Raw genomic sequence first — 71,732 nt, forward strand, 5'->3', positions numbered from 1 at the left:
CTCCTTCTATCCTGTCTGTACCTGCCCCTCACCTGTACAAATTCAGTGGGGAGAAGATTCTGGTGAAGTCACCTGATTCCTGAGTGTGTGACTAGGCAGCTGTCCTTGGGGCAGTGGAATTAGTATCAAAATACAGATAACTTCAGGGCAAACCACAACATAGGGGCCTTCCTGTAATTTCAGAGTTTAAAAGACAGAGACAGGAGTAAGCTGGCTGACCACACCTGTGAGCTCTGGGGTCCAGACAGTGGTGACCTTGCTTCAGTGGATAAGGTAGAGGACACCCGAGGCAGATGCCTGAAATCAACCTCGGGCTCCCACAAACACACTCACGCGTGTCCACACCCAACCCCGTACTCAAACAAGCATGCAGTACACTCCACACGCACATGCACTTGGAAACGCAAAGAAAACATGGGAAGACACACACAGGTGGTAGCAGTGAGAAAGTGTGGGGCTTATTGACATAAAACGTAAGACGAGAAACATAAATCAGTATCATGAACATCTTCCATTAATAAATGTGGAACATTTGATGAAACAGGCAATATGCTGGTGACATTTCTCATTGGTGTAATAAAATACCCAGCAAAGGGAACTAGAGGAAGGGTTTGTTTGCCCTCTCGGTTTGAGGGTAGATCGCTGCCACAGGGGTCCGGGATGGCTGGCCTGCGACTGTCAAGAAGCAGAGAGAGAGAGATGAATGCTGGCTCTTAGCTCTGTCCCTCAGCTCTTTTATTAGCTCTGGTATCCCAGCGATGTAACGGTGTCCTCCACAGTCAGGGTGAGCCTTCCCACCTTTCTGGACACCCAGGGTTTATACCCAGGGCGATTCTAAATCTAACCAGGCTGATAATGAAGAGTGACCATCACAGGCAGTTTATGGAAAAACACATTAATCCTTATTCAACACGATAACACAGAGACATAGAAACCCTGGAAACCCTTACTTGATTGTCAAGAAACTGACTTTATTGTAGACTCTTGCCTCAGAACAAGCCCGAGCAGTTTTATTCAGAACTTTGACTGGGGATGGGGAGACAGCTCAGTCTGTGAAGTGCTTCCTCTACAAGCCTGAAATCCTACTTTGACCCCCTAGAACCCACATAAGAAGCCAAGCGTGATAGCACGTTTGCGGTCACAGCACTAGGGAGGTAGAAACAGAAAGATTAGTAGTTTGTTGGCCAGCTAGCTCAACCTGATCAGTAAGTTCCAGTTCCCAGTGAGAGATTTTTTCTTAAAAGAAGGATGGGCGGGGGAAGGGGTGGAGGAAGGCAGGGAGGGGGGGGGAGGAAGGGGAGGGGGGAAATAGGAGAAGGAGAGGATAGGTTTGGGGTGTCAGTTCAGTGGATAAAGTGCTATCTGTGCAAACAGGACCCGAGTTTAGATCCCCGGCAACTATGTCAAAAGCCAGGCATGGTGGTGTGGTCTGAATACCAGGGCGGGGAAGTGAGATAGGCAGGGCCCAGAGGTTTAATGGACAGCCAGTCTAGCCAATCAGTGAGTTCCAGACTCAGACACTCTGACTCAAAAATATGATGTTGAGTGACAGAGGGAGACAAGCTCTGGTCTCCACTCATGGAAGTGTACGCCCTCCCCCATATGCACATACATGCACTCACACATGCATGCACAAAGGTGATGGCTCCTGAGGAACGCCATCACTTCTGTTCTCCATCCATACACACGTGCACACAGGTGCACACACGCGGCACACACTCACATGGTCACCTGCACACACAAGAACACAAACACACCAAAAAAAAGGGTGGAGAAAGCTTAGCACTTAAGAGACGTGTGTAAAGTACTATACAGTCTTGGCGAAGAGTGGGGTCAGTGCTTGCCACCTTATTCTGCCAGGTGAGTGTTGTGTGAGCCCAGATCCAGTAGCAATGTCTGAGAGGTGGGCCTACCAACTGGGCCTAGGGGCCGGGCTTCTGTGCTGCCAGCTCAGATAAGCACTAATTCATCAGCCAACTAGAAAGCTGGACGGTGGAATGGTGTGTTGTGAAGAGAGGGAGACTCTGATGCCCACACAGGTAGCCTTCCCATGCCATGGAAATGCTCAGAAACTTAGAGATTCGGAGAATCGACAGTACCCATCCTCTCTCCTGAGGAAGCCCAGTGACAGAGATCAACAGCAGACACTCTAGGAAGGGCATGGGGGTGGGCATGCAACCAAGGGACAAAGATCTCAAAACTGCTTCCAAGCCCACAAAGGAAAAAGAATTCGTCTTTGCAAAATGCATGCCTGTTTTTTTATTTTTATTCATTCTCCCTCTTTCTTACAAGCATACCCATTCCACAGATTCTTATCGCTCCTGTCTGGGCCAGAGCCATGTTCCAGATACTGAGGCAGAGCAGACAGTCTAGAATTACCTGAGAAAGGAGTCTGGCATGAAGGCCTGCCCGGATCATGTTAGCCTGTGAGGATGTCTTTGGGTGATTGTTTTGAGTATTAATTGATGTGGATGGGTCTAGCCCACTATGGGCAGCACTATTCCCTAGGAGAGGGTTGGTTCTAAACTATAGAACATAGGGGGAGAATGAGGTAAGGAGAAGCAGGCTCCATGGGTATTTCCCCCTCTCTCTGCTCTTGATTGTAGACATGATGTGACTGGCCAGCTGCTTGAGTTCCCACCTCGGCCTTTCCCTGGATGATAGACTATAACTGAAGCTAAAACACATGCTTCCCTCCTCTATGTTGGTTTTTGCTTGTTCGTTTGGTCTGGATATTTGTTACAGCAACTGAAATGAAGCTGGAGAATCCCTCATGAAAGGAGTCGAAAACTCCTGGAAACATCTGGACCCTCTTCCCATTGCTAAACAGAAATAGGGAAGAAACAGGGGGCTTCAGCCCCAGCTCCAAACCAAGCGGGGTTCTGCAGATCTGTGTCCAATGCCAGCTAATCAGTCCAAGGTTAAGCTATATGGGTCAATTGCTAGCTTGTTCTGTAGACTATTACCATGAGATACCTGGGGTAGAAGGAACTGTGGGCCTGGTCCTCAGGTCTTTTAGATACCCCAGGCCCATCTCACCCTGACTCACAAGCCTATTGGTAACAGCCTGTTCCTGAGGAGACTCTAATCTTCCTGCCTGTCCCAGGGCTCCATGGTCATGCTTCCTCCCAACAGCAGGTGTTTGCAAGGCAGGCCTGGGAGCTTTGTGTGCCAGACCTGGGACCCTCTGAGCAGCTTCAAAGGCGCCTCAAGTGCTCACATCAAGGAACCCCTCCCAGAGAGACTCAAGGTGAGCCAGCACCCTCAGGAGATAAACGGAGTGAGGAGGCCCAGCAGCCGCTCCCAGCCAGCGAGTGAGTATAAATCTCTCTGACAAACGGTCTCTCGGAAGCTGGGAACAAAGGCCGGCCAGTGCGCTTATCCACCCCAAAGGCAGTGCAGACAGCCTGGACCCTGGAAAGCCAATCGCGCCAAAATTAATGGCCTGCTCAGAACGTCTCATTTATTACCAAGATGTGATAGAGACCCAGGCAGACATGACCACGACAAGCTGCGTCCACACCAGGAAGGGAGGTCAGATGGCTACTGCCTTAGCCTCTCAGAGCTCTGTTTCCCCTTCACTGCACAGCCTTCGCCCCAAGGACAAATGGGGTCAGGTCCACCTGATGAATGCCTTTCTGTAGTCAGCTCCTTCCTTTCAGAACAGTCTCGTGTTACTAACTAGCCTTCCAGGTCCTGAGACCTTCCTCAGCATGGGTGTCTCCTTCTATTAGATACCTGTCCCCAGAGTACCAAGCCCGGCTCTCTCCTGAGCCCATTTTTGTAACTTCCACACAAGCACCTTCCTTTCTTGGTCTCTAAAGACTTTGATTTCTCTGTGTACCAAGTCAGAACAAGGTGTCAACCCCAAATACCCCATTGGCCAGCGAGTAGGTCCAGGAAACAGAGAGGGTCAGGGTCCACTAAAGCTGTCCCCTCCCAGTTGTAGAGGGCTGTTGGCATCAAAGATGGAGGGGAGGGGGGGATTCAGAAGTTTCTAGGTGAAAAGCCATGCCCTTCACAAAAACAAATGTACACAGTGTGCACCGTCCATAGACCGGGGCTGGAGGATGTAATGACATTCAGGAGCCATATGCGTCTTAGCCAGGAGTCATATACAAGACATCCTTGTATGTGAATGTAAGCATGCATGTGACTGGAAAGGGTGCTGGGGTCTGGGGAGAGGGGGCAGCAGTATATACAGAGGGTCACAGTGCCTGACTTCCTATGGCAGTCTCTTCTCTGAGGGTGACAGGAGCTTCAACCCAAAGAACAGAAGGCTGCAGAGCGTGGGACAGCCAGGTCCTGAAACTCTGTGGGACCCTTCCTTCCCCTCCTGGGGAGGCCTGTCCTGCTACTAGGCAACCCTGTGTGGAGTCTCAAGGACAGGATGGCTAGGACTGGAGGCACTGGCCAAGGTTGGTGCATAGCTCTTGCCCCTACTGAACCTTTGTGTGGCAGCAGCCATACCTTGGTAAACAGTGTCCTAAGAGATGTGGCTTGGCTAAGACACACCCATTTTCCTGAATCACAGGGCTTGGAGGCAACGTGTCTGCTTCCCCCTGCTGAGTTTGGGATGGCCTGCCACACAGCCATAGTCACCAGTAAGTGCCAGGCTGAGGGCTGCCTCCACTTGAGGCAACGGGACACACTTGAGATCCTTGGTCCCTGGCAGAGGGGACCTGTTTCTCATTTGCTCTGCTCCTTGCCCTGACTGTTTGACAACTGGAGGCCCCTCTGTCACTGAGCTTCTGCCTCCCATTGGGAATGAAGGACTGGGGCCATGTGGTCCCTCGGCCATTGGCTTCGGGATCTATACTCAACCCCATCCATACCTCCTCACAGCCCTGACTCAGGGTATGCAGAGACAGCGCTGTGGATGCAGAGCCCCCACCAGCAGGACCTTGTACAAGATTCTCTCCTCTGGGGTGGCTCGCAGGGCCAGCAAAGCCATACACACGTAGACACGATTATCCAGATTGCCTGTTCACTAAGTGGACCAGAGGCTATGCTCAGTTCTCAGTTCTGAAACATATTCCCATATTTTTCTATCTGGCATTGGGGTTAAATTCCAGGCACACATGTTCTAGGCCAGTGCACACTGAGCTCCTGAGCCCTCACTGGTCTCCTTTGGCCCAAAGCTTCATTCCCAAGGAGTAGGACTCTGGTGTCCCAGAAGGGATCTGTGTGAGACCTCAAGCCTCAGCTGTTCTAGAAGCCCCAGTTAGCTGTCCTAGAAGTCCCAGTTATCTGTTCTAGAACCCCCAGTTAGCTGTTCTAGAACCCCAGCTGTTCTAGAAGCCCCAGCTATACTAGAAAACCTAGCTATTCTAGAAGCCCCAGCTGTTCTAGAAGCCCCAGTTAGCTGTTCTAGAAGCCCCAGTTAGCTGTCCTAGAAGCCCCAGTTAGCTTTTCTAGAAGCCCCAGTTAGCTGTTCTAGAAGCCTCAGCTGTTCTAGAAGTCCTAGCTGTTCTAGAAGTCCCTGCTGTTCTAGAAGCCCCAGCTGTTCTTGAAGCCCCAGCTGTTCTAGAAGTCCCAGCTGTTCTAGAAGACCCAACTGTTCTAGAAGCCCCAGCTGTTCTAGAAGCCCCAGCTGTTCTAGAAGTCCTAGCTGTTCTAGAAGACCCAGGCATTAGTACTGGTGCCATCGACTCAGCTTCTGTCCTGGTAGGAGTCCCACGATCTCCTGGGAATCTTGGCTGACTGGAACCATTTGACGACCTGCCTGCCACCTGCCATCATCTCTTGAGGGCAAAGGTTCTTGGTTCCTGTGTTGAGGGTGGTGACAATGGTCTCTCTCTGGGCATTTGTCTGCTTTCCTCCTGAAGGGCTCAGTGGGGTCTGATTGGCAAGATAAACTCACCACAAGGACATGAGCCAGGGACAGAAGAGAAGCAGTTTCTCAGGGACACTTTGACATGCAGTGAGGAGGATTCTGGTAATGGGAGGAACCACTGCATGGCTTGGCCAAGCTGGTAGCCAGTGTATGACAGGCAGGACAGCTAACTCTGTAATGCTCCACCATAGGACATCACAGGGAAAAGGCTTGGAGGCCCCGGGTAATGGCTTCTAATGGACACAGCATCAATCCTTCATGCTAGCCCGGGCTCCTTTGATGGTGTCTATCACAGCTGCAAATCAGCAGTGAATTTAAGCAAAATTCCAAGTTAAATGACTTGTGATAAAATTATTAGACATGTAACAACTGTAAGCTGAAGTCTGGCCAATGAGAGGCACTTAATTATTTTTTAGCAGAAATATCAACAGCGTCAGAGTTAACCACCAAGCTACTTAACGCAACTCCCACCAATTTCGCAGATCATTATTCGCTCAGTTAACAGTGGAGTTAATTGATGGAGGCCCGTCAAGCTGCTCTGGGGAGGGGGAGAGCCGAGGATGAAGTCCCAGATGGAGAAAGAGAGGAAATCGCAAGGAACCTGAGGATGTTGCTCCGGGAAAACACATGGTGTGGAAGCCAAGTTAGCAGTGGAGTAGGAGTAGGAGGTGAGGACTCCAGAGACCACGCCCCCTGTGGGTGGTCCCTTCACTTGGTGATGCTGGCTCACCAAGCCCTGTCCTGCCTCCCTCACAGAATATTTTGGCTACAGGAGCCCTTCCATGTGTTTTTCCTGCTCCTCACACTGTCCATGATGTAGCTAGGTAGTTCAAGACGCCTGGAGACAGTTGAAGTGCAGGGAGAGAGGCTGTGATGTAGACAGTGTCATTGAATCCCAGGAACCTGAGCCCCCCAGAATCCAGGGGGCTCAGGTGATGGACCCTTGACCTATACTAAGGACCATACAAGTGGAGTGAAATATAACATACCCAAGCCTCTAATCCCCACACCACTGGGTAGGACCTTGTAGGAGAGGGGCACCTGTGGGTATGTGGTTCAGTCAAGGACTCCTGGTTTCCTTCCAAGGTGGTACCTAGCGGACCAGTCAGTTTCAGGACTGCAGAGTTTGGAGCTTAAGGTCCCAGCTAGGGGATTTTTTTGTGCTCTCTTGGTAATGGCCCAAAGGCATGTGGTGTTAAGTCTTTCAGGTCACAAACCCATTCTCTTCCCAGGGGAGTCTTGGTGGCCTTTCCTCCCTGACTACCGGAGGAGGTCTAAATTGCCAAGTGTTCCTGGTCTCCCTCCAGGGCCAACGCTGAACTCCAGAGTACTGGTGGCCTTTCCCAAGGTCTGCGTGTCCGGGTCTAGGCAGCCCACACGGGCTCCCTCACGATGACGTGCAGCTTGTGCAAAGCCTGCGCCCCGCCACCCGCCTGATGTTATTTTTATTTATATACCTGAATACAGCGGAGCATCTGCTTCCCTGAGACTCATCAGTCACCAGGCTTAATTAAAATAATGCCGTGCATCTAACGCAGCGTGGATCACCAAAGCAAATGTTTGTTTTGCTACGTCGATTAAGGCTTCCCCGGGAACCAGCAGCGTCAGACAGTGAAGCCGCATGCGCATGCGTGCGAGTCCGACCTGGCCCCTCTCTGGGATGCTGGGGTGAGGGAGTGGGGGGGGGTCGTGGGCAGGGGGCATGGGAGTAGGGTGGGCGGGGCTGTTGGGTGTCTCTCCTTCCTGGTGTCTATCTCACCCGCCGTCTAAGATTCTCAAGACAGCTGTCTGTGTAGGGGTGTCTTCTGTGTTCCCAAGCAGAGACAGTGTTTCCTCAAGGGACTGCTAGATACGAGAGGGTCCCATGGAGGTCAGTACGGAGGGGATTTCCATTAGCTGAGGGTCTGAGGTACACTGCGCTCTAACTTAAAATCACCCTGTTTCTAAAGGCTTCAAGACAGTGAGTGTCCCAACCAGGCCTCATGTGTTCCCAGTTGGTCTTTTCTGCTCCTAGAGGTACCTGTACTCTGGGACCTGGCATCTTCCCCATTTTCAAAGCCAGCTCTGCAGGTCTGTCTTCCGATAGCTCCTGCCCGTGTCCTCTGGACTCTAACCCCCCACCTCCTCTTTCCTGGGATACTGTGACCACATCCAGGACTACCCCTGTTTCAGGGCCCTCGACCTTTCTGTTGCTGCCTCAGGTTCCAGACCCACAGGCTGATTAGGGCGTAGACAGCTGTGGGGACACTGGCCTCAGAGCCTTGTACTTGATATGTAAAAGACCCGGGCTGGTAGAGAAGAAATTGCTTTCCTACGTATGCAGTAGGGCCAGGGTATCTGCCTTGGAGAGGACAAAGTGGGATAGGGAGGATGTGGATTTGGCTTAGACTGGCCAGGAGGGTTCGCTGGTTACAGACCTGTGTGGCCAATGTCCCCTGGGGTGTCTAGAAGTAGAGGGATGAGGCAGTCAAGGCTAGGCAATGATCATCTTATCTGCCAGTAGACACGGACACAGAAGCCAGAGGAGCCCTGTGGGGCTGGACATACAGGACACAGGACTGAAGCTGTGTCAGCTCGGAGGGTACAGTGTGGGGCAATGCAGAGCTGAGCCTCCTCTGTGTGAGCTAGACCCTGGGCAAAGCAAAGCATGGTGTCTGTGCTTGAAGGTGACACACAAAGTCAAGACAATGACCACGGGGCTGTGACCACAGGGCCGTGATGGGATCCTGGAGTTGGAGGGGCTTGTGAGGTACCAGGTATCTACAGCAGAGAGACTCCTGTCTGTCCCAGTAAATGTATGCCATCATGGGAAGGTCGCCCAGGGACACACGGACCATGAGCTGTCATGTGCACAGAGCCCTCTTACAGCTAGGTACATGCTCAGCATCCGGGCACCAGAGATAGCATGTGGGACCCCAGAGCCGAGGCCCTGGGGCTGTTGTCTGATTTGACAGGTTCAGGGGACCTCAGAGGCAGTGAGCCCCTCTGTCTGGGAGTCACCGCAAAGGAGGGCCCAGGTGACATGGCTCACTTCAGCATCAACCTACCTAGGAGACGCGTCCGTTCTCTGTGAGAGCGTTTCCAGAGAGACTTAGCTGAGAGGGAAGTCCCTCTCAGAAGGTAAGCAGCACCATCTGTGGGCTGGGATCCTGTGGATACAGAGGAGAAGGGAGCCGAGCTAAGCACCAGCGGTCATCTCTCTCTGCTTCCCGACCACAGACCTGCGTGATCAGCTGTCTCACGCTGTGCCTGCCATGCCTTCTCCACAATAACGGACCGTTCTCTCTAAACAAAGGCAAAAACAAACACTTCCCGATGTAAGTTGCTTTTGTCCTGTATTTTATCACAGGAACTAGGAAAGTAAACTTGATGCATCAGGTCTTGCCCCACACACCATCTGCATGGACACTAGTAATGTCACCTCCTCCAGGAAGCCTCCCAGGCCTCCCCAGGCCAGTCAGTAAGTGACCCTCCTGTCCTCTCTACCTGTGTGGCTTTCTGTCTCCCAGATACTCATATTTCTGCCCCCACCCCCACCCCCATCCTCAGAATCTGCCTGGCAATGACGTAATGAGAGTTGGTTGCTAGGCAACCTGCCTCAGCTCAGTCAAGAGAAATCTGCTCTGGTTTGAAGGGCCCCTGCCGATTTCTTAAAATATCAGCTCTTAGCACACATCTCATCCCAAAGCAGAGAGAATACAGTGCTGGCAACCTCCCCCTCCACCAAACCCCCCAGGCCTCCCTTCCCCAACCATGCTGGCTTTCTGAGAGCTGATCATGTGAGACTAACCTCCTTGTCTCTCCTTGTCACGGTCCTTAGCCTATAGGAGAGGGACCTGTGATTGCTGTGACTTCAGCAGGCATTGGCAGAGTCTGCCCCGTGGTTCTCGAGGATGAAATGGTTAGTGCATCCCAGATGATCTGCTAAGTGAATGCTGCCTGTTGTATATAATTATAGACAAAGGCCTTAGCTAATGGCCCCGTGTAACCCTGCGGGGAGGTCTGCGGCGCCACAGGGGACTGACATCAGTCCTGCATTGTCTGATACTCTTATCAATGATGTAGACAGGAGAGGAGAGGCCTGCCTGTCAAGATGGGGCCGAAACAAAGGCTAGGAAGAGCAGGCTATGCTCAGGGTCCTCCAGATGTGGAAATGGCTCAAAACGGAGCAGGCTGGGGGGGTGGGGAAAACTGAATGGGATTTGGTGGCGATGTCTGAATGGGAGCACTCATCAATCAGATGCTAGCCCAGAGGCACAGTGAGGCCAAAAAACAAACAGAGACATCAGGCTCCGTGACGCTCCCACCTGACAAAAGACATGCGCTTAGAAGGAAAAGGAAAAAAAAAGAGAGAGAGACAAAAACTTGAACGCAGTCTTTAAAACAGAGGTGAAGCAAATCAATCAAAAACAGGCAGAAATATGGGTGCTGGAACTTCAGTGCCTCAGGGCCCCCACAAGTCAAGAGAGAGAGAGAGAGAGAGAGAGAGAGAGAGAGAGAGAACAATGTTGTTGGTTGTCAGGAGGACACAGGTTGTGATCACCGTGTGTGACCTGACCTCTGCAATGAGTGGCCAAAGGAAAAGGGGAGAATATGTAATCTGACAGCAGAGACATGAGTGTCCCAAGTCACCTCCTCTGTGTGGTTAGGCCGCATTTGTTCAAGATGAGCAGACCTGCTCTGCGCTCCCACCCCTGGGTCTCCTCCTCCTCACAGAGCGCCACACGTCGGGTGTCTAAGACATGTGTGTTCAAAAGCCGTTAGAGCTGCCTTCAGGGAGTTGCAAGCCAGAGATACTCCGTGCCTGAGGACCATGGGTGGACATGACTCTGCTGTCCTTGAGGAAGATACTCACTGCTGCGTGTAGTTTCTGGCACGGAATGCTGAAAAGCACAGAAAGACCTGAGGAAGCCACAGGCGAAGGGCAGACTGCCCTGTGCGCTCTGATACAGAACAGCCCAAGCTGGGGTAAGCTGGCCACCCTCTGGGGTTGGGGTGATCGTGGGGCTTCTGGAGTGCCGGAGATGCTCATGTTTGTCCTGAGCGCTGGCGGCAGCTGTCAGTCTGTGTAAAGCCAGCCTTGCTTCCGGGGTGCGCATCTGTGAGGATGTGTCGCCCCTCAATGCAGCATTTAGCCGATGTGCGTGTGAGCAGAAATGAAACAGCTGTATGTTTTTGTTTTGTGTTTCAGGGGCAGAGAGTGGACTCGGGGCCGTGAGCATGCTAAGCATGCACCCTGGGCTGGGCTACGGCTTCTGTTCTCTCCTCATATGACTTTTTACAATCTTAAGATAAGGAGCTCACTAAACTGCCCAGGCTGGCCTTGAACTTGTAGTCCTCCTGCTTCGGCCCCCAGAACACTAAGGTTACAGGCATGTACCACTATAAGTGGCCTTGACAGTTGTCTTGATCATGAGAGAACGGGTGTGGACTTCCCTTTGTTCTGAAAAGCCACACACCTCGGTAGAAGACATGAACCTTTTGCATGGTGGACAGCAGGCCGGAGGCTGTGATTCCTGACAGAGGGAGGTAAGGAGACAAGAGAGACAAGCCCTGAGAAGTCTTCTGGAGGCGTGACCCAGAGTGTGCAGCAGGATGGAGAGGCCTGGTTAGGGATGGTCGTAAGGGGCCCAGAACTTAGCGTTAAGACTCAAAGAGGAGAATCCAGGAAAAATTTCTGATGTCCATACAGGATGCCTTGGCGTCTGCTGCTGATTAACTTGTAAGGGCATGAGGTGGAACTCTGTGGGGTCATGCCGAGGGCAAAGAGGAAGTGAAAGACTGGAAGACGTGGTGCTGGGACACTTAGCTGGAGGGAACCTCTTGTGTGGCTGTATTCAGCAGCACCACCCTTACTGACATGGGGCCAGGCTGCATGGCTTGCACAGTAGAAATGAGTTTCTTGTGGTTTGGAGCCTGGAAGGCCCAGGTTAGGCTGTCAGCAAACCCAGGTTCTTTTGAGAGTCCTCTTTCTGGCATGCAGGTGGCTGCCTTCTCCCTGTGTCTTCAGTGGAAAGGAACAGGGAGAAGTAGACGGGGATGGGGGTAGACAGGGAAAGGAGAGAAAGGGGAAAGAATAGGAGAGAGAAAGACAGGAAGGGAGAGGGTGGCGTCTGGGAGAACAGAGAGTCTTATCAAATTAGAGCCTCCCTTGTCACCTCATTTGACCCCAGAGACCCTGTCTCCAGATTGTCACGTGGGGGTCAGGGCTTCAGCAAATTAACTTTGGAGGGACACCGTGCGGTGCCTGCCAATACCATGTGGGAAATCAATCAGAAGAGGGACAGCTCTGGTGGAAGACACACTAGTCCCAGAATAAAGACCACCTTAAGTACTAACGACCATGACAACAATTCCCCAGGATTTGGATTCTTGGAGCAGCCAAGCTAACTCACATCAGACAAACCTTTCCACAGACCCTGAGAGCACTGGGCAGAGGCAAGAGAGCACTCCCTGGTGGCCCTGGATAGAAGCCTAATGCTGGCAGGTTCTAAGGACAGCACTGGGGCAGACCCTGGGTGCATCAAGCAGGGTGGCACACAACCATGTCAATGAAAACTGTGAGGTTTTTCCCTGCTTGGAAATGAGAACAGAGCTTAAGGGCCCTTAGGTACCAACAGAAGAAAGAGAGTGAGGGGGGTCAGGGAGAGGGAGGGAGGGAGGGAGGGAGGGAGAAAGGGAGAGAGAAAGGAAGGGAAAGGAAGTAGGAGGAAGGGAGAGGAAGGAGGAAGAAGGAAGGAAGGGGGAGGGGAAGGCAGGCAGGCTAGAAGAGAGCCAATCTAAGATGGCGTGTCTGTGATGACAGTCATCTTCTGGTTCCACACAGTCCAGTACAGCTGGGAGTGACATGGAGACCTGAGCCGCCACCAAGGGGAAGGTAGGGAAGTCTAAAACACAGCAGAGTCAGACACAGTCTCTCAAAACTGAACTTGACCTGAATTTGACAAACACTGATGTATGGGGGTTTGCCTGGTTGCAGCTCATCAGAGAGGCACAGGTCCCGGGTGATCATGGTTTCTTTCTGAAGTTCAGCGTTGTCCTCTGCCCCCACCTTGCTTTGGGATCCTGGTAGGCAGGTTGGGGCTTGGGAGTCTGCTTCCTTTCTACAGCCACACAGGGATCAGAGAGACCCTTTCTCTAGAACCCTGCTTATACTGCCTTTTTCTGGACTTAGCTCGAGACTCGTGTTTGGCTCCTTTTGTCCTTAGGGCTCTGCACTGGGCTCTCCTGCTCCTTCACTCCAGGATCAGGGCAGCAGAGAGGGCTGAGGGAGAACAGTGCTAGACATCAAAGCTAGTGGGCCAGGTATAGGAGAGGCATGCACAGTGTGTGTGTGTGTGTGTGTGTGTGTGTGTGTGTGTGTGTGTGTGTGTGTGTGTAGGGGGAGTTCCTCTTCACAGCTGCCCACGTAAGCCTGCCTGTGGTCCCCACCCAGCCCTTGAATATGGATTTGTGCCTCAGGACAGGGGACACAGGCTCGGCCTTAATTAGACGTGATGAGTGTGTGTGTGTGCCTGGAATCAGCATCAAAGGGGGACAGCCGCCCACCGCCCCTTCCCTCTCCCCTTCCAAGGACAGCATCTGCTTCCTCCCTCCCAGAGCAGGCCGGCTCTGACAGCAGGCCCAGGAGTCCCCTCTATTTAATTAGGACGGAAGTTCCCTCAACCCTGGGAAAGGATTTAATTTCAATATTTCCTTTGCTGGGCTGGGATCCTCCTGTCCTTCCACACCAAGGGCCTTTCATGGCGGCTTGGCCCAGCCCCTCCCCTCTCAGTGGTGTAAAAGCCTGTCCTGGAGAACAACCAGGAGGAACCAAGGGCTGGGGTGTGGGGGTGCTGCAGCTCCGAAGAGAAACCCACCCTTCACCCCACCCACCCCCACCCCTCCCTGCAGCCTATCTCTGAGCAGCAGGGCCTTAGGGCCTGTGGGCAAGCACAGCCTCTCTAGGCATCTGTGGATTGACTGGGAGGAACAAGGAACTCACTGATTGCTGACCCATGACCACAGACTTGAATCTCTGGGTCATCCTCAAACGGCCTTCGTGCTTTAGCCTGGACTATTCTGTCCCTGGTGTGCGCACACGCGTGTGGGTAAGTACGCGTGTAAGCAGAGATGTACATATGCACCCGAGTGTGCCATTGGCAGCTGTAAGCAGGCATAGCACACGTGCGCACACCTGCTTGGTGAGTGTGTATACACTTGTGTGCATGTGATCGCAGGATCACACTTGTGCATGTCTGTGTGTCTGGGAGCCCAGACAACCGGGCTTAGCCTGGTTCCTGTCATTTCTCTTTAAACCGCTGGATGCTCTGATCTTTGGCTTAACCTCGTGGGGTTAGCATCAACCTGACCACAAGACGGGTGCTGGACACCCGCCGGGCAAACACACAAATGCTCGAAGGACAGACTTCTAACTCAGCCCGTGCCTGGGAAGTCTCAGAGATCCTGGTCTTGAGGAAAGGAAGATCAGGATCTGACGACAGTACCCTGGCCTGCCCCAGACTCAGTTTCCCTGTGTGTATGAACAGCCCCAATAGAAAGTTTTTCTGGGTCCCTGGAGAGTCCTTTCCTACCAGGCTCTGACCAGCTGTGCTCCCCTCTAGCCCATCCTTTGTGCAGGACAAAGATCGGCTGAGACCTGGCTCTCAGCCCAAGTGGCCCTCAGCCCTTCTGAGGCCGCTAATGAGAGGTGTCAGCCAGTAGCTCTTCACGAGAGCCCCGCTGCCCTGAGCAATTTCTTAAAAGAAGAATTCTAACCTCGAGGAGTCCTTTGAACACGTCGTGAATGAGCAATGAACACAGCCGGGGCAGCTTCTCAGAATTACCGCGGGCTGCAGATTCGTGAAAAGAGAGATTGATTTCCATTTGGTCTACTGAATACATTTCCCGTGTTCTCCAGGTGTTTGTCATGCCGTGTACTAAAGGTGAGGTGGGATCCTTCGCTAACAAATTATGGTCATTGGTATTCTCCCTCACTCTTCCATACCCCCGGCCCAAGAATTTATGCATTTTCCAGACAAAACGTGCTTCCACGGACAGCGCTGGCGTCGTCTTCACGGCAGTCAAGTATCGATGGTATTGATTGCGCTGTCCCCGCATACACAGGCGGATGGATGCCCACAGCCCCCGAGTGATGTGCAGCTCCTTGTGGGGACCTGGCCCCGACCTTCAGCTTTCTCTGCTGCTCCTAGCTCACTGTACCCAGCCCCAAGCCCATCCCAAGACCAACCACTCAGGTATCGTCCAGTATGTCTGCCTCAGGCTGGTTCCTTATCTAACCCCCTCCCTACCACTCACTACACATTCGGGAGAACTGCTGACCAGATGGCCTAGGCCTGCATAAGGCGTTCGCCGTGTAGACATTTGATGTGTACATGGACGAGTTATCGAGTGTGTGAATGAATGGGTGTGTACTCTGGTGGAGAATGAGGAATGACACAGGTAGCCTCAGTTCTCTGGAGATGGCCATTGGATTGGAATCTGGGTCTTAGATCCCTCCAGGACCCCCAGACACTGGCCAGTTAGAAGCCGGAGTCACCCCACCCCTATGCACCCCAGAGGAAGCACCGTGACACCCCTGGAGCCAGGCTGATCAAAGCCACCTAGCCTCTTGCACAACAGCACCCTGCGGCCTCAGGGCTCGGGAGGCAAATTTACAAGGAACTTCCTGAATTGCTTTCTTTTCTGTTTTATGAAATACCTCTCTAAATGTCTGCATATAGCTCTCTTGAGGGATGGAGGGAGAAAAATAGCAATTAAAGTCTTGTCATCAGACTTGTTCAGGCCGTTAAGTCGTTCAATCTTGCATAAAAAATCGGCGCATGTACTTGACGTGGGCGGGAGCACCTGGCGAAGCTGGGAATGTAAATCACGGCCTAACGATCTGCATGCAGCCTGCTGGAGGCAGCCTGGCCCCTGCCGCCAGGTCAGGATCGCCCCTCGGTTCAGATGGCATCGGGCCCTCTACTTTTAGGGTCCCTGGCAGAGGTTGGTGAAGCTGCTCCTGGCATGTGGCAGTGCTATGGCCCTGACTGTCCCCCGACTGTCTGTCCATCCCCAGCTGTGACCAGAACTGGAATCACACACAGAAACGGCTCACCGCACCCTCTACTCAGACAGATGTGGCCGGCTCCCGGACAGAATCACCGTGACTCTGGGGTCGTGCAGAACTGCCTGCCAGCCACCTGGAGCCCCGATGGCTGGACATTTGTTGAGCTCAGGCTGGGCACCCATGGGAGAAAGAGCAGGAGACAGTGCTGGCCAGTGACGTTACCCGAACCTGGCCTTTGAGCCGGAGCATAGACGACACCACAAGATGAGGGGCGCACGGCTCCGTAAGATGCACTTTCAGCCGCCCCCACACCCCAGCAGGAGTCCTTAGCTACTCTAAGTCTGGATGCCAGGCCTGTTCTTCAGGGAATACCCTCGTTTTATGGCTTCTCGGGAGAAAGATAGCTCAGGATGTAGAGATTCATTCCCCTCTGCGAGAGGGTCGTTTATTTTGACACATGTGGTTTAGTTTCAATTATTTATCATAACACTAGAGAAGGCCATGATAAAAGCCCCGAAGTGTGTTTAACTGTGGCTTCCGAGAGGGCGACAGGTGCAGCGGGCGCCTGGGGAGGGGAGGTAGCCCGGTTCTGGAAGGGGAGGGTGTGGGCAGCGTGCCTGGCCCCTGGGGAGTCCTCAGGGCTGGAAGCGCAGTGACTGTGGAGATGCTGTGTGCTGTGGGGCTCACAAGTGACATCTTGTTCCAATCCTGTCTGAAGGGTGATTGGAAGCTGAGCCTCTGATGTGCTGGGATGGAGCGTTTACACACACGCACGTGCACACACACACATGCACGCACGCACACGCACGCACGCACACACACACACACACACACACACACACACACACACACACCCCGCCCCACTTGAGCAGTATCAGCCGCCACTGTAGCCGAGGAAAGGAGCCTTTGGAAAATTCCCAGGGCTGGCCTGATTTCTCTATCCTCAGACCACGCACACTTGTCCATCCGTCCACCCATCTGTCTCCACCTGTGACACGGTTTGCAGCACAGACTCTGCTTCGGTTTCTTGGGGTCTGGAGCAAATGACTGCAGCTGGGCATCTGCTGGGTCTCGTCCACATGAGATTACCTTAGGACTTTGAGATCGCCCGGCGTAGCCATGATGACTCTCTCTGATGGACAGCTAAGGGCCCTGGCAAACTGATGAGTCAAGGGCTGGGACCTGGAGGAAAGAGGACTTACCTGAGACGGACAGATGGCAGGTGGACAGATGGCAGAAACAACCAGTCTAGGTGCTTCCTACTACAAGGGTGGGAACCGAGGCTCCACAGAGTGCAAGGATTGGCCATGGCATGCAGCAAGGGCCCCGGTCTAGGAAGCAAGCTATTCGGGCTTCCTCTGATCTGGGCACAGGCTGGGGCTCCAGGAGGTACCCCCTTTCCTCAGACAATAGTGTCCACTCCAAAGCAAGTCAAGAGCGGTGTTTCCACAGACCATGCTTTAAGGCAAACCTGGATCCATCCCAGGGGAGGCTGCACCGTGCTTTGATTTACAATGTGAAGGAAATGGTCACAGGGTTGGCGCCTGGTTCCGGTTTGGGATTCCGCACTATTCTCTGTGTACCTCAGCCCAGCATTTATTTACACCACTGGAGTGTGAATTCTATGAATAAATTTTATTATCTCGGGGCTTTGTGATGACAAAAAAAAAAACAGGAGTGCCACTGAACGGTGAGGCACCCGGGCCTCCTCATTATGCCCAGCAGGGCCGGGGGGAGGGGCCTCCAGGGAGCTTCATTTAGATTTTAATTAAACTGACTTTCTCCAAACAATTTGCAATAAATTAGTGCCAACCAGGGCTCGCAACATCTAGGTATAAGGCGCACTGGCTCTCACGTGGGGTCACAGCATGAGTTTTGCCTTGCTTGATCGTCTGTGAGTTCCCAGTGTCCTCATCGGCCTGGCCCCTGCTGCAGTATAAATGACTGGGGAATTGAGAGAAGACTGCTATGGACCCTGGGTTGCAAGCCTGGCCCGATCCCAGCTCAGCCTGGTCATCTTAGACCAAAATGGCCAGAGAAGAGACGACCCCATGCTCAGTGCCATCCAAGCTCGTTCTCCCGAGGAGCAGCAAGGGCACCCTGAGAACTCTAATTTTGCTCTCATTCGGTGCCTCCAATCCTCCATGTGGGACCAAGGATGGGGTTGGGACCAACTTACGGTGGGTTCTGAAGACAGACGGAGCACACACCTGGCTCAGGTGGGTCTCGGAGCCTCTGACTCTGGCCCTCAGCACCTCAGCTCTAGGGAGGAGAATGGCACTGTGGTCCTAGAAGAGGATCAAAAGCCTGATGTCCCTGTCAGCCCCACTATGCAAAGGGACAGCAAAGAAAAGACCTAGTCTGGGCCCGGCTCCTCAGGGCTGGCCCTCCCGCCTTACTTTGTTTTTCCAGGGCTTAGTCTGACTGAACTGGTCACCTGATAGTCTCTGTGCAGGCCATAGCCCAAGCAAGGTGACAGAGTTTGGGTTTCAGCCCATGCTTTCCTGGGCTGTGAGCCATCAGCTGTAAGCTCTCTGTCACCTGCTGTGACCGAGGTCCGGGGTGTGGGCAGTGGCTGGGTCATCTAATAGGTATGATATCTGCCTTGTAAGACAGGGTTCTGAGCCCAGTTATACAAGCCACTGTGCTCTGTAGGGGCCTCAGAGCCAGCCTTTTAGAAAGCCCCAGAGGCCAGGCTTTTACTGGGGCACATACAGGTCCAGGCTGTCCTTGGGACACTTGACCTATGTGGTAGGTGAGCGAAAGGCATCGGCCCATGGCATGTGGTATTGAGTGGTCACCTTCATCTATGCTGATGGAGTCTTGTAGGACCTCAGCAGACAGAGCCAGGGTCCCTCGTCTGGGTTTCTGGTACTCTGAGAACAATCCTGAGGGTGTCAGCTATGAGCTGCCCGTCTGGGTTCCATGCGTCCAGGCCGAATGCAGAATCCAGCACATGAGCCTGTAGCCCCCACATGGGAGCATGGCCTCCTCACCCGTGTGCGTCAAGAAACGTGGTCTGCTGGGAAGACCCACCTGGGGGTGAAGGATGCATCCCGGACAGCGTCTGGAGTTGCCTCGAGCTCCCAGAGTCACCCATGTGGGCCAGAAAGAAGCTGAGGATGTGGGCAGCCGTGACTTCAACACAGCACACTCGAAAGTAACTGAAGGGGACGGGGGAGCAGCCAAGGCAACCAGCGTCTACCCAGCGGGGGTTGTCCCTGTCCTTGCTGAAGCATCTGCTCCTACAGCTGGCCGCCCACCACCCAGTGCCATCCGGTGCCGCCGCCATCCGGTGCCACCATATCTCAAGGCAATAACGTTTCATGACAGTTTTGCTTGTGTGCAGTCACAGCCCATTGGCTTTATGGAAACAACTCTCGGAGTTTACTTCCCAGGCAAGGGGAAGGATGGCTGTTCGCAGGCACCTGGAGGAACTGCCTTGGTGGTCTGAATGTAAAGTAGGGAGGTCTACCCACCCAGCAAGCCCCTGTGTGCTTCCGTTGCTGTCGCCGGGGGCAGGACGATCAAGGCCTTCTCATTTCATGTGGAACTAATGGGGGTTCACAGACGCTCCCCTTGCCCTGCATGCCTGTTGGTGTGGGGTAAGTGTGCTGTTTGTTGGGTAGGGAGAGCATCTTCCTGGAGTGACCTTGTTGGCCTCAGAGTAATAAGAGAAGGCATCCACCGGCAGGAGGAAAGACTGGCCAGGGGTCTGGCTGTTCTCCTCCCTGTCCCTCCTCCAGTCCTGCTTCTGTTATCTGCTTGGGGACCAGAGCTGGTGTCTGTTAGGTGGGGAGGGTGGAGAGGATTGAGGAGAACCTCAGAGTCAAGTGAAGATCATTCACTCTGGGTGCATCCCACCTCCCCGTGGCGGGCCTGGAAACCTTCCACAGCCGCACAGCTGGCCCTGCCCGCCATGCTGCCCGGCCCAGCCCAGCTGAGAGCACAGACTCAATTGTGTCTGGAGTTGCGACATCATTAATAGAGTCCACACCCTACCTGTCTCCAGGCGCGGCAGGACTTTGGTGCCAACACTTGGGTTCCAGGGAGATTCTTCTCGTCACCGGCAGCTTCACATGAAGTGGCTCCCAGGCCTGCAAGGCACGGCTGGGCCCTGCGCCACCTCTGCCAGGCATTCTTCCCCCTGTGGGAAACTCCCAGCTCCTTGGTTGCCTGTGCCACACCCTCTGCCTTCTCCTGCTCTTGTCTCAACCTTGCAATGAGGCAAAGGAAGTATCAACCTTCCTGGACGGCTCCCTCAGCCTGGTCTCCATGTCCAGCTCAGTCAGCCAGAGAACCAAGTGGAGACAGAGCCTGTGGGCCAAAGCACAGCCAGAGCCAAGAGGACACTTCTATGTGGGGAAACTGAGGCACAGGAGGGGGTTGGGAAGACACTGATAGCAGCCTAACAAGAATCATGGGCTGGGCCGGGCAGCATGGTAGGGCTGAGTTGGGGTCCCTCCAGCTGTGCTCATGGTCCCCTGTGCCTCTGCCTCACTTAACCAATTGGGCACAGTCTGACACATGCTAGAAACACCTCCTGGAGATGTGCCACAAGCAGTTGTTACTTCAAGCATCATTTCAGTGCTCCCATGGGATGTGCGTGCGTGCGTGCGTGCGTGCGTGCGTGTGTGTCCACTGTATAGACAAAGTGTGAGAGCAGACCAAGAAAGAGAATGTGGAGATCCCAGGGGGTCAGGAACCCCTGACTGCTGAGCCTATGGCATATCCAGGATCGAGCATCCTCCCAGAACCCCTGACCCATCTTCCCTATGTGCGTGCATGGAAGTATGTGCATGTATCTACATACACATACATTTATGTAAACACATGTGTGTGCATGCAGAAGTGTATTGCATATACATAGGTATGCATACATTTGTGTATACTCATGTGTGTGCATGCAAAAGTGTATGCATATGTATCTATGTATGCATACATTTGTGTGAACACGTGTGTGTGTGTGTGTGTGTGTGTGTGTGTGTGTGCGCGCGCACCTCAGGCTCTAGGGCAGTCATTCAGACTCCAGGTGAAGACAGCAGTTACCGCTTAGCTGTTTGACATTGCAAAGAAGTTGGTAGCAGTGATGCGGTGGGAGGCTCTGTCATCCAGGAACAACCAGCCTTATCTGGTCCCAACGAGGCAGGTAGACTTGAGTCACAGGTGGCTTCCCAGTTCTGCTGCTGTGACCTGAGCCCTGTCCTGCTCTGCTAATACCTAGCGTGAGTGCTGGTTGAGCAGAAGCTTCTGAAGGAGACTTAGAAACACAGCATCAGAAGCTCTGAAATCCTCTGGAATGTTCTACATCCCAGGTACCCACTGGCGTCAGGAAGTGGTTCCCAGGCTAAAGCAACGAGCAAAAGCGGCCGCCCTACATGGGACAAAGATAATTTAACCGTTCCTGTCATCTAGTGGAAACAATGGGGGCTACTATCTACATCCCGAAACAAGCTGGAAAGGGCCTGCCAGGTGATGTTTGAGCAGAAATTATGTAACCTGCGGTCTGAGATCGTCAAGGGACAGCATCTTTGGACTGGGGCTGGGGACTGTGATGGGGGAGACTCTACATGAATTTCGCCTCAGAGGTATGAAGACAGTTGTGGTAAACAGCTGGGGCATCAGGGCAGTTCCTCTGCATCCTTAGAGACAGGAAAGGGATGCTTTGGGTTGGAGTACCGAACCACTCGGATTTTACTTTCGATCAGAGTGAGGAGAAGCTGGGCACAGGGTATCTTCTCTACTTGTTGAGGTCACTCCGGCTGCTGGGTGAAAAGCTTCGCACTAATGCCTGGCTCTAGGAGTGAAGCCCTGAAGATAGGTTAAAGGTAAGCTCATCAGGTACTGGGAGGGAGAAGACACAGGACAGACACTGGTCCCAGTGTGGGCAACAGTGCAGTGTGGCTGTTAGGCATCTTGGGTGGACAGTCCACACAGGTACTTCGTGGCCAGGCATAGTGCCAGTGTAGAGATCAAGGCCAGAAATAGAGAAACAAAGGCAAATGGCTACTCAGAAGCTGCCCTGGACTTCGGCAGAAAGACAGACATCTCCCAAGGCTTGCAGTGGGGATGGGGTCGGGCTCAAGGTAAATGGAACAAACAATAGAACGAAGAAAAGATAAGAAAGCAAAACAAAGGTGGAGGTGCAGTGTCCTCCCAGAGGAAAAGGGTCACTCCCAGAGAATAAAGGGCTAACTTGTGTAAGGGGAAAGGCTGGAGAGATGGCTCAGTGGGTAAGAGCACTGGCTGCTCTTCCAAAGGTCCTGAGTTCAATTCCCAGCAACCACATGGTGGCTCGCAACCATCTGTAACTGCAGTTCCAGGGACCTGACCTCAAGAGTCCTGGCCACAAGGTATCCATGGCTCACTGACATGCACGCAAGCCAAAGATCCCTCATGTGCAACATTAATTTTTCAAAAATCAGGGTAGGGGTTGGGGATTTAGCTCAGTGGTAGAGAGCTTGCCTAGCAAGTGCAAGGCCCTGGGTTCGGTCCCCAGCTCTGAAAAAAAAGAAAAAAAAATTAGGGTAAAATAGTAGTCTAGCAGCAGGTGCTAGGACAGCCCCAGGGGTTGCTGGGAAAGACCTGCAGACACACAGAGTCTTAGAACTGGTGCAACCCCAGGCAGCAGGAAGGGAAGCCCACGCTGTAGATTCTTCACCCTATAACCAGGCACCAAGAGCGGACACCGTACCTCAGGGAAAGAACGAACCAGCCAGAGTTCCCCACCAGCACACTCCAAACAGAATAAAACTGTCTTTCAAGTCCAGCCACAGAAAGCATCTTCCAAAGTACTCAGGACCCCAGGTACCGTTATCAACCTGAGCAATACAGAATGAGTTTCAGTCAGCTCTGCGGCACTGCGCTCGGGGTGAGGTCCAGGGGTAGTGGATAGCGGCCAGAGCTGCAGAGCCTAAGAGGACTGTATGCCACTACAGTGTGACACCATCATGGCGGAGTGAAATGGTCTCCCAATGAGGCTTCCTGCCAGTGCCACCCAGCAGTGTGCTCCCTCCTCTGGGGTCCTCTGGATCCCTGACTTACTTAGACAACAGGGAGCAGAGGGATCTGCGTGGAGAAGAGGATTTCCACAAAATACAGGCATCATGTCGTTGGCTGAACGCACCTTGAAGGACCAGGTCCGACATCTTCAACCATGTTACTCAGCAAGGATCGCAAGGTCTTTCTCTAATTCCAGTTGATGTGCAGAATCAACACGGAAAGCTGGCTGTGTTCACATAGTAGGCCCGCATGGTAGTGATGATGGGAAATACTTGCTTTAGCAGGTCAGTGGAACCCCCAGCACAGCAGGGCTGGTGGGGTGGTGTAATGCTGGTGACATTGGCTGTAAGTGACCCAGGACAAAGATCCCATGCCTGCATGACCTCCATGCTGCAGTCAACCTGTCAATCAATCACCATGTCACTGTCTGGCCACGGGAGATATTTTTTGCTTGCTATTGTCCCTATTCTGCTGTGGGTGTCTCTGTGCATCTCCCAGATAACAGGGGAGCAGGTTGAGGCCTCACCTTGTGGGTCACAGTGTGGTCATGTGTCAGCCTCTGACTTCCAAACTCAGCTGTCACGGAGCCACCCCCTTTCCAAGAACTTGGTCTGGAGATAATTAACTCTGATGACCTGGAAGACACAGTGCAGGTGGTGGCAAGGGTTCCCTCGGGAGAAGTTGCCGCCCATGAATGTCACCATGGGATAAATGTCATTCATAGGCATAGACACAAAGCAAGTCACCGAAGATCCACCACAGGAAATCCCCCGGTTGACAGTTTTTGAGGACGTTCAGTTTCAGTATAGAGTGAGACAGAGCTAGGAGGCTAAAAATAGTCTATTCAGCCAGTTAGTCGAGTGCCTGACATCTTACAATCTGTCATGTGCTCCCGACATCCCAGGTACTCACAGGGGCCCCCCTGGGGAGCTCTGCCCAGGTACTCATGGGAGCTCCATGCCGAGGAAGCAAGTTGGAACCATTCTTCAGAGGAAAGAGAGCAAATGGGGAGCAGAATCATCTGCTTGTGGTCTAGACAGACATAAGCCCTAACCAGTCAGCTGCAGAACCCCAGTGCTCATCCCGCAGATAGCTAAGGTCAGAGGTCTATACTGGGAGCCTTGGGTCTAACTGGCACATAGAGGTGTAGATCTGGGATTGGCAACTGGGCTGGGGGAAGGTAGTGACCCTACATGGCAGCAGGTCAGGTAATCAGATCAGAGAGGACAGGTAGATGGGGACATTCGAGCAATGCCAGCATCAATAAGTTGAGGGAGTGGATGGCTAGGGGGCAGGGGCAAAGTAGTTCTGGGTTCCCAACAAGACAGAGAGGGACAGGATCCAAACCCAGTCTGGGTCACACTCCAGAAATATGAGTGTTGTCAGAAAGGGACTTGGTTTTGTTCTTTTACAGGTACCAAGGACTTGAGTGCATTTCTGATTGACTTGAGGTTAAAGGCAGAAGAGAAAGAGGTGGGAATTAGAGATGAGGCAGTCACAGAGCCCAGCTGCACTCAGTCGCACCAGGAGAGCAGAATGAGGTCACATGTGGAACCAGAGTCCGGATCATGTGCTGTCTAAAAGAGACACTTTCATAAATTCCGATGTGCAGCGAAGGAACAAAGACCGACGTAGACGCAGAGGAAACGACCAGAGAACCGCCAGAGCTAATCTCAGTCAAAACGGCACACAGCACAAATCACGTATGTTGATAGAGGTATCAGACCTAGCACAGCCGTGACAAGCTTAAACCTGTATGTGCGCAGCCTCTGACACAAATGCACACAGAAAAACTGTTAGACACACAAGGAGACCTACCGGACACAGCTGCAATAGAAATTCAGCAAAGCATTGTTTTTTTTTTTTTTTTTGTTTTTGTTTTTTTGTTTTTTTGTTTTTTTTTTTTTTCTATTTTTCGGAGCTGGGGACCGAACCCAGGGCCTTGTGCTTGCTAGGCAAGCGCTCTACCACTGAGCTAAATCCCCAACCCCCAAAGCATTGTTAATACGTGGTGAGGGAGGAAGTGTGTGAAATCAGGAAGGATGTCAGAGTGTGGGCCCTATAGAATGGAGAGCCTATAAGTGCTTTCCAGGACACATTTATCTCTAGTCTTAAAATGCTGCCCGTTTCCCCACAAATCCAAGGAACAAATCAAAAGTCAATCTCATTCATCAGGGAAATGCAATTCTTAAATAAATGAGCCCTTGTCCCACTACCAGATTAGCCACAGGAAGAGTGCTCTAACTGATACACAGGGTGACAGAGTGGAGGGTGTGGATTCCAGACCCTGGCCCCCCATAGGACCCACTCTCATGTTCTTAACAGTAACCAGTGAGCAGCTGTGACTGTGCCAATCATCCTCTTGTAGATGACCCTGTGCATACCCACTAGGCTTTCCTTTCCCTCTGTTCCTGTGACCTGAAATGGCCCAGAGCAAGGGCTGAATCCTCAGGGTACTGGAGAGACATGCTATGGGCATGCCATGGTCATGCTATGGACATGCTGGACATGCCATGGACATGCTGGACATGCCATCGACATGCTATGGACATGCCATGGACACGCTGGACATGTCATGGGCATGCTATGGACATGCTATGGACATGCTATGGACATGCTGGACATGTCATCGACATGCTATGGACATGCAATCTGCCATGGTGATGTGAAGTGGACTAATGAGTGTCCTGCTGCCATGACTTGGAGTTCAGGAGACCATGGCACACCCAGTCCTCTGTGACCTGTACAGAGGACACCTTAGTAGTCCCTATATGACTTTCAGTAGTGAGTGTGTGAGCCTGCAGACACCCTCGTGGCCTCTGGTTTCCTTTGAGCAGCTCCTGATGAGAGCAACGGGGAGAACGAGACAGGCTAGACTCAGGGCCAGAGGCTCCAGATGCCAGCCAGGGGAGACCTGAGAGGTTTGTGTGCACTCTGTAGGCATCTCTTTATGGCCTGCCTAGAGCTCTAGGCTCAGGCTCCTGTCTAAGGATAAGAGCAGACAAGAGGAAAGCTTTCACCATGGTCCAGACCGCAGACAGGATGGGCCTGAGTCACATAAGCAACAGGTTCCTCCCTGCTGTTTCTCAGGCTCTTAAACTTCACAGTATGGAGGATACGTATAGCTTCAGACCTCTGAATTGCAGAGTAGGACCCACCGGAATCATACCCTTGCTGAAAAGATGTCAGTGCAGGCCCTGGGAGATCTCCTCCCCTCTCCCCAGCTCACATCGGAACTTGTACGGAGCCAGTCTGCAAGCCCTTCTTGGACCCGGTGGTCACCCCGTTCTTGTACCATCAGAGGTGGGGCCACATCTCCTGGCAGGGACAAAGTGGATAACTTCTGCAGGGTTTGGTTATACATCGCATCCAGCTGCCAATAACAACCACGCCAGGGTGCCAAGAGACACACAGCCGGGCCAGAAGGGAAGCACGGGGAAGAGGGTCAGCAGTGACTTGCACTTGGACCTCTCCCACGAGGATCCTAAAATAGCCAGCAAGGAAAGAGAGGCAAAGGTGAGAAAACGCAGAGGGAAAAACCATTTACCAAAGAAGTGGAATCTATTAAAAAAAAATTTGAAGTGGAAATTATAAAGTAAGAGAGCCAGCCGTGTAGGCACGGTAGCCCACACACCTGCAGTCTCAGCACAAGGGAGGCTGGAGTTCGAAGCCAGCTTGAGCTGCATAGGGAGGCCTTGCCACAAAAGACAGGAAAGGGATGAAAAGGGAGGGAGAGAGCAAAGGAGGGAAGGAGGGAAAACAAAAGCAGCAAATAGGTTTAACCTCGTTATTTAGGATTTCAAGCTTTGACACATGGAAACTACGCATCTCTCTAGACCATCCTGTGAGGTTCTGACATATGTGCACATTGTGTGAGGTACAAATCTGCACACACACATATACATATTTTTATCTCCTCTAAAGTTCACTGCTTCTCTGTGGCAGAAACATTCAAAACCATTCACTCTGGGTTTGGTGGACACATGTAGGACCCTGTTGCTATGTGTTGTCTGTGCTGTGCAATCCCAGAACTTATTTTTTGGCTTAACTGTGACTTCTCACCCCCCTGGTCAACCTCCTCCCCAACCACCCTGCTGCCCCACCCCCTGCCCTAGCCACATGCACCCCTCTTCGCTCTCCAGCCTCCGGGAACTCCTCAATTTCTATGACATCATGAGACGGGCTTTTAAGTGTCCTGTACGGGTGAGATCATGCAGGGTTTGTCTCTCAACGCCTTCATTTGACACAATGACCTGTAGCCCCATCCGCATTGCGCAGACAACAGGATCTCGCCCTTTCTCTGTGGCTGCATAGCATCCCATTCTATGTGCTACGTTTTCTTCCTCTGTTCATGAGTTGACGGACATTGCTAGGCTAATGTGAGCCACAAACACAGTGATGCAGGTGTCTGATGTGCTGCCTTCCTTCGGATGGATACCCACTGCAGGGTTGCTGGATCACACGCTGTTTGGATGCTAATTTTTCAAGCTATTTCCTTCCTTGTTGTCATCGTGGTTGTGCTAACTCACAGGTCCACCTAGGGCGTGCAAGCACTCCCCTTCCCCACACCTTTGCTGTCACTTCTCAATTTTTGCCGTTCCAGTGACAGTCATTCTAACCCGTGGGCAGGGCTAGATCATTGTAGTTTTGGTTTGTGTTTCCCTAATATTTTTTAAACCAGTTTTTTAAAAAAATTAATTTATTCTTTTATGTTATGAGTACAGCGTTGCTGTCTTCACAAACACCAGAAGAGGGCATCAGGTCCCATCACAGATGGTTGTGAGCCACCATGTGGTTGCTGGGAATTGAACTCAGGACCTTTGGAAGAGCGGTCAGTGCTCTTAACCACTGAGCCATCTCTCCAGCCCCAGTGTTTCCCTAATATTGAATAAATGTATTTTTTTCAGGTACCTGATGGTCACCCATTTGGACTATTGCCCATTTTCAAGTTGGTTTTTATTGCTATTAAGTTATTTTACTCTTCACATGTTCTGGTATTAATCATCATCAGCTGTGTGATTGGTTGGTACTTTCTTCTTGTTTGCAGGACGGCCTTTTCAAACGGTTGGTTGTTTCCTTTGTGGTATGGAGGCTTTGTAATTTGACGTGATCCTGTTTGTCTACTTGCTATGCTTTTGGGGTCTCCATCAGAGAGACATTGCCTGAACTAACGTTTTGACATTTTCTCCTAGTAATTCCACAGTTCCAGACGAGGAAGGCTCAGCATATACCAATCAACAAATACAGTGCACCCCATCTACCGAAGGGATGATAAATGTCATGATGCTCTCCACAGACAATGATGAGGAGGCCTCTATGGAATGCAGCATCAGCACAAAGTAGTCTTAGGAGAAATGTGCCTAGAGACAATAAAAGCTAGACCTCGCAAGCCTGTGTCTGCTGTCACACAGAGCACGGCAAGCTGGGAGCTAGAACCTGACAAGGTCTCCAGGTCACACTTATTCCATGACAATGAAAGTCCTGTGAGATAGAAATGAAGAGAGCCAAACCAGAGAGGATGAGTAATGTTGTTAATCCTCAAAGATGACGGAGTGACCGCATGTGTAAAGAATCCCTTGAAGACAGCACTCAAGATGACCACAACCAAAAAACCCCAGCAAAGCCACAGTGCACAGACCCAGGCTGATGGTGGCTCTTCCACCTGCCACAGTAACCTATCTAAAAAAGAACTTGACAAAATAAAAATCACTTTTAATTGCTATGTCAGTAGTAAAGCAATTAGGAAGAAGTTAGTTAACGGAGTGAATGATTTTTACAGCCGAAAGCATAAAGCAAGGGGACAGGAGTGGAACAGCCCACGGAGGAAAGGGAAATACTCCATTCCCAGGCTTCGAGACTCAGTGCTGCTAAAACATGCACACTGTCCCAGGGGATCAACGCAGTAGTCCCCGTAACAACGCCCAAAGAACTCTTCTCAGAACTAGAAGAAACAATCCCCAACTGTGTATGGACCCACCACCACCACAGAACCAGACAAAACCCAACAGCTCCCCCAGAAAGCACAAAAAATAGGGCAGGAGACAGTTCACCTGACTTTAGACTATAGTACAAAGTTCTAGCCATCAAACAGCATGGCATTAGCTTGAAAAAAAAAGAAGGAGATTTGGACATTGGAACGTATCAGACGGTCTAGAAGGAACCACACAAATGTGCTAAGACTGGGGGCAGGTAGGCTTTTCAACAAATGCTGCTGAGAAAGTGGGATGTTTGTGGTGTACAAAAGGATGAAATCAGACCCAGACCTCACCGGCTACAGAGATCAGCCCCAAATGAGGTGGGACCTGAGCAAACATTGCTTTAGATATAGTAGCACTATGGGCTAAAGACTGAGGATAGGCAAACAAGATCAGAACCAAAGAGCATAAGGGAACAGAACAGGGTGGCTTACCAGGGAACACCCTACCACGTGGGCGGGTGTAACTGCAGCCCAGCAAGGGGGAAAGAGAGAAAGTGCTGAAGCTGTGTTTGAGAACTAACTATTAAGAACTTCTAAAACCAAGAGAAGGCACGGCTTACAGATGTGGGAAGATCTGCAAGCCCGAGCAGGATTGAAACAAAGGAAACCACACCCGGTTACCTTATGGAAAACCCCACTGGAAACCAAAGGAGGGCGAGCTTAGTGGTAGACTGTGGGCTTTGCCATGAACCCCTACATCGGGTAGGGAGCTGTAAAAAAGATGCAAGGAAATGATACATTGTTACCTTTCCAAAGCTAAAACAAGACTGAAAGCTGAACTCGCGCTGAGTGGGAAGGAAGCAAGCTGCAAGCTATCAGAACGACAGTCTAAAGAGCAGAAATAAAAAAGCTTGCCTGTCTGAATTCCCCATCAGCGGAGCCCCTCCAGGCAAAGCAGCTCTCCAGAATTCACCACCATGGGCTCACATTCATGAAATCCTAAAAGCAGTTCTTCCAACAGGAGACAGTAATCCCCAGCAGAAACAGGAGATGTCCCCAGAAGCGAGGGGCACTGGGAAGGTGCATCTGTCAAGAGAGACAGGCCTTGCCTGTGTGTCACACAACAATGGAGGAGGCTGGCGAGACCAGCGTGGCCATGAGGAAGGAGGGTGTGGGATGAATGGAGTTAACTGTTGGGACACTGTGGCAGCCTTGGAAACTGGCCAGGTCTGTGTTCACACTGAGCTGCCATGCATTAGCCAAGGGTGAGTGCCGAGAGAGCCCGGATAACCACCACCCCAAACCACGATAGTGTTAGAGCTAGCAAGTTAGGACAGGGAGAGTGGGAAGGCAAAAGGACTTCATTAATCTCCAAGAAGCTAGGAGGCGAGAGGAAACGGAACATGAATCAGGGGAGTCAAACAGAAGGCAGATGTGAGATGACAGTTAAGACCAAAACCTTCAGAAGCGATGCAGCCTGCAGCGGGCTCATGGCCCAGGGAGGAGGCTAATAAAGTTGGACGGAATGAGAGAAATAAAAGCCAAGTGTAAGGCGCTTAAAGGATGCTTCCCGAGTCTAAAGGTATCAAAACAGGCTGAAGGAAAAGTAAGGGAGGGGACGGTAGCACTCGTGACCACGAACCAGGCAGAGCAGGCAACAGTCAGTCGAGGTCAGGTGGGTGGGCACAGGTGTGTGCCATGCCGTCCGAGCTTTGAGAGGCTGCTCCAACCCCCAAGAGAGTACCAGTAATGGGAAGGATGTGGAAACAGAAGTGGAGGAGACAGAAAGAAGGGAGAAGCCCCGCTCACACAGGAGGCTAACTTGCCTCTTGGTGGTTGATTTCTCGAGCAAGCTCATCCGTGAGGAGGCAGAATCCGCAATGTCGCAGCTGACAGCCTGACCTAATTGACAAGTGATACAGACCACTGCACCCGGCTCGGCTTCCTTTCAGCATGTGGGAGGCCGCCAGAGCCAGGTGCCACCTCATGAAGCTGGTCCCCCCGGCTCTGACGGCCACAGTGGCTCACGATGTGGTCTCCGCTCGTCTCAGGGTTAAGCTACACACAGTAACAAAAATAGAACTAGAAGAGGCCTGGCTGCTTGGAAGTTATGCCTGGATCCCGTGAATCGAGTCGCAGAAGAAAATGCAAAAGAACGCAATACCTCTGATACCCCAGGACAAGGAAGGAAGTCAAGTCTGGGAGGGATGATGTCTACAGTAGAGAGGACATCGACAGCCCAAGCTCTCGGGTGTTGAGGCTGGGAGAGGCAGAAGCTGCTGAAACACATGGAATGAAACAAAACTAGGAATCGGGGACGGAGCTGAAGGTGTGTGAGGGAGACCTGCTGCTTCTTTAAAAGTGTTCATAAAATATCTGTGTCCTAACTGTGATCTCGGTGGGGAAACGCAGATAAATGATCTCAGAGACTTTTTTTTTCTTTTTACGAAGGCATTAGAAAGATGAGGACACGCTTCATAACTTTAATAAACTTGGTGACCTAAACAGGCAGATTCCCCTCTGCCTAAAGCCACAGCTTATCAAAACTGACAGGCAATACTTAGTACGACCACCTTAATGTTTTTTAAATAGTGTCTGTTATTAAAGTGATTTCCACCGATAAAACTCAAATCTCGGTTATATTAGTGTGTTTCCCCAGTTGCTAATGAATGATTTATGCAAACACCCCTAGAGCAGAGAGAACTGTACTGGTCCTGGCTCATGCTGTAAGACCAGCTCCACCCTGATCCTCGGCTGCCCACAGACACTGGGAAAAAGGAGAATAAAAAAACCCACCTTTAAGAACATGTATAGGAAAATACTGGCAGGCAGAGCCCTGTGATACATAGAGGTTGTGATACACAGAGGTGTGAGGGGTTATCCTAAGAAGACAGAGCACGTGGATGGGATCAAACCCCAGGATATGAAGGACATACCTCATGAGTTCATTGTCACAACTGCGGGGTTGCTGATTATCGGGAGGAATCAACAGTTGGGAAAACGTCTTTCACTGGACCTCAAACGGTTGCAGTGGGGCCAGAGAGGTGGCTGGGCTGGCACAGCGCTTGCCTCGCAAGTGCAAGGATCTGAATCTGATTCATCAAAACCCACATAAAAAAAGTCAGCTGTAGATGGGGCACGATTGTCATCCCAGCCTAGGCAGGCAGAGACAGACAGATCCCTAGGGCGCACAGGAAGTCAGCGTGGAGTACTTTGCAGCGAGAGACTCTGTCTCTAAGAAAAAGCTGACAACTTGAGGACCAAAAGTTGTTCTTTGGTCTTCATATGCATGTGCACACATGAGCACATGAGTGTGCACACACAGATACCAATGGCGAGGACACACTGGATGGCGAGAAGACACTGGAAGCACAGAGCAGTCACCATAGGACTAGGAAGGGGACAGGGCGGGCAGAGGCCATTTTCACTCTCGTTCAACAGTGTGATTTCCCAGTAAATGCATTCAGGCCCGAACGACACGGGAACATATAGGAGAGAAACCATACAGTGACCATTATGGAGAAGCTCTGGTGAATCAGTGGCAAAACCATGGCCTGACTCAAACCCTCCAGCCAGAAGCACATTTAGCGGCAGCAGCTCCTGTAGCCTTAGGCATCGGGACGGCAACTGGAGGATGAACAGGGTAAACTGACTGTTTGCAAAGGCTCTGGAACACCTAGGAATAAACGTGGGAACAGGAGGGGCAAGCTCTACACTCAAAATGATAGCATAGTTATACATATATAAAAAAAAGCCACAGAAACAGACTCGGCAGCATGGCGAGACGACAGTCTGGATGGACCACTCTCCTGGACAGCTTCGTCTGTGTGGGCGTGATCGTTAATCCTGACCAACACAGAGAATGGAGTCTCCCTTGAGAAAATGCCTTCATGAGACCCAGCTGTAAGGCATTTTCTCGATTAGTGATCAAGGGTGAGAGAACCCATTGTGGGTGGTGCCATCCCTGGGCTGGCAGTCTTGAGTTCTATAAGAGAGCAAGCTGAGCAAGCCAGGGGGAGCAAGCCAGTAAGCAGCACCCTTCCATGGCCTCTGCATCCACTTCTGCCTCCAGGTTCCCACCCTGTGTGAGTTCCAGTCCTGACTTCCTTTGGTGATGAACAGCAGTGTGGAAGTGTAAACCCTTTCCTCCCCAACTTGCTTTTTGGTCATGATATTTTGTGCAGGAGTAGAAACCCTGACTAAGACACTCAAGTTCTTTGTGGTGGCCCCTTTCAGCATTTCCTTCTCCCCTACCTTCATTGCCCTGTGACTCCCCGTTGACCTGCAGAGCTCCTCTCTACCAGGGACTCAACAACCACCATACTAGGCTAGGACTAAGACTGGACAACAGCAATCAAAAAACAGAATACCCAACCACAAAGATGAGACCAGAGAGCTATACCAAGAAACACTCCACATATTGTTACTCCAGTGCTCAGATTCAGGTACAAAAACACAGACTTAAAGAACCAAGACAATACTCCTCCAGAGGCCAGCAACCCTACTCTAGTACGCCCAGAGGAGAGCAATTTGGCCAAAGCACATGACGAGGACTTTAAAACAGCAATTATGGGTACATTCAAGGACATTAAAGAGGATATGAATAAAGGCCTTAATGAAGACTGTGGGAAAAAACAGCTAAATTAAATAATGAACATAATTCACAACATTAAAGTAGAATTAACGGAGAAATAGAATCACCAAAGCAAACCAAAACTGAAAAACAAATTTGGAAATGAAAACCTCGGGGTGTGAAACAAAGACCTTAGAGGGTAGCTTCACAGACAGAGTGAAAGACCTCAGAGGGTAGCCTCACAGACAGAGTGAAAGACCTCAGAAGTAAGCTTCCTCAACAGAGTGAAAGACATGGGAGAGAGAATTTGGGGTGTTGAAAACAAGGTAGAAGAAGAAATGGGGATCTGAGTTAAAGGCAATGTTAAATCTAAAAATTCCAACCACAAAACGTCAAGGACATCTGGGACCCCGTAACAAGACCAATATCTACAAATAATAGCGCAGGGTAAGGAGAAGAAACTTAGACAAGGCAGAGGAACTATTTCTTTTTTTTTTCTTCTTCTTTTCGGAGCTGGGGACCGAACCCAGGGCCTTGCGATTGCTAGGCAAGCGCTCTACCACTGAGCTAAATCCCCAACCCCAGAGGAACTATTTCTAACGAAGTCGCGAAGTAAATGTCTAAAGGAGGAGGTACCTATAAAGTTGCAAGAAGCACACAGAGCATCAAATAGACAGGGTTAGAAAAGAAAGGCTCCGTGACACATAATAATCAAAACCCTAAATGTATAGGACAAATTAATAAAGCAGCAAGAGAAAAAGACCAAGTCACATATAAAGGCAGACTCTTTAGATTAACACTCAGCTTGTCAATGGAGACTCTAAAACACAGAAGAGCCTGTGTGGACATTCCACAAACTCTTCAAGACCAGAGATGCCAGTCCAGGCCACTGTTCCTAGCAAACTGTCACAATAGAGGGCAAATGGAAAACACTCCATGACAAAAACAAATGTAAGCAAGTTCCAGCTCTACAGAAGGTACTAGAAAATGAGCTTCAGTTTGAAGAGGTTGACCACACCCAAGAGGACACAGGTAATTGATAATTCTAGAACAGTTGGTCAAAAGAGGAGGTGGGGTATAAATCCAAACCAAACCCAAACCAAGACGTGACCTGAATCCTTCCTGGCCACCGTGGATTACAGCTGGGCGCTAACAACAGCAGAAATGACAGGAAGTACACAAACTCGCGGAAAGTGAGCAGCTCACTACTGAGTGAACATGAAGTCGAGAAAGAAAGCCGGGAGCATGCCCAATTCTTAGTTCTAAGAGGCAAGTTCTTAAGAGCCTACAAAAGACAACATGGAGAACTAGCTCCTGTTAATTAATAACTTAGTGACACCTGAAAATGGAAAAAAAAAACAAGGAAAAACACAGAAAGATGAAAAAGAAATAACCGAACTCAAGGTTGAAATCAGTGAAAAAGATACAACAACAGGGGGTTGGGGATTTAGCTCAGTGGTAGAGTGCTTGCCTAGCAAGCGCAAGGCCCTGGGTTCGGTCCCCAGCTCCGAAAAAAAAAAAAACTAAAAAAAAAAAAAAAAGATACAACAACAGAAACAGAAATCAAAGAAACAGAAGAGGTGGTTCTTTGAGGAAATCAAGGTTGACAAAGCCTGCGACAAGTCAATCAAGAGAAAGAGAAAAAGAGCCAAGTTAGTTAGACATCTTAAATGGAGAGAAACTCTAAGCGTTTCAACTAGCATAAGGAAAGAGAGAAGGGTGCCCACTCTCTCCATACCTATTCCGTCTGTACTTGAAGACATAGCTAGAGCAATGAGACAACTGAAGAAGCAAACGGGAAGGAGGAAGTCAAAGTATCTGTATTTGGAGATGATATGATAGTATACACAGTTGACCTAAAAAATCCACTAGGAAACTACTACAGCTGGAAGGCACCCTCAACAAAGTAGCAGGATACTGATTCAACGTTAACACACACACAAAAGAACAGTAGCCTTCCAGGATACAAAGGAGAAAGAGACTAAGAAAGAAATCGGAACATTACCTTTCACAATAACTTCAAAAAAAAGATCTTGCGATAATTCTAGCATCTAGCAAAGCAAGTGAACAAAAAGAATTTTTTTTTTTGAGAAAGAAGAAAGAAGTTGAGGAAGATAACCAGAAGATGGAAAGATTTCCCACAGTCTTGGATTTGTTGGGTTGGCACTGTGAAAAATTGACATCCCATCAAAAGCAATCTAATGCAATCCCCACAAAAATTCTAACGTAATTCTTCACAGAAACTGGAAATATCAACTTCAGCTTTAGGTGGGAGCACGGAAAGCTCAGGATTGCTGAGACAATCCTAACTAATGAAAGAGCTGCTCGGAGTATGTGAGATGGTGAATCTCACATCTCAAGCGTACCACAGGGCTGCAGAACTAAAGCCAGCATGACACGGGCATGAACACAGACGCGCTGATCGATGGGACAGAGTCGAAGATACGGAAATAAATCAGCGCACCTATGGGTACCAGATTCCTGACAGGGAAGCTGAAAATACACAGTGGAGAAAAGACAGCATCGTCCACAAATGGTGCTGGCTAAACTCAATGAGTTGTCCACAAAAGAATGAAATTAAATCCACATCGATCATCCTTCACAAAAACTCAACTCAAAACAGAGCAAGGACCTTAACACAGGACCAGGTACCCTGAAAAAGCGGGGAATAGTTTGGAGCTCGTTGGCACAGGAAAGGACTTTCTAAACAGGATGCTGTCAGCACAGCCACTAAGATCAACAACTAGCACGTGTGACCTCAGGAAGCTGGGAAGCTTCTCTGTGACAAGAGAATGCGAGAAAGTCTTTATCAATGACACACCCGACTGAAGGTTAATGTCTAGAATATAAGGAGAAATAATAAGCCAAACACTGAGAAAACGAACAACCCAATCCAAAATACGGTGCCGAACTTAACAGAGTTCTCAATAGGTAAAACGCAATTGGCTTAGGAACACTTTTAAGACATTCAACATCCTTAGCCATCAGGGAAATGAAAATGAAAACTATTTTGAGATTCCATTTTTTTTTGTTCTTTTTTTTTTCGGAGCTGGGGACCAAACCCAGGACCTTGCCCTTGCTAGGCAAGCGCTCTACCACTGAGCTAAATCCCCAACCCCCTTACCCCAGCTGGAATGCCAAGATCCAGAAAACAAACGACAGCACGAGCTGGAGAGGATGCAGGGAAGGGGAACGGTTATCACTGCTGGTGGGAGAGAAAACTGGTGTAGCCACAGAGAGATGAGTGCAGATGCACCTCAGGAAGCTGGGACTCCGTCTACGTCAATATCCAGGAGCACCACTCTTGAGCACACACCCAAAGGACTCTTCATAATGCCACGGCGACACTTGCCTATCCATGTTCTTGGCTGCTCTATTCATAACAGCCAGGAATTGAAAGCAGCCTAAATGGCCATCCGCAGACGAATAGACAAGGAAGACGTTGCACGTTTGGATGCTATTCAAATGTTAACGAAATGGATAGAGCTAGAAACAATCATGGTGACCAAGGTAACCCAGACCCAAAGGGGAAATAGTGGATATTTTTTCTTATCTGTGGCTATTAGCGTTAGATATGTGTGTTTCAATAAGAAGAACCACAGAGGATAGTAGCTAGTAAGGTACAAGGGGAGAGGAGGGAATCTTAGAATATAATACTATAAAGACATAAAAGGAAATATATATATTATATATTAAGTATATATAATTTTAATTCAATTTAAATCGAACCACAACGTAATGGAGAAGACTATCCCAGCTAGACGTCTCATGACCAGAAATGGCTTACATCTTATTGAGTCATTAACCAAAGGGGTTCCATAGCCCCCACCCTCAAGCATCATGGGCCATTGCTAAGAGTATTGGCTACCCTATACAAGGTGACGGTTAAGCTATCCTAGATTAGACAATCGGTAAGACACAGTTTAACTTATGTCATCCAACATGGAGAAATCAAGCTGGTTCTTCATGAATAGTTCTTCTATGAACTAGAAGCCTCTCCCCTAACTAAGTAGCGTTTATGGTACTGGAAAGCACTAAGAACGCTACAAAAGGACACATCTGTAAATCCCACGACCCACAACAGTGACCTGCCTACAAGATATACTGGTTCCATGGTGGCACAAACGTTATGGGAGTGTCTTAGTGAGGGTTTTACTGCTGTGAACAGACACCATGACCAAGGCAACTCTCACAAGGACAACATTTAATGGGGGCTGGCTTACAGGTTCAGAGGTTCGGTCCATTATTATCAAGGCAGGATCATGACAGCATCCAGGCAGGCATGGAGCAGGAGGAGCTGAGAGTTCCACATCTTCATTGGAAGGAAAACAGAAGAAGACTGGCTTCCCTGCAGCTAAGTTGAGTGTCTCAAAGCCCACCCCCACAGTGACACACCTACTCCAACAGGGTCACACCAACTCTAACAAGGCCACACCTACTCCAACAAAGCCACACCTACTCCAACAAGGCCACACCTACTCCAACAAGGCCACACCTACTCCAACAAGGCCACACCTACTCCAACAAGGCCACACCTACTCCAACAAGGCCACACCTCTAATCGTGCCACTCCCTTGGCAGAGCATATGCAAAGCATCACAAGGGAGTAACCAAAACCTTTTTAAAGAGTGGATTTAAGGTCCACTCCGTGAGACTGAAAATAAGACCAAGAACTAAAGTAGCCTGGGATGAGACGAGATAGGTCATGGGCCGAGGGGAAAACAGTATTGTCACTCTGCTAAAGGAGCAGAGCAATACAATGGCTTAGTATCATTCTGCTCCCTCTATAGATCAGTGCTGCCCCCAGCCACCATCACAGAAGCTTCTTCTGGCAGCAGATGGGAAACAGCACAGCGCTCTACAACCCGACAGTGTGTAGAGAGTAAAGGCCTTTGAAGCACTCAGCCATAAATGGACGTCTCTATCAACCCCCTCAGGCTCGGGGATCTATGCGGAGGAGTTGGAAGACTGTAAGAACCAGAAGCAGTGAATAGCTCCAAGGGAACGGCGTCTTCCAGACACCCGGGGACTGAGGCACATGTGAACGTGGAGACTATGACAGCGGATACAAGACCGCACCGCTTCCAAACAGGCAACGGTCTTAGCACTGGTAAGGAGAGTGGGCAAAGTCCCACTCCTAACCAAGAATTTGCAGTGGTATCTGCTAAAAAAGGGAAAATCGCTTTTCTCTAGTGGAGAGTTACTGGGTTTATCAACCACACTCCAAGGCGGGCCCAGGTCTAGAAAAGTCACATGACAGACGGGGGACTTCTGGGTGCTTTTTGTTCTGTTTAGGGGTAATTGTCTTATGGATTTTTTTGTTGTTGTTGTCTTAGTTTGTCTGTTTCAGTTTTGTGGGTTTTTTTGTTTGTTTTGGTTTTTTTTTAAGAAAGAGAAAGAACATGGAATTGGGTGAGTAGGGAGCTAGGGGAGGATCTTGGGGGAGAGGCGAGAACATGATTCAAAATACATTCTATAAAATATTTTTAATTAAATTTCACAAAATCAATTCTAGATGATCAGCAGGCCTAACCCTAAGTGGACATGCAAACAAATGAAAAATTAGAGGAAAGCAGAATGCTCCAGAGTAGGCAGATACTTATTGGATGAAAAATGCAGGATCATTAACCACGGACATCCAATAATGGAGCCACGTTCAAATGAACATTCCTGGCCGTGTAAAGACTTCATTAATACAGGGCACAAGCGGAGGGAGAGTGACTTAGCACTTAGGTTCAGAATGTGTCAGAACCGCCGCAGGCCATCAGGAGGGCAGATAATCCCAGGGGAAAGTGGGGGGAAGCAGGCCTTCCGAGAACACCATGTCTATCTCATTTGGGGTCGCTACGGCTATGATGAAATACCATGACCAAAAGAGCACTGGGGATGAAAGGGTTTATCTGGCTTACACGTCTACATTGTTCATCACTGGAAGAAGTCAGAACAAGAACTCAAACAGGGTTGGAACCTGGAGGCAGAAGCTGATGCAGAAGCCATGGAGGAGTTCTTTACTGGCTTTCTTATAGAACCAGGACCACCAGCCTAGGAATGGCGCCACCCACAATGGGCTGGGCCCTCCTCCATTGGTCACTAATGAAGAAACTATCCTCCAGTTTGCCTAGGGTCTCCAATCTTATAGAGACATTTTCTCAATCGAGTTCCTTCCTCTCTGATGACTCTAGCTCGTGACAAGCTGACATAAAACTAGCCAGTAAAGCGTCCAAGAAAGGGTGCCATATTCCATCAGAGGTAAGAGAACGAAGATTATTGGAGTGTGCATACACAAGGCAATCTTAGCACAATACCCATCAGCATCACCAAGTGGAGCATACCTGTGGCCGGCATGCAAGTTGGTATCAGAACTACTCACAACTCACACAGCGCTTACACTCTGAGGTGTAGACCTAACAGAAATGGAAGCAGGGATACCGGAGGAGCACTGTTTACAGCACCAAAGTAAACGCCTGCCTGTGGTAGCATGAGCCTATAATTTGTGGAACACCCACACTGCGAGTGCTGCAGATCCAGACAAGGATGGGCTACAAACGAACACACAGAACACAGTCGAATCTTTAAAGCTCTGAATGAAACGCCCTCCTCCCCACACCACCTCAACCCCAGAGAGTCGGTGTGGCCCCTTCCCTTGCTAGAGATTAAGGTGACATACCCAGGGACTCTGGGACTGAAGTCAGGCCTGGGTCTGCGGCTTGCACTGGAGGGGGCGTAGTGACCAGTGGAGGGAGGGTAAGAGAGGCAGTATGGTTGACATCTGATTCTCATTTCCTGAATACTCTGTGACTTTCATGTTTGTGGTTTGTTTGCTTTTCCATGTATGGGGTGTATGTCAGAAAGAGTTAAAGAGGAAAGCCCAGTGGACGAAGACAGGAAGACCTATATAAGAGTGCTCAGGACCCATTGCTCACAGACAAAAAACGAAGAAAACCGAACTGTCCACACGTAGGGGGAATGAATCAATTACCGTTTATTAAAGCCACAGGACGCTGGTAGATACTGGGAAGAGTAACACAGAAGCGAGGACATGGGAAGGGTAGTCGGGTAAGCAGCGTTTGTGAACAAATACGCCAGGCTGCACTGACATTCACAAGGTGGCTCAACCGTGGACAAGACAAAACGGCGTGTCTCCGTGCCAGCGTGCAGAACGGTGTCCCAAAGAGAGCACCCTCCATGCGGGATGTCTGAGGGTGGGTGTCCCTTCCGAAATCTGTATGCCAGAACTCAGTAATGTGATCACATTCAGACGCCGGCCTTTGGGCAGAAACAGGCCCCAGGGCTCAGTCTCTGTGAGTTGGGTTGGTATTTGTGTACCCAGGCGGGGCGTGAGCTCCCACAGCAGCGAGTCAACACAGGTGGGACCTGCTGGTGTCTTAGACTCCGAGCCTTCACAATGGTAAGCAGGCAACACGTCTCTGTTGATGAGAGATTACCTCGTGTAAGTCCAGCTAGAGACGTGATTCTCCTCTCACGAGGAGACTGGAGCTTGGAATGGGGTCAGGAGAAGTGTGGGTTTACATATGTTCGTGCTTGTTTGGGTAATTAAAGTAGTATTTCAAATGGTGGCAGATTTCAGGCAAATGAATGTAAACATTACACATAATAATTTTAATATGTACAGAGAGATAAATTTGTACAGATGCCTTTCATCTCGAAGGAACAAAGTGATACATTATTAACAAAGGTCTAAGTTAAGGATCCTTCCCAACTGGTAATTAAAAAGTATTCCTACCAACGTGCGAGGGAAACGGAAAGAGAAATAATATTTAAACTCTCGACTATTAGAAAAATCACGGGAATAAAGGAACAAGTTTCTCCAGATTGCTCCTCAGAGATGAAACACTGTCTTCAAAGGCGTTCATCATCAAACACCGGGGGGAAGAAAGCCACGGTCTTCAAGTCAATGAGGGTTTTAAAATGCAGTTCTAAAGAAGTCCAGAGGAGAGCAGATAACAGAAGTTATTAAATTAAGAAAAACAAAACCGAGGCCTGATAAATAAATCGGGAGCTAAGTGTATGAGGAGCCCAGCAGCGTTCTGGCCCGGGCTGATCCAGGGACTACATGAAACAGCCATTAAACAAAATGCTAAATTGCGTAAGACACGAGGAAGGCGATTTAGGAAATGAGCAAGGAATTACTTGCATGGTAGTATGCTAATAAATCTGAATAAAAGCACATAAATTGTACAAGTTGGCACCCCAAAAAACTGAACAGCATGAAGAGACACTCATTGCTGGAAAATAAATTCTTTTTTAAGTAGAAAAGAATTACCTCTCAAAGAGTCTCTGGACTTAGGCTCTCTCTGTTGAGCACTGGAAATGCGGAAGGATGAGCCCTTGAGAAATGATGTTCGAACTCTGCTGGTTTTATTTTATTTTATTTTGTTTTGTTTTGTTTTGTTTTATGAGACAGGAGTCTGGTAGCCCAGGCTGGTCCTGAGCTTGCTATAGACCCAACAATGGTCTTTAGCTGCTAGTCCTCCTGCTTCTAGCCCCCCCACCCCCCGCCAGTGCTAGGCTTGCAGGAACACAGTGTCACATCCAGTTTGACACCGGGGGGGGGTCAAGTCGAGGGCCTTATGCACGCTCAACAAATGCTCTTTGGACTGAGCTGTGTTCCATTCTCTGAATACAGTTTAATATTTTTTTAACTTGGGAAATTGGTTAGTTAATATTGTAAGAGACAGGAAACTCTGAAAGCAAAAGCTGACCATGTATGGTGACTCACTGTGCGTTCCTCAAACAGGAGCGACAGACATTGTGAAAGAAAAAAAAAAAAGGCTTCACTGCCCCAGTCAGCTTGCACAGCTTACAAAGGGATCCAAGGGACTCAGCATCGTCCTGACTCCAAGACCCAAAGATGTCACATGCTGATGTACCCTGTGAGTCTAGTAAGAGGGTCCCAGTCTGCGGGGCTCCCAACCCGGTTTGTCTGAACAGAGAATTTCTACCGGGAAGCATTTCTGGGAGGGAGGCCTTAGGGAACGGGCCCTGGCAAATTCTGCTATAGAACATTCAAATACATGCAAGTCCCAGCCAGAAACACCAGCGATTAAACCCAGCTGTGTGTTCAGTTAGGGTTAGTGTGGCAAGGGAGAAGTAGGATAGGGTTCCCGAAAAGAGGGAAGTGATTTATATAATGCACTGTGCTCCTTTACAGCACAGAACTTCAATAGGTCCTAACCTAGCATCTGCATAGGTTGCACACTACGAAGGACATTAAAAAGATCGTTTCTAATAAGATGCTTAGACTCTTAGTAAAGGCTCTTTAATGCCTTGGAGCACAGATGGCGTAACCATAGAGCAACAGCTGAGAGACAGAAAGAGTGAAGCGGATACTGGAGCTAAATTCAGTGTTGGGACAGAGTTTAAAGTTCACGTGTAGAAAACACTGATCCACTTAGAAGACACAGGGGAGGCCTCACTGTCTGAAATGATGCTAGGCAGAAACCACAACAGTTGGAGGACCACAGAGGGGGAGCCATCCTGAAGAAGGCTGGGATATTTTAAGGACAGAAAGAAACATGACGACAACAACAACAGTGGCTCATGCGTTAAAAGAAGAAAGAAACCGTAGCCTGAATGACTAGATGGATGGAAATCTCCACAGGGAAGTGAAAAATACACACACACACACAGACACACACACACACACACCACACATGCACACACACACCACACACACACATGCATGCACATACACACACACCACACACACACATACACACAAGCACACACATACACACACATACACACTCACACACTTACACACACACATACACGCACACACATACACACACAAACACATATACACACACATATACACACACACACACATACACAAAATGGAGACGCAGGAGGTGAATGACACAGTACCTGAGATCAGTCTTCACTTGGGTGTGCACCAGAACGGAGAACATGAAAGTCCACAAACTCGGGTTTGTAAGAACAATCTAGTTTATTTGGTGACTGGAGCATGTGACATGTGGGGTAGTGCGTTCTGATGAAGAAGCAGTTTATATCCAAGAGTGTGTGCCCCTCACTTTCTTGTTGCTGTGACAAAATGACCCACATCAGAAAATGAGTCTAATTTGCATCATGGTTTGAGGGTCTGGTCCATGATGGTAAGGCAGGTGCAGCAGGAGGTGACTGTCACAGTCCATCTGCAGCCAGGAAGCAGAGGGAGACAGACACTAGTGCTCAGCGTATTCAGTGTGAGACCTAGCCCATGGAAAGATGATACTGCGAAGTGTGTCTTCTCTATGACGTTCAACCTTTCTGGAAACAGTCTCCTGAACACATCTAAAGTGTTTCCATGGGTACCTAAATCCTGAACGGTGACAATCAAGATTCACCACCACAGAAGGTGAAGCCAGAATTGTGCAAAATGATGGCTTTTGTTTTTAATGATAAAAATTCCTGGACCTGATGCAAAATCAACAAAGACTCTAGAATCCTACAGAATTTCAAGCATGACAAAACCCAAGAAAACATACAAGTGGGTATTGCTAACTACAAAACACCAAAACAACAAACAACAACAAGACAAAACAAAACAAAAAAGAACAAAAAACATTAAGAGCCTATTCTGAGACCAGGTAGGGAGGACAGAAGGCACAAGGAGCTGATCGGTGCTGGGAAGCAATGGTGTCTGAAACAATAGATCAACATCTTCAAGGGCTGAAGAAAGGAGAAACCTCTCCAGGATTTTATATCCAGCAGAACTATCCATCAGAATAGAGTTAAAAAATCAAGATACTTTCAGGAAAATGAGCCTACATGCTTCTTCCTTGGCAGGCAGGCATGCATCATACACACAGGAGGGCCTCCTGATTGACAGGAAATACTCCAAAGTATATCTAATATATATTTTTATACTTTTCTTGTGTGTGTATATGTGTGCATGTGTGTGTATGTGTATGTGTGCATGTGTGTGAGTGTCTGTGCCTGTGTGTATATGATGCATGCATGTGTCTAGTGTGTGTGTGCATGAGTGTATATATATGTGTGTGTGTTTGTATGTGTATGTGTGTATGCGAGGTGTGTGCATGTGTGTGCATATGAGATGTATGTGTCCGTGTGTGCATGCTTGTGTGTGCGTGTATGTATATGATGTGTGTACATGTGTGTATGTGTGTATATGATGTGAGCAAGTATGTGCATGAGTATGTGTATGTGTGTGAGTGTATATGGTTCTGTGCCTTTGTGTACGTGTGAGTGCTGGTGTATGTGTGTGTGTGTTTGTGGTGTGTGCATGATTGTGGGTATGCATGTGATCCAGTGCGTGTGTGGAGCTCAGAAGAAAACCCTGGGCACTGGTCCATGCCTTCCACCTTGTCTGAGGAGAGTCATTTTATTTTCACTTCTGTAGACAGCAGGCTAGCTGCCCTGTGGGCTTCTGGGAATTCTCTCCTCTCTACCTCCCATCTCACTGCAGGAGCACTTGGATTACAGATGCATGTTACCACATCCTGCCGTTAGAAGGGTCCACAACCTCATACTTATGTAGGAAGCACTTTACCCACCGAGCCCTCTCCCAGCCCCAGATAGCAAAGAATTGACTAAAGGACACAGACTGGGGAGTGCTGGTTTACATACACACTCACATGCACCGTCTCACATAGCGTGAAGAAATTACGCCGATGGGGAAGATCAAGTTAACTCTAAAGAAGGCAAGAGGAGAGCATGGGAACATGGAGGAGATGACGAAGTAGAATGCAGACTTCAAAACAGTGAGCTAAGTCAGGGAACCTTCAGAGCAACATTGGGGGTGCAAGTGTGAGCATCCTCATTAAAAGTTGAAAATGGTCAGATGGATATTTTTTTGTGGTGATGGGGATGGAGCTTTGCTGAGCAGATGCAATTCCACTGAGCCAGACCTCCCCACACATGCAGTTTAATAATTATATTTATAATCACAAGCATTCAAGAAAAGCCTACTGTGTTTCTTCAGTTGAGTTCTACCCAGCAGCAGGCGTGTACACACTCTTCAGAAAACAGGGTGGGCACTCTTGCTTCTACTTTCCATGTTGGCAAAACCCAATAAAGACACTGTAACTGACAATGTGCTGTTTTTCAGTGTTGTCATAAAACATTCTGGCCAAAAGCAACTGAGGGGAGGAAATGGTATATTTGGCTTGTATTTCCAGGTCAGAACTTACTGAGAGAAGTCAGGGCAGGGACGCAAGCTGGTTCCTGAATCAGAAGCCACAGAGGAATGCTGCTTGCTGGCTCGCTCACAGGTTCATGCTCAGCTAACTTTTCTTGTACAGCCCATGACCACCTGCCTAGGATATGGTGCTGCCCACAGTGGGCTGAGCACCCTGACATCAATGAATACAGTCAAGAGAATTCCTCACAAGCACGATAAAGACAGTTACTCAATCAAGACCCCATTTAAAAGTTATTCTAGGGTGTTCCAAGTTGACAGTTAATGTCAGACACCAGCCAACCACCCAAGGAATAACAAAACCCAGGTCAGAAAGTGAGCCGGGAACCAGCAGTCATCTGTGCCTCTGCCCCCTGCCTGTGGATACAATGTAGCCAGCCAACTCCGACTCGTGATGCCATGCCTTCTGCGTCCTGATGGACTGTAACTTTCAAGCCCAAACAAACCCCTCCTCTCTTAAGTGGCTTTTGCCAGGCACTTTGTCACACTACAGAGAAAGGTAACAGATATGCCTGAAATCTCAAATAGGGATGCAGAGAACATTTGACAAAAATCAGTATATATCAAGGCTCAAACAAAAACAAACAGACAAACAACCGCTCCACAGGCTGCAAACAGTAGAGGGCATCTAGCAATAACAGACATCATCCTTATGGTAGACAAGCAAACGACCTGCCCCTGGGACCTACCAGTGCTGAGGACTGTGGGAGAGTCAAGATGGGGAAAGGAACCAAAGACTTACAGCTTAGTTAGATAGATGTAAGATGCCCCTATTCACAGTTGTGGGATCTTCCTTCTCCTTTCTTAGCATAGATGAATTGTAGATCCATACATTAGTATTTGTTTTTATTTTATGTGTATGACTGTTTTGATTGCATTGTGTATATGGGCACCAGATTCATGAAGTACCCAAAGAGGCCAGAAGAGGGCATCAGACTTGGAACTTGAGATACAGATGTTGTGAGCTGCCCTGTGTGTGCTGGGAATGAAACACAAGTCCTCTGCAAGAGCAGCCAGTGTTCACCACTGAGTCACCTCTGTAGTCCCGCGTTTGGGTATTATTAGCTATGTGGGTGACGAACATGATCATATTATGAACCCCATTCCCCTCTGTCAGATATGACTTTAAATGTAGAAACTCTTAAGGGATCTATGAAACAATTACTGGAAGTCAGGAGTGGGTTTCATGAGATGCTGAATTCGACATCAATGCAGAAGATTCAGCTTCTCACCATGGCTGGGGGAACAACAGAAACATGAAAGTTGACAAACAGCTATGATAACATTGGAAATTAAATGTTAGGAATATATGAAACGCTATCCTGGATTCATTAAATTAAATTAAAGGACGTTTTATTGTTTCGAATGTCATTATGAGAGGACTTGAAGATGTAAATAAACAGAAAGGTATCAAGGAAGACAAGGTTGGCATGGCAACAGATCAACACTGTTACAGAGCTGGTGCTGGCAAGGAGTCAATTCTTCACTAATTGAACTTCAGATTCAATGTCACTTAATCAAAGTTGCAGGACGTGTCTGCGTAGAAACTTTCAGGTTAGTCTTAAATTTTATCTGGAAATACAAAGAATCCAAGGTAGGAGAAGCAAAGAATTCTGAAAGAGAATAGAGTTGGAGGAAATCATCCAGTACAGGAGTCCAACCCAGAGCTCTGGCATCCAGCATGGGATGTTTAGGTTTAAGCCTAGGCGCTGCTGAGTGGGGCAGAATCACAGTTCAGAAATAGAGCCATGCTCGTGCCTCAGCCGGTCTTGAGACAGATGCCCCTGCCTCTCGCTGTGAGTGGGAAACCCATCAGATCATCCAGCAATGCTGAGACAAATGTGGAGTGAGGACAAGCTTGAGGTGTTCTGAGACAGGTTTTCTATGAAAACCTACGAGCTAATGATGTAGAGTTTCCATGGAGGGTAAAAATGTGTTGGGGACACAGGAACAAATGTCTGTTCACCCCAGGTAGGACATTGGCAACAGACCAAAGAAATAATCACGCCCAGGTCTAGCTTAGTGAGCCACGAGTTGCCTGAGATAATTGGAGCATGGGTGACTTGGAGGCATTTGCATCACCAAAGTGGGTGAAAACTCAAAAATCTGCATCTGGGGCTTTCTGCACACATCAGATGCAGGTGGCTTCCTGAAGAGTCTACTTAGCAAGTGCTTGCTGCTTTGTAACTAGGGAGGGGTCTGGTGAAGCTTCTAAGTTTCAGGAACTTCCTGAGCCTCCTAAGTTTTGTTTACTTCCTGAATCCCACGAGTCTCTTTTCTCCCTCCCTCCAGAAGAGAATGTTTCAATTTGAGAAAATAGTTACAGAAAGGGAGATTTAATTTTATTTTCCTGTGTATATGTGTGTGATATGCCTGCCTCTCTCTCTCTCTCTCTCTCTCTCTCTCTCTCTCTCTCTCTCTCTCTCTCTCTGTCTCTGTCTCTCTCTCTCTCTCTCTCTCTCTCTCTCTCTCTCTCTCTCTCTGTGTGTGTGTGTGTGTGTGTGTGTGTGTGTGTGTGTGTGTGTGTTGGCCCATGGTTTCTGTTTGGTGTCTTTTTCAATCACTGTATTGATTGAACTTCTTTACTCTAAATAGTCTAGCTAACCAGCTTGCTTGGGCACTCCTGCCTCTGCCTACTGAGGACAGGGGTTACTGGAGACCCTCACACCTACTCAGTTTCCATATGGGTTCTGGGGATCTGAATTCTAGAACTCATGCTTGTAAGGGCAAGGGCTTCTTCCACCACATCTCCCCATCTCTCTAGCTCAGGAGCAGCATCTTGATCTGGGACGGGGAAAGACTTCTTAAAGAGAAAAGCAAACGAAGAAACAAAAACCCTCTTCTAGTCTTCAGAAGACACAGTTGAGGAAGTGCCCACAGCCCACAGACTTCATTGTCAGAAGAACAAAGACCTACAAATCAGGAGCAAAGGGACAAGGGACAACGAACAGACATAATACTGTCTGACAGTCTTCATATGCAAACTTGGACACCAGAAACCTTGAGGAACTTAGAGTGGGAGCCACAGTGATGGGAGATGCTGCTTGTCGCCCTTGAGGGTACTGGAGACTAGAGGCTCAGACACCAAGCTTAGCTGGTGGAGAACAGAGCTCCTACACCCAAGCATGAGTGCCACACTGGGAAGGTCCCTTTGAAAATGAGTTTGGTGGCTTGTGATCAAGTTACACTAGCTCCCCTGAGACACATTGTCATCTCTCACTTGAGAACATGCCACTGAGGTTAAAAAACAAAATTGCAAAACAAAAGCAAAACAAAAGTTACAATGTTTTAAGCAAATTTATGATTTTATTTCAAGCTACATTCTCAGGATTCCTTGGACAATGGGTTAGGTACCTTTGCATGTAAATCCGGCAGTTACTGATACAAAAGGTCCAGAAAGAAGTAAAAAAGAAAACATGAGATTAGTAACTTAGCCAAGCTGCTCCTCCATATTTCCCCATGCCCAGGAGAAAGAATTACAGGAGTCTGCAAAGACTTGTGTGGGTGTCTCCAACAGCCTTTCATAACAGCGGAAGCTGGAAAGAGCCCAGGTGTTGGCCAGCAGGAGCACAGTAAACAGTGTGGAGCCCGAACCGTGAAGGTGGAGTTCAGACCCACCCAGTGGCTGCCTAGTCTCACAGTTATTCTGTTGATCGCAAGGAGCCCGGTACAAAAGCACACACGGTGGCCACTTACATGAAGCTCTCAAACAGACCCATGGGGGTGACCATCGGACCTATGGTCATCTAGGGCTGGGGTTACCAGAAGCAGGGAGACTAAGGAATGTCAGGAGTGACGAGGTGATTCTGTCTTTGTTAAGGTGACCGGTATGCAGGATGTCATCAGCTGCTATCCTGGAGGTCCAGGTGAGACACTGAGGTATCCTTTTTCGTCATCTTCTTCCTCCTCTCTCCTTCTTATGCTTGGTCCCTGTCTCCTCATCTCCCTTTCTCTCCCTCCACCTCTCTTTCTCACCTCAAACAATAGAGACCTCTCATTCATAGACTGATTTTTTTTTCCTAGCAGCAACTTCTAGGATGAGGAAAATAGATGTCTTACAGACAGTTTGAGCCAAGTTTCAAGCTTCCAGAGAGTGAATCACAATACGCCCAGAGGTTCCCAGGAGAACCCCAAGTTCTGAGCCACAGCACTGGGGAAACAGCTGCTGTGAGGGTTGAGAAATGAGGCAGACCTGGGAAGCAGGAGGATGAGGATGCTGGAACAACAGTGCCACCTGTGTGGAGGGACTGCCCATCACTCTGGGCTTCGGGTACACCGAGGAAGATCAGGGGGAAACTGGAGTTTCAAACCTGGGCTCGCTGGCTGCAGGCTTTAGCCTGTACAGACACAAGTAAGCAACGGGGCAAGGGGTTCTGGGCAGGCAAGTGGGACCTTAGCCCCCACCTCTGCAGGATCTTGATGCTGTCAGTGTGTTGGGTAAACAGCAACTATAACTTGGTGGCTTGGTGTTTGCCCTTCCCAGAAACTTAGAGGAAAAGTTTTGCCATGGCTATGGTTTGAGGCTGTAACCAGTTCCTAGAAAAAGTTCTATGTCTTAAGGGATCACCCCAGCACCTCAGTTTCCCACTAATGTAAACACTGATTGCCCCCTCCTAGCCATCTCTCAAAGGCTGCACCACACCACTGCAGTTGGTCAGGCCAGAGCACACAATTCCCAGAAGAAACACAGATACCAAACATGTCCAGAAGTGCTGGGCTTTGAGGCATTCATCTTCCCACAGAGCCACAGTCCTCCCTAGACCTCAGATATGCATGGCAGAGACTTACACTACTCGGGAGTAGTTGAAAGTGTGACAGATGGCCTCTCTGTGTGTGGTCAGGACCGCAGTACACAGTACATCACCGCCCAAGCTTACCTACCCTCCGTGACCTGACATTTACCGCTTAGACACCGACCTGTCCTGTTGGCCCATTTGGAGCTCAGCCTAGAGACCTGGCAGCTGGCCACCTGCCAGCCCCTCTCATCTCCCTGACGGCGATGCCTGGGACTCAGGCGCTAGACTCAGTCTCAAAGTCCTCTTTCCTTGTGGTCCCGAATTAGATGATGAAGCTTGTGCACCCTGGAGGCGGCTGTGGGGTGTGCGCTTGTCATTTTACTGGGTTCCCTGAGAACAGGGCTCTGGTGAGAGAGCAGTCTGCTCCCCGGAAAGCATCAAGCAGGCACCAGGCCCCTCTCAGCAGTGGCAGGGCAGCTCTGTCAAGGTGTTCCTCAGCCCAGGCTCCCAAGAGAGCAGAGCTAACTGCTGAAGCAGAGCTGTCTCCCCAGGAGGAGGGACAGAGGACTTTCTCTCCCACGGTTGGGGGGAGGGCAAAAGATCCACAGTGTCCTTTGAGGTCCTGTTCAAGGACCAGACTCAGACTCCATAAAATGTTATTGAGTGAGTGAATCCAGTTGCCTGGAGGGACTCAGCCGCCCCTGCTGAGCTCTCAGGGCCGGGGAAAGACATCCAGTGACTTTAGAGCCCAATCCTCAGCTTGTCAAGTTAACTGTGAGGATCTGAGAGGTAGACAAGGGTCCCCAAAACAGAGCAGACTGTTCTCAGCATTCCTATTCCTGGTGCGCCAAGCTTGGAGGCCAAACCAAAGTGCCGGGCTGTCATGTGACCGAGTTATGACCGTCATTATCAACGCTGAGTCACTTGACCGGGGGACGGGGGGCGGGGGAACAGAATTAGGGGAGCAGAGATTGGCAGGCTCTGCCTTCAGTATTGTAGGTTTGCCCAGTGTTTAGGAAGACCCGGCTATAAAGTGTCCTCTGTGCTTACACAATGGCCACTCAAGCCCAGGGCACACAAGGCTACTCAGGGAGACATGGTATGTCATGGTGTCTCAGCGTAAGCCATCCCTGAGTGAGGCCAAGTCACAGTTCACCTTTATCCCTCAGTTTTTCACACAGACCCCCTGGACCTGGCTCCCAAAAGCCAACCTTGGGAGAAACGCTCTCTCTCTGACTCAGGACTCTGCCGCTCCTCAGAGAGCATCCCAGCATGGTGGCATCTACTCTTTTGTATCCCTGGACAAATACAGGCCTTCCTTGACTGAGCACCCTTCAATCAATGGTACGACCTCTGCCAGGTGACACCGTGCACGCTTCCCAGCTGGCGGTGAAATTAACAAGCCTCCTCTCTCAGAGGCTTGGTTCTAAACAGCTCTGGAGAGCTCCAACCTTCACCTCCCTCGATGGCCGGTGACCTAGTACAGTTCCGTGGAGATGACCTGTCCATTGAGAAACCATCCCGATCTCCTCATAAACGCCCAATGACGCTCATCTAGCACAGCCTACGCCTGCAGCCGCGGGGGCGGTGGCTAAGAGATGAGAGAGGCAGAAAGGACCCTGGTTAGATGCCCAGTCAGTAACTCTGCTTTCTCATCAGAGGCCTGGGATGGCGATCGAGCCCTCGGCAAAGCACTGCTTACCACTACCTTCCCACGGTCTTGCTCTGGGAGGCTGAGTGAGGCAGGAACTGTGGGTAGCAGCAAGAAGGAGGAGAGGCCATGTCCGAGCGTAGGCCAAGCATGGTCCCCAGTAGAGGGCAGCTGGGGAGCCACAGCTATAGATGTCTTCTGAGTGGGGAGGCATCGTCTCTGTCCTTAAAGCAGGAATCTATCCTGTCCTTGGTCCCCCAAAACAGCCCCTACTGCAGGGCTTCTCATCTGAGCACTTGAGCTACATTTCTAGGGTCCCTGTGCCCCTCATCTTCCTGAAGAGACTACTTGGCTCCTGTCCTGCTGCCTTAACTCCTGCCCTCTCTTCACAGCAGATCTACACCAACTTTCTCATAAGAATTCTTGGGAACAGCTCCAGACCACTTGTTCCTGGTCCTGACTGACAGTCGCACCACCCTCTCCCATACTGAATCCAAACTACAAACTTGGATTTCCAAATTGCTCCTCATGCCTGGACCCAGCCTGGCCTTGCGGCCAAACATCCAGGACAGACAGATTGCCTGTTTCAAGTTCACATGGGAAGTTTGAGGATGGTCCATGCTAGTAAGGTGGGTTTGAACCCAGCCACCTAGGTCGAGCGAGATAAACCAAGGCTTCAAGGAAGATCTGCCGGGAGAGGATCCAGGGGAGGCAGGAGCAGTTGGAGAGACCCTGGGGAGGGGAAAAGCAGAGAAAGAGGGAAGGCCATAGTAGAGTTCTCTGCTGGAACCTAGTGTACCTGGCCTTGTACTAGGAGCAGAAAGGCATCTATGGCCACAGGCAGAGGCTCACATGGGGCAATACTGCTGGAGGCTAAGGAGCTCTGGGCAGAGAGTCAGGCAGCTGGTGTCCAGAATGTCCTGGGCTACAGCTGGGCTTCAGGACGTGGCTGGACCAGATGAGACTGGGCCGACAGACACCGGCTGGCCACCAGTCCGCTTGCCTTCTGTCTGTCTCAGCCTCACCTGGGAGCATCAGACACAGCCCAGAAAGTGCTGTTTAAATATTTAAGAGCTTTCGGGCAGGAGATTAAAGGGTATGTGGGTTTGGGGTGGGTTAACTCTCTCTTACCCACAGACGGTGGCAGAAAGAAAGTTTCTCTCTTTGTTCACCATCTCCCACCCCCTAGAAGCTGGAGGGAGGGAGGGAAGGAGGGAGGGAGGGAGGGAGGGAGGGAGGGAGGGAGGTGCCCACTGTCATTTTCCTTCTCACTGGAGCAAGACATGAAGGAGGCTGCTGTCCCTTGTGGGGACTGCTCGTGCCCATTGGTAAGCAACTGTGCCCTCCATGGACCTCAACTCCCTTCGCTAGGTTCCCTCCTTGCCTCGTCCTCCTCAATCGCCCTGACATGCCAGAGCCCCATCCCTTCTGAGGGTCATCGTGAGACCCCTCTCAGTATCTGCCATCCTAGGCCATTTCTAAGACTCAACCACACAGGCCCTTACAGACCCGAAAGTGGGCTCTGTAGATATTAGGCATGGACAGCAAGTGTTCATGTGGCTCTCCCTTGTGTTCAGGGTCCACGTCTTGAAAGTCAGTCCTCACACCGTCATGTGAACAAATTAGAATCTACAGGGACACAGAGTAATCAACCCTCCCACCACACAAGCTGCAGAGCTCACACAGTTGAATTCTGCACGGAGCCTGCACGGAGCCAGAATGAGTTGGGGATGCAGGTTTGGAAGGGGTCCAGTTCTGCCCCCTGTCCTGGGCCTCAGTGGCTCAGCTCTCGTAGCACCTGGCCCTGGGGACTCATGACCTGGCCTGCAGCATGAAGGCTAAGCTTTCTGCAGTTCTGGGATTCTAGAGCCTTCCTGAGCCTTTGCTTCCACATGGCTTGCCTGTGTGGCATAGTGGCATATCTCTATAAAGTCTGTATGTTTAGGGGTTGGGGATTTAGCTCAGTGGTAGAGCGCTTGCCTAGCAACTGCAAGGCCCTGGGTTCGGTCCCCAGCTCCGAAAAAAAGAAAAAGAAAAAAAAAGTCTGTATGTTTGCTGTTCTGCAGACCTCAGTGCCTGGGTCTCTGTATACAGATGTCAGCCCTCTCTCTCTCTCTCTCTGTGTGTGTGTGTGTGTGTGTGTGTGTGTGTGTGTGTGTGTGTGCGCGCGCGCATGCACTGGTGTGCACATATATAAGCACATGTGTTACACTCTAGGATGCATGTGTGTGTATATCTCTCTCTACACACACACACAGCTGTGCCTTACATGCACACACACCTGTATGCTCACATTGTCATTTTTGTGAGCCTGTGTGCACAGTGGGTGTGGAGGGGGCAGAGGTGAATGCTAATTAACGATGACCGTAGAGCAAGCCGCCATCAGCCGATGGTCTAGACAGCATACACCTTGGGTTTCAGGTCAGGACAGAGCAATTGGCTCACACGTGGTGTCCACCCTCCATTCTCAGCTGGGCCTCAGGAGACTCTCTCTCAGGGGCCTCAGGTATTGGCAGAATTCAATTCCTTGAGGTTGTTCAGCTGCCACGATTCCCTTCCCTGGATGCTCAAGTCTCTGCCTATTTCTCCTAAATTTTGGAGACAGCGATCCTAGCTGGGGACAAGCCCGCCACTCAGCATCTCAGATCCCAGCTCCTCTGCCCCCACGGGATGAATGAAGACCAGCCAAGACCCCCAAGAGCCCCACTTCCACTCCATTCTCCCTCTTCGACTTAGCTTCCCGTGCCTCGGTTTGCCCAGCTTCCAAATGAGGAATGGAGGGCTCGAGTAGTTCAGTGGGAAGTCGAGAGTCACAGGGCATGCATGAGCACACAGCCTGGCTCCACGAAGGAACTAAACGGCTTTCCACGGATGTCCGTGTTGTAGGTGGAATCCAGCCGCAGAGTCAAGTTGAGGTCCCTGAGGCTTCTAGGGCACACAAAGCCCTGGCACACACAGATGGCACGTCTGTCCATCCAGGGCTGCACCACTGTATCATTCAAGTAACTGAGCATCGAAAATCACCGTCTCCCTGCAGGTCACGAGGTGCCTTCTTCAGGCTGTGACCATCCATGGATTCAGTTCCTCATGGCCCTGAATGTCCCCATGAGGGCTACCTTCCTTCACACCCACCCGAAAATCTCTCCTCCGACAGGAAGTCCTCCAGAGGCGTCTGTTCTGTTCCCCCTAGACTAATCACTGGGTTAGTTGAGGGTGGAGCTGTGGGCCTGGGTGAAGGTAGAGGAGACCAAAGGCTGTCATGGGAGCCTAGCTTCCCCTTCTCCAGCCCCTCACGTCTATATCCTAGAGTAATCGTGCCATGGAGCTGCCTGTTGGGCTAGAGAAGACAGTATAGGCAATGGCTCACTGGGCCCTGAGGCTTCCTTCCTCCCTTCTTCCCACATTCTTAAGATCCTTCCCTCGCCCTCTTGAAGTCAAGAACAGGCTTGGGCCATGAGTGAACAAATGGGGTTGGGGGGGGCTCCTTCCCTTCCCACCCAGAGCTCCAGACTCTGACTGAAATGGCCATTTAGAAACTCCAAGCGGGGACTGGAGAGATGGCTCAGCAGTTAAGAGCACCAACTGCTCTTCCAGAGGTCCTGAGTTCAAATCCCAGCAACCACATGGTGGCTCTGGTGCCTTCTTCTGGTGTCTGAAGAGAGTGACAGTTTACTCATGTACGATACATAAATAAACTTTACAAAAAGAAACCCCAAGAGGAAGCCTGGCAGAGCCATCGCATGAGATTATAGCTCACCCCGACCCTGCAGTGGCCTCAGAATCACCTACTGTGACCGACCAGCCCCACCCCTCAGCCAGACCCTGGCAGCACCATCTTTAGGATGGGAACCACTCCAGGGTCAGGGGACGGAAGCCAAGGTGTGCTGGGCGGATTCACATTACCTGTCTCAACAAGGCCCTTGGGTGCGGCTGCAAGCCTGACAGGCAGATTCCCAAGCACTGTCTTGTGGGTTTCTGCCCCTGAGCACCAAACCCATGTTTATATGCAAATTCAAATGCCCATAAAGGCAGCTGGTAAATGCAGTCAACCTTCTTCACGGTCACCCTGGCTCTGTTCTCTGCCTGGCAAACCTTTTAAGCTAGTCCTTTAGGCAGCTGGAGGTCTCTAGAAAAGTTCCAGGCAAGTCCATGACGCTCTCCCATTGTCCCCCTCCCCCGCCCCATGTTAGCATCTCAGATGCACGTTCGCACATCATTAATGAAGTCCATGGTTCGTTCGGATTTTCTGGTTTCCCCTGACGCCTATCTTGTGCTCCAGGACCCAGTCTAGTGACATTTGGTCATCACTTCCTTTCAGACACTTCTTGGTGTGACAGCCTCAGACTTGCTTTGTTCACGGTGTGCGACTCCTGGTCAGGGGTTTGCAGAGCGACCTTCCACTGGGGTGTGCTGTTGGACCAGGGTGGCGGTGTGTGTGGGAGGGAGCCCTCAGAGGCGAGTGTCTGCGACGGTTACCTCCCCCATCAGGTTGATCAGATTTGGAATCACGCAAGAGACACATTCCTAGATATGCACACAAAGAGGTTTCCAGAGAGGTTTCGTCAAAGAGGGAATACCTACCCTGGGTGTGGGCAGCACTGTGCTGTGGACTGGGCCTCTGGGTTGAAGAAAAGAAAGGGAGGAGAATGTAGGTCAGGCACCAGCACTCATCTCTCTCTGCAGACACAGTGTGACAGACTCCTCATGCTCCTGTCTCCATGCCTTTCTATCAGGAATGACCCATGACATCCTCATGGAAGATCATGCCCTTGGAATGAGCCGAGATGTCCATGGTCTCCTATAACTTGCTTTTGGTCAAGTATTTGGTCATAGCAAGAAAAGTGACTACTGAAGCCTCCCTCTTATCGTGGCCACACACCATCAGCACAGTGTCTAGCTGCTGGGGGACACGTCTACAGCAAGTTTAAGGATATCAGTCTAACTACGTGATTTCCAGATTAGCACCTTTGGGTGACCCCACCCATGTAGAGTCAGGCGTTACTGGCCCAGACGTCCCTTTTACTCCTGGCTTCAGTAACCACTCCAGCACACTGTCCTCGCTGGCTTCTGCCTCCCTGCTTGTGGGATTCCTAAGCTCTGGGTGTTGTGAGCTTTGCTCTGCTGCACGGTGCAGTTCCTGCAGTCCCTTCATGCTGGATTTGTGAGTGTGCCTCTCAGATGTGAGTTCCAGCAAGGGGGTGTCTTGGCTCTAATAGGGCAATGTTGGCCTTTGGAAGCAAGAAGTTCGCCACAGGTCTGTGGAAATAAGGGGCCCGTTTGATGGTCTTCTCAGAGAAATGTTTCTACAGGCTGAGGAACATCAAAGAGAGATGGCCACACCCACAGAAAAGAGCCCCAAACAGATTGTCCCTTCAGAAGGAGACACCTGTCCCTTGACCTGGCTTCTCCCTCTCCCAGACAGAACGCATTGCTACTGCTCAAAGCACCTTAACTAACTGTGAGCTTGGCTGTAGTGTCCCCAGGACATAAGCAAGGCAAGTGTGGAAAGTGGACAGTGGGATTCTAAGAAGTGTTATTTAGATTTGACCATCCCTATCTGCTGCTGACACAAGGTTTCAGTGACAAATGGTGAAACTGAGGCACTGACATCAGAAGAGACTTCACTCATAACACTCAAAAATCCATGGTGCGGCTGGGCCAGGATCTTACCCTCCTCTTCCCCGCCCTCCCCCCCCAAGCTCCGTCCTACTCTTCATTTGCCCAGAAGGACCGTTCCCCACCGTCTGGAGGAAGTGCTGGGTTCAGCTACCCACACCGACAGGGAGACCGCATACCCTGCAGTGCCTGAGGAGCCCAGGCAATCAGCACGGACCAGGCAGCTGATGGACCAGGGCTTCCAGGCTGTGGAAGACGAACATGAGCTGAGTGGATGGGCCAGGCAGTAGGGGCTGGGTGCAGGAGAGGCACCCACATGGGGGCCTGGCACTCACTGTCACCCGTGAGGACCAGCATGTGGTAGGATGGCAGTGGCCGGCTGCACTTGCTGTCTACCCTGGAGACTTCAGACAAGGCTCCAGCTAGGAGGCCGGATCCTGTGCACAGCCCAGGACAGCGCTTCAGCTCCTGCCATACTGAATGCCCAAGGACCTGCCTGCCATTCAGGTTTTAATTACAGAAAACAGGGCACATTATCAACAGCTTGCTTCACACGAAGCCATTTGCTGAAGCCCATCCTACTAAGCATGGCCCGGAGCGATCGATGCCCTGGGAATCCACTCAGGCCGCAAATGGAGCCTTTCTGCTCTCCACAAAGGCCGGTACTCACAGGGAAGCTTTTTTTCATCATGTCTCCAGGAGAAATGGCAGTTTAGCACAATGCAAAGTGGGCTCTATTGTCCCTTGCTTTTCCCTGACAGGCTGGAGCTATGGCCCCCCTGAGCTCTTCTCCCCTCACTTCATACCCAGCGTGCTCTTTCCAGGGCCTGGAAGGCCTGCTGTGGTTTGGGTATGGTTTATGTCCTGACATCCAGATACTGGGAGCGTGGTTCCCAGTGTAGGAAGTTGGGAGGTAACAGAACCTCTAAGTCAAAGTATTTGGGAATCAGGGCTCCCTTGGAAGGGGCCAGCGCAGTTCTCCAGGGGCCCTTCAAGTTCTTGAGAAAGGGCTGACTAGGGGTTGGGGATTTAGCTCAGTGGTAGAGCGCTTGCCTAGCAAGCGCAAGGCCCTGGGTTCGGTCCTCAGCTCCGAAAAAAAAAAAAAGAAAAAAGAGAGAGGGCTGACTAAAAGCAAGTGTGTTCTGCCCTCTCCCTTCCTCACACCCTCTTCCTCTTGCTCACTCAATCTGTCTCATCATGATAGGTCTCTCCTTTGCACACACAGCATCAATAAGCCACTCTTACCACAAGGTGCCTATCAGAGTTTGAGAGGATGACGACTTTATGCCTCTGAACCTCCAGATCTCTTTTCTTCACAAAGTATCCAGCCTTGGGCATTTTGTTACAGTGGCAGAGAATGGAGTGATGGGAAGTTCCGTCCAAATTCAAGAGCTGCTGTGTGAGACCTGGGCCAGAAGCTGACCTTTCACAGAAATTCCTGCAGACTCTGAACAAATATCTCCCCTTCCTCAGTGCTCAGCTTCTCAGCCTAACCCTAGGGAGAGCCAGACTGACGCAGGGCCTGGAGTACAGCCTCCTTGGAGTCTCCTGGGAACTACTTACACACCCCATACTTGGCACAACTTGATTCAAAGTTCAAAAGGCCAGGGAAGATTGTAGACATTCTGGGGGTCAGGCACGTTGGGGTTCCAAGGTAACACATGTCTTCTAACCGTGTCAGGGAACCTGTGTTTCCTCCTCCAAAAGCAGGTACAGGACTTGTCTGTCTGTCCAGGACACACATAGAGCTAACTCTGCATTCTGGAAGCACTGAGAATGTCTGTGAAATGAATGAATGAATGAATGAATGAATGAATGAATGAATGAGATGGACAACAGGAGCATGAAGGATGAGAGCCTTCCTTCCCTATCCCCTGCTGCCTTCCTAGAGGACAGAACAGGACAGGAGAAGGTAGGGACCTGGAACGGACCAGACTCTGGGTCTTGCTGAGGGATGCTCACACACCGTTTGCATGGCTGAGTTTGGATAATTGCTACTCAGGAATCACACACCACCTGTAGGACCGGGGTGAAACAAATCCCCAAGAAGCCCCCTTCTACTGAGGTCAGCACGAGGCGAGTAGCAGTCAGAGAGTAACCAGGAACCCAGTCATTGGCTTGATGCAATTATTTGCCTGCCTGCAGAGCAAGCTCTCACCTGATGTAAGATCCCATCCTGCCAGGCTGGGATGAGGCTTGTGCAGCCTAGGGCCTGGGGTGAAGGGCTGCCCATTAATCCTTGCCAGCCTGTTCCCACAACACAGAGCTGATGCAGTTCTCCAGGAGCCCGGTCAGTTCTTGAGCAGTTCTAAATGAGCAAATCTGAGCTGAGGAAAATGAGGACCAGCTCCTAACTTGTCTCAGGGCATCTCTAAGAAGAACCAGGTATTCTGACCCGAATCTGGCACAGATCTAGACAGTGGCCCAAGAAAATCCTCTGGGGGCAGATATACCATGTCTCAATTCTCTGGGGTATCTTTTCTCCTCAGAGTACCCCACATCCTCAGGAATCTCACCTCCTCAGGATACCTCACCTCCTCAGAGTACTTCACCTCCTCAGGGTACCTCACCTCCTCAGAGTACTTCACCTCCTCAGGGTACCTCAGCTCCTCAGGGTATCTCAACTCTTCAGAGTACCTCATCTCCTCAGAGTACCTCATCTCCTTAGAGTACCTCATCTCCTCAGAGTACCTCATTTCCTCAGAGTACCTCAGCTCCTAAGGAATCTCACCTCCTTAGGGTACCTCACCTCCTCAGGGTATCTCAACTCTTCAGAGTACCTCATCTCCTCAGAGTACCTCATCTCCTTAGAGTACCTCAGCTCCTCAGGGATCTCACCTACTCAGGGATCTCACCTCCTCAGGGTACCTCAGCTCCTCAGGCATATCACCTCCTCAGGGTACCTCAGCTCCTCAGGCATATCACCTCCTCAGGGTACTTCACCTCCTTAGAGTACCTTAACTCTTCAGAGTACCTCATTTCCTTGTGACTCTCCAATCTCCTTAGGGCCCAGAAAAGAGCCAGCAAAGTACAGGCACTTTGGCCTTTTTAGGAGACAGGTGCACCCTGGGATTAATAGGGTAGGACCTTTGACCTTCCTATAGAGGATTGACACTTCTGCTGGCTGCTGAGACACCAGCGTATCCTACACGGTGTCACTTAGCAAAGGACGTGCCACAGTGTCACTTTAGATCCAGCAGTGAGGGGATAAAAATCAACAGAGAACTGGATGAGCCCTACAGTACGGGATGCGGCTAACTCAGAAGAAAGCAGCAGAGAGGCCCCAAAGGCATGCAAACCTAGGCCCTTCCTCTTCCCTTCACAGAGGGAATCTGGCGCACCTGCCTCTCTCGGTATCGGAAGGAAGGAAATGTCTTCATGAAATATTGATTGGCTTGCACAAGCCTTGGGTTGTGAGGACTAAAGGATGGAGAAGGCTTTGCATGTAAATTAGATTTGTTTGGCATTTCTTTAACCCTCTCCTGCCCTGGCACCTGGGACATCTCTGTGGGTCTCTGTACTGTAGGCACTGGGCAGCCCCAGGGTTTAGGCACGCAGAAGGAGCAGCATTTGTCCTCAGTCAGACTCCCGAGACCCCTCCTGGGTTTCTTTCGGCCTCTCCTTATGCCAAATGTTTGCCTGGATGCTCCTCTACAGAGTCCAGAGACACCTTGGGGCAGTGCACCGCCCCTGTGGCCAGGCCACTCCTCCTCAACCGTGTACGCCTGATTTCAGCCACCAACCCTTGGCTAACCCACCTGGAAAGACGCTGGCTCTAAGTTCTCAGGAGCTTGGGCTTGACTCTTGCACGTCCTAATACTTGTCACGTTGGAACAACAGCGGGACCTTTGGACCCTGCTCCTTCATCCATCCACCGCTCTGTGCAAAGAGAAGACCCCAGAGAAGCAGACAGAGCCAACACACACTCAACTTGGCTTCCACGGAAAGCGGTCATATCTGTTGTGATTAGGAAGTGAGATGGAGCCACTTGTGGCTTGCACAGTAGACACCTCTGCAGGGACAGCATCTCCTTATCATGCATGGCGGGAGGGAGGGGTCATGAGAGAGTAAACAAGGTGATGAGCTCACAGTCAAGAAAGAGTGTGACTGAATGAGGAAAGAGACACTGAGTGAGTGGACAGGTGGCTGCAGGGAACCAGCCATTCTGCAGGGGCCGGTACTTCTTCAGGAGCCTTGATCCTGCATCTAGTCAGGCTCTGCTCCCCACAACTGACCCCAGCTGCACACTCTGGGTTCCTGCATGTACTCTCTTATCTATCCCTAAACCCCTCTTAGGCCCTGGCTGTCACTGTCTCCATCCACATTCATCCATCCACTCAACGAACTCTTCTGAGAGCGCTGGCTGATGCGGCAGTGTGTCCCCTCCTTCCTCCCTGTCTCTCTCTTTCATGCCCTTGTCTACACTAGAAGGAACCTGGTGATTCTTCTAGGCAAGGCATGCCTACTGGGGAGCTTCTAAACCAAGCTAAAGAGGGAGTTAGCAGCACACCCAGAGGCACACAGTATGTGCCTTCATGCACACATTCAGATATACACAAGTATGCAGTGCTCACACACGTGCACATAAGTATATAAACACAGGCATGGAAGTGCACAGGAACACGATGAAAGCAGGCATGTATGTCAGACACCCGTCACACAAGTCCCCTGTCTTAGCAATGATTATGGCTAGGATGAAAGGCCATGACCACAGCAACTTGGGAAAGAAAGGATTTATTTGGCTTACACCTCCATATCACTGTCCATAAGAGAAAGAAGTCAGGACAGGAAGTCAAGCAGAGCAGGAACCCAGAGGCAGGAGCCCGTGCAGAGGCCATGGAGGGGTGCTGCTTACTGGTTTGCTCCCCGTGGCTTGTTCAACCTGCTTTCTTATAGAACCCAGGACCACAAGCTCAGGGACGGCACCACCCACAATGGGCTGAGCCCACTCCCATCGATCACTAATTAAGAAAATGTCCCATAGACCTTAATTGAGGCCCCCTTCTTCTCAAGTGACTTTAGTTTGTGTCAAGTTGACAATAAAGGATCCAACACAAACATTTGTTCTTCTTGTGCCAACATGTCATCCTTTCTTCTGTGGGACAAATATTTGGAGGAAATCTTGGTCATGGGCCAGGGAGCCAGGGACACGCCAGCTGGCTCCTTGTTCTACATAGATGTGGCGCATGGTACCTAAGGTTGTGATTCAGTCAAATCTCCTATGGTTTGTCAGGTGGATAATTTTAAAATTTGAAAATCAGCATGTAGCACTCCACATGGATACAATGTGGCACAGGCTCTACCTCCAGCTGCGACAGAGTGGCAGGGCCCACTCTGGCCCATCCTAATAACGTGGTTTGGAAGCACATCAAACAATGGCTCCTTGTTCATGACAGCAGTTCCCAGGGAGGGAATAAAGGGGCCAGGCTGGTGATGTTCTGGCTTGCTGCCCTGGGAGGAGCGGTGCCTCCCAGAGTTGACACAGTGCTTGAGCACTTGGGGGAAACATGCAGAAAGGGGAAGCAGCACAGAGAAATGGCTGCAGATTCTGAGCGGAGGAGTATTGATGGGTACACACATAGGAAAAGGAATTAGAGTGTCAGAGATGCAGCTGAGGACAGCGGTCTCTGCAACCCTGGCCATAATGACTGGGTGAGGGACAGCTCAGCCCTGGGCATGAGCCCCAACTCTGCAGATACCAGAGCCACGAGCCTGAGAGCTCAGAGGCCTGTGTCAGCGGAGGAACAGAGCTTGTCTGACTGGAAGGCTGCTCTTGTTCCGACTGTCAGAGCTACACACAAGCTGTTAAAAGAGTCCCAAGTGAGAACAATCATCCCAGAACAAAGTCTAAAGCCGGTAAAGAAAAAAAAAATGAGCAGAAAAATAACCAGCAGCCAGTGACGTAAGAATCAGTGCCCGGCACCCTGCTGAAGCCACCAGACATGAAGAAACAGGAACAAACAGGTCAAAGGAGAGCAAAAGCCCGTCTATAGAAAGGGACCAGGAATCACCACACAGCCACAGACAAGCACAGTCCACGTGTTTTAAAAGATGAGTAAAGGTGACCACGCTAAGAACATGGAGGGAGCTGGAAAGGATCGTTACACAGCTTCACCTAATGGACCGCATTCACTGTGGTGGGGAATGTGCTGGGGTCTTGGAGGCCTGTTCGATAGATACAGCAGAAGAAAAGGTGAGTGAATGGGAGGGTGTCAGCAGAGGACGTTTCCACGGTGGAACACAGAGGAAAAGAAAGACCTGTGGAGTTAACGTCTGTATAGACTTCCTCAGGGTGGGGGCCTTGAAAACAGAGAGGCTGAATTTTTTTTCCAGAAATCTGGAAAAGCCCCGAGAAGAGAAGCATGAGGCAGGAGTGTGCAGCCTGGTTACTCACGACCAGAGATAAGGGACTATACTAGTCACTTTTCTATTGCGGTGACGAAACACCATGACCAGGCAATTTATAGAAGGGTTTGTTTGGAGCTTACAGATCTAGAGATATAAGAGTCTCTGGCCACCATGGCGGGAAGCATGGCATCGGCGGGCAGTCACGGCACTGTAGCAGTAGTTGAGAGCTCATCTCTCAATCCATGAGCCTGAGACAGAGACAAGGTGGAGATGAGTCTTTGAGGCCTCAAAGCCACCCCCACTGACGCATGCACCTCCTCCAACAAGGCCACACCTCCTAACGCTTCCCAGTTTCACCGACTAGGGACGGAAGATTCAAATATATGAGCCATGGGGGTTGTTCTCATTCATACCATCACACAGGGAAACAGTAAAATCAGGCATGGACAAAAACAAGCCACTGGCCAGGAATACCAGTCAGTGATAGAACCCTTGCCTGAAATGCAGACCCAAAGTTCAATTCCCAGCACCACAAAAAAAAAAAATGTATTTACTTAAAAGCATGTTGCATGCATGAAAATATCCCTAAATGATGCTAAATTTCTTAATAATAGTGAAGTCATCTTTAAAGTATGTGGTGGGGTATGGGGTCAAGGATAGACTCAAACTATCAGCCTAGAATTCTACACTCAGAAAGAAAATCCTTCAAGACCTAAGGCAACAGCAAGACGTGTGTGTGTGTGTGTGTGTGTGTGTGTGTGTGTCTGTGTGTACTCATGAATATATGAATTTTAATGAATTTAATATATTTAATGAATATATATTCATTTGAAAAAAGATTTGCATTAAACAGCATGTTAAATGAAGCCCCCAGGCAGGAGAGATAATAAAACGGAATGCAGGGATCTGGATCTATACGTGAACAATAGGGCTGGAGAGAAGGTTCAGTGGTTAGGAGCACTGGCTGCTCTTCTAGGACCCAGGTTCAGTTCCCAGAACACATACAGTAGCTCATAATTGTCTATAACTCTAGGTCCAGGGGATCCAACATCGTCTTCTGGCTTCCAAGGGCACCAGGTACACACATGGTGCACATACACATTCAGGCAAAACACCCATATAGATAAATAAATAAATAAATAAATAAATAAATAAATAAATAAATATTAGACATAGATGATAGAAAGATAGATAGATAGATAGATAGATAGATAGATAGATAGGGATATATAGATAGATATAGATAATAGACAGACAGGGATATATATATGTACACACACACACACACACACACACACACACATATGCCCTGTTGTAAATGTACTTTTGCATTAACTCCCATTACTTCTCTGGAGCTCTTTGTTCACGTATAGATCCAGATTCCTGCATTCCGTTTTATTATCTCTCCTGCCTGGGGGCTTCATTTACCATGCCTCTTAATGCAAGTCTTTTTTAAATGAATATATATATTCATTAAATATATTAAATTCATTAAAATAAATATATTCATGAGTACACACACACACACACACACACACACACACACACATCTTGCTGTTGCCTTAGGTCTTGAAGGATTTTCTTTCTGAATATAGAATTCTAGGCTGATAGTTTGAGTCTATCCTTGACCCCATACCCCACCACATACTTTAAAGATGTTTTTCACTCTGTGTGTGTGTGTGTGTGTGTGTGTGTGTGTGTGTGTGTAATAAAATATACACATCTTTAAAGAAGAATGATCCTCACATACAGCAAGGTTCTTTAATAGCAGGCCAGAAGTCTACCAGCACTGCGGGGTTTCTAAGGGAAGGCCTGGCAGCAGGAACGGAAGGACAAGCAGTGAAGGTTCTCAAGCTATCCCCAAGGAGGGAGGGAGATATCCCGGCAGCCAGAGTGCTAGGACTGCTGGGAAATTCTGCTAAACAAGAACATAGGAGGAGTGACATGGAGACAATCAGCCAGCGAGGAAAATAAAAACTATAGCAAATACTCAACCCAGTGAACAGAGAAATACGTGCAGAGGATAGGATATAGAGTGTGGTTCTGTTTTCCTCCTCTTCCCTTGGTGTGTCAGGCCCGATGCATACTGGGAGAGGATGAAGCGAAGTCCAGAGCAAACGGGTCAGCAGGATCCCGGTCCAGCCATGACTTCTGGGGGACAGGGGTGGGGGTGGGAAGTCCTCTGAAGATTTCAGTGTCATAACCCTTCAGAGTTACAGCCCTTTTAGAAAATCGCTCTCTTAGATGATAGTCAACAAAACAGCTGGTTTATTGGGAATAAACAAGGACGACAGAAACCCTGGGAAATGGGAGGGCTCTTCTTAGTGTGAAGTTTCATTGCCTGAAGCCTTAGGTACTGGGGATTCCTCCTTTGCATGGAGAGGTACTCTGAGAGGTTGAACCTGTAATTTCTCCCAAGGATTGCAGACATTCCTTAGATGGAGGGTGGGGGTCGGGCTCCCCAGGGAAAGTAGGGAAGAGGAATCCTTGCTGGAAAAGGGAGTCCTCCATTTTGCCAGGGTACCTGTCCAGACCTGGGGGGACTATAAATAGCAGGATCTTCCATATATATTATATATACATATATATATATTAAACAAAACAAACAGGCAGATGGGAAGACAGGAAGCAAACATCAGGTGGAAAGCATAGCTCTCATGTCAATAAGAGCAGAAAACCCCCAGCAATTAAAGCCAGAGGTCATCTTATGGGGACAGTAACTATCTGAGTGCCCACTGGGCTAGCCGGCACTATACATCAGAAGCTGGGAAATGTGGTGTTAATGAACATGAGCACTGAAACCATGAGAAGAAGCCGAGGGACAGAGGGTCACTTCACACGAATAGAGGGCTGCAACGACATTGCCACCCCTAAGGGGCACACTTGGAGCAGCTGGGTCATGCAATCAGACAGAGCAAATGGGTTAAATAGCAAGTGGAAATATGACCTCATCTCCGGACAGATCTCAACCCTGACTTCCTGTAAGTACTAGACAAGCAGATTGGAAATGCAGAAAACAGCCAACTAGCTTGCCCTCTCAGACACGTCTGACCACTTCCCCCAAAGCAGCGGAATACATCATCTCAAAGGCTCCCAGCACGTTTACCACGATGGACTGCAAGACAGTTCCCCACGAATGGACAAGTTTAAACTATACCAGTCATGGTTTCAGGGAAGGTAAGCTAGAAATCAACAACAGAAAGGTATCTTAAGAGCCAAATATTTGGAAACTGAATAGTGTTCTTTGTGACTTGAAATAGAAAGAAATCAGAAGGAAAATGGGAATGTTTTTGAGCTGAATGTCTAAGGGTCTGAAAATCAATGGAGGAAGACCCCAGACTCAGTGTGCAAAGACAGACACTGTTTATTCTTCCAAAACAACCAGTGGGAGTGGAGGAGGGTGTGGGTGTGGGGTGGGGGAGTCAACTATTCTTTGAAATGGTGACTCCAGACAGGCGAGCAGACCTTCTTGTAGAGAACTGGGGGTAACTCTCTAGAACGATTAGGTAATCTAAAATGTTATTGGTGAGTGCCGGGGGGCTCACAGGTGATCAGCGGTCTGCTTTCCTATGTCACGAACACGTTTAACCATGTGGTTATCACCAGGCTCTTCCTTGGGAGGGGGTTTTATGACCTCCTTTCTGGTTTTTATGGCCTGGTCCCTGGAGCTGGTGTCTTATGACCTTGGTTTTGAAATCAGGCCTGGTCCTTCAGTGGAGACACATGGGGTTTATGTCATCCTTCAAATGAAAATGGAAACACAACATAGCAGGACTGGGGTGGTGTGGATCATATATGCTTGGAGGGAAACATAGGTGATGTATTAGTCCAATATCCATCGCTATAACAAAATACCCGAGGCTGGGAACTTCCCACACACATGTGCAACGCCATTCATTAATGTGTGTGTGTAATATAGCTATATTCATACATGTGTATGTGTACATATACATTATACATACTATATATAGTATATGTAGACACTCTATGTATACACTGTATACATGTTATCTATATGTATCTACATATATTATCTATCTATACATATATGTACATATATATATACATATAGATAAATGATATATTTTGGAGATTGAGCACTCATACCAGGCAGCTCCATTGTCTGAAGACCTCTGATAAAGGGTCTCCTGGCAGACAGCATCATGGCCTGACGATACACGGTAGAAGCAATGGCAGGTGAGACAAGAAGACAGAGATTCAGGAGACAGACTTGCTACTCATAACAACTTGCTCTCATGGGGCCTCTCCAGGGTCTTGGGAGAATCCCATCCATCCTTCCGAAGGTGCTGCACCAGGTGACCTATCTGTCTTGTGCTGGTAGTCTCCGCCCCTTCCACCGTCCACTGTCATTCAGCACCACAGCCTCAGGTCAAGGCTTCTAGCAGGTGAGCCTTTGAGAAACAAACCACATCTGGGATACAGCAAGCTCAAAAGGAGAGGTCTCAAGACAGCAGCCTGAGCTGGCAACTTCAGATACTAGGAAAGGAAGGACACATCGAGTCCAAAGAAGATGACGAAAATAATAAAAAATATAAATTGCTAGGAGGTAGTGGCACATGCTTTTAAACCTGGATACTGGGAGGAGGAAGAGGAAGAGGAGGAGGAAGAGGAGGAAGAGGAGGAAGAGGAGGTAGAAGAAGAGGAGGTAGAGGAGGAAGAGGAGGAGGAGGAGGAGGCAGGTAGATCTCTGTGAGTTCAAGTCCAGCCTAGTCTACAGAGTGACTTATAGAACACTCAGGGATATACAGAGAGTCCCTGTCTTGGAAAAAAAAACAAAAAACAAAACGACAATACAAAGTTTAAATTGATGAAAGAGAAGAGATTGAAGCAGCAAAAAGATGGCTATCTTTTTAAAGACATCATTTAAAACTTAAGCAGCCAGCCCACCCGGTCCAAGAAAGAAAGATGCGTCTCATGGATGTGAGGAAGAGCCGGACCCCAGCAAACACTCCACCGTTCTCACAAGCAAACGTTTGCTGCGAACACTTGTTGACGGGTTCGACAACTCCTCTGATATGGGGTGATTCGGCAAGTTCAGCAGAAAGAGATTGATAAACTTCATGTCTGTGTTGCCTATACCTGTCAGCAAAATTTAATTTGCAAGTTAAAGCCTTGAGAAAGATGAATTTCAGACCCAAATGGATCCACAGTTGAAGCACACTCGTATCTAACAGAAGTAGAATATGCTTCATATTTCCCAGACAACAAAAAGGAAGGCTTGCCCCATCTGGGCAGGCAGCATCGCCCCACTCTTGAGTTGAATAAAGACATCAGGAAGAGCAGAGAACAACTTGCCTCATGAACGAGATGCAAACCCCATTAGCAGAATTTGAAGGATTTTAATCCGTCTAATTCTAATTGTGGCAAAGCAGCTTTATCCTAGTGAGGCAAGTTGCTTTAACATCCAGGAATCAATCAATTCTATCACTAATAATGAGCTGAGAAGAAAACCGCATTCAATAGAAAACATACTTGATAAAATCCAACTTTGATTCATAGTAAGATACCCTGAGGAAACTTGGAAACGACTTCATCGGGTCAAGGCCGGCTATGGAAACAAACAAACAAACAAGTATAAAACCCGGCATTGCTCTAAGACTCAGAAACAAGTCAAAGATGTCCCTAACGTTGTGCTGGAAGGTCCTAGTAATAAGGCGTGGGGAGCAAAAGTGAGTTAACACTTTTCTTCTGTGTAGGACAGCTCACAAAATCCAAGGACTAAAGCTATTGGAAGCACCACCTTTAGCATTCTGTCTAAGCTCCATCCCACAGTTACCTGGCAACAGCCAGGTATGCTCCGCCCCACAGTAACCTGGCAACAGCAAGGTGTGCCTGACACTATAAAAGGGGCTGCTTGCCCTCTCCTCACTCTCCTGCTCTCTTACTCCCTCTTACCTTCTTACCCTTTGTCCTTTCTCTTCCCATTCCCCTACCCACATCCCTCCATGTGCTCATGGCCAGCCTCTACTCCTCTCCTCCTCTTCTCTCATTAAACCTTTCCACATGGAACCATGTTGGCCTGGTGTTGTTTGTCAAGAGGCGAGCCGAGATTTCTACCCCAACAACCACTGCCTCCTCCATCTCTCTGCCCCCTCTTCCACAATGATCTCTGTGTTTTCCAAATATATAAACTCAGGAAAGCATGCACGAGATCATCGAAAGCTCGTGGGAGCAGGGAGAGGACACTTAGTTCCAGTCCTAGCTGAGGACATATTGACAACTAACTGCTGGAGAGCGAGCGTCAGTTTGGTTTAAGAGAGTTTCCCCGGGTCAGCATATTCCAGGGAATGGCCCAAGAGAACATAGACAGAACAGGTTGGACTTGATGGGTGTTTTTCTTTGAAAAAAGACACAGTTGGATGGTTAAGTGGCGGGGGCCGGGGGGGGGGGGGATGAATGTGACTGACACAGGTATGAAATCCTCCCCTTCAAAAAAAAAACTGACAAAAAAATAGGAAAAAAACTGCTGGAATTAGTAAATAAAGTGGCAAAGTGTATCAACACACACAGAGCAACGTGAGAGCAACATGTATCAACACACACAGGGCAACATGTATCAACACACACAGAGCAACATGTATCAACACACACAGAGCAACATGTATCAACACACGTAGAGCAACACACACAGAGCAACAGTATTTTCTGCACTTAAATAATAAGAATCAGACATTTAAAAACATTTACAAGCCACTGACACATTAGCTGCTTGGTCATGATGCTAACAAAGGATGTATGGTATTTGGTTATTAAAACAATGGAAATAGGCTCGGTGGGTTATAAAAAGAAGGCATAACATTGAAGGGGCTGGGAGGATAGACCTGAGAGGAGTTAGGTGGGGGAATGGGTGTGAATATTATCAAAATACATTATTTTCATGTGCGGAGTTCTCAAGAATATATATAATATGTATATACCTCAAAAAAAAATGCAGTGTGAAGTAGAAAAGAAGGCCAAATCAAGAGGGATGTGGACTGCGTTCATGGATAGGGAACTGGAGGCTGCCTCTCCACGTTTATTCATAAATCAATGGATCTCAACCAAAATGCTGTCCTGTTCCTTCTCAGTAAACACTGACATTTGGAGTCTCAAATATTGACATAACAGAGAATTCAGAAATAGACTCAAATATGCATGGTCAATTGATTTGTGGCAAAAATAAGGAGACTATTGGACAGTGACGATACAATTCTCTGGTAAATAATGCTGGGTTCTTGCATAATTAAAATGGTGCTACCGTTTTCTACTTCCAGGCAACCAAAGTTTGTTTCCAAAAGACCTGTGTATGAATTCTTACCCAGCCTTGTGTGAAATATACAAAAGCTGGAGACAACCCAAATGTTCGGCTGGTGAATGTGTTAACACGTCGTGCATGCTCTCTGTTCATAAATTCGGGCAGGAGGGTGGTTCAGAATAATTTGCTAAGGGAAAGAAGCTAGCACTCCTTCCCCCACCCCAAGCAGTGAGATGTACTCTATGCAGGCCTCTATTTGTATGAATCACGGAGTGACTGACAACTTGGCGGTGGTTTCCTAGGGGCAAAGCCAAAGATACAGGAAGAGAAGAAGAACAAGGAGGAGGAGAAGGAAGAGGAGGAGGGAGAGGAGGAGGGGGAAGGGGAGGAGGAGGAGGGGGAGGGGAGATGAGTGTACCTATTTCTGCTATGGTAGTAAAGGCTGGCTTCATGGGTTAAACAATACAAATGTATCACATCTTATACTTTCACCATGTGCAAGGAGAGTGTGGGGAGTGCTTCCTGTGCAAGCGTGGGAGCTGAGTTTGGACGCTCCACATAAGAAC

At 49.5% G+C, this 71,732-nt stretch overlaps 3 long non-coding RNA genes across 4 annotated transcripts; 2 read left to right on the forward strand and 1 right to left on the reverse strand.

Moving 5' to 3' along the window:
• Positions 1-9,310: 9,310 nt before the first annotated feature.
• LOC134479480 (uncharacterized) lies at positions 9,311-11,164 on the forward strand. Its single transcript, XR_010052863.1, has 2 exons — positions 9,311-10,804; positions 11,028-11,164. It is a non-coding gene; the product is annotated as an uncharacterized LOC134479480 (long non-coding RNA).
• Positions 11,165-16,350: 5,186 nt separating this feature from the next.
• On the reverse strand, positions 16,351-21,139 carry LOC134479481 (uncharacterized). Its single transcript, XR_010052864.1, has 3 exons — positions 18,067-21,139; positions 16,977-17,069; positions 16,351-16,599 (listed from the first exon to the last, which is right to left on the reverse strand). It is a non-coding gene; the product is annotated as an uncharacterized LOC134479481 (long non-coding RNA).
• Positions 21,140-37,813: 16,674 nt separating this feature from the next.
• On the forward strand, positions 37,814-51,624 carry LOC102549170 (uncharacterized). 2 transcript variants are annotated; one of them, XR_355170.5, is made up of 4 exons: positions 37,814-38,489; positions 49,381-49,426; positions 49,584-49,911; positions 51,466-51,624. It is a non-coding gene; the product is annotated as an uncharacterized LOC102549170 (long non-coding RNA). The 2 variants fall into 2 exon arrangements; XR_355169.5 differs by having other exon boundaries at positions 49,587-49,911.
• Positions 51,625-71,732: the final 20,108 nt, after the last annotated feature.

The sequence above is a fragment of the Rattus norvegicus genome, chromosome 6 (genome assembly GCF_036323735.1).
Source record: "Rattus norvegicus strain BN/NHsdMcwi chromosome 6, GRCr8, whole genome shotgun sequence".
Taxonomy (NCBI): domain Eukaryota; kingdom Metazoa; phylum Chordata; class Mammalia; order Rodentia; family Muridae; genus Rattus; species Rattus norvegicus.